The sequence below is a fragment of the Triticum dicoccoides genome, chromosome 7B (genome assembly GCF_002162155.2).
Source record: "Triticum dicoccoides isolate Atlit2015 ecotype Zavitan chromosome 7B, WEW_v2.0, whole genome shotgun sequence".
NCBI classification, from domain to species: domain Eukaryota; kingdom Viridiplantae; phylum Streptophyta; class Magnoliopsida; order Poales; family Poaceae; genus Triticum; species Triticum dicoccoides.
In genome coordinates, this window is record NC_041393.1 from 38849080 (window position 1) to 38921168 (window position 72089).

Here is a 72089-nt window from a genome sequence, read left to right on the forward strand (position 1 = left end):
ACCCGGATGTGCTCGGACCCCGACCCTGACCTCTTCGCCGACCCCGACCCTGACCCCTCCAGCGACCGGCCGCGCCAGCCCAGGTACCTCTCCTCCTTCCTCCTTCCTCCCTCTCCACCTTCCCCATTCAGTTAGGGTTCAGACAAATTCAGTTAGGTACATACAAAATTCAGTTAGGGTTCAGACAAATTTAGTTAGCTACTGTTAAAAAATTCAGTTAGGGTTCAGACAAATTCAGTTAGATGATATTCAAACCTTGCTTGTTGAATGGTCTGAATTTTTAAAACAAATTACTAACTGTCCAAAAATACAGTTAGCTACTGTCAAAAAATTCAGTTAGGTACAGTTAGCATCATGTAAGAAAATGGCCATAATGTGCCCTGATAATGATGTATTTTGTCATAAAAATATCATATTTGTGATAGTTAGCATCAGTTAAGTACAGTTAGCATCAGTTAGGTACGGTTAGGTATAGTTAGCATCAGTTAGTTGTCATAAAAAATTCAGTTAGGTACAGTTAGCATCAGTTAGGTACAGTTAGGTACAGTTAGCTACTGTCAGGCTTGTTAGATTAATCTTCAGTTTACTTGACTTTCAGGTTTAATCGGCTATTTACTTTACTTTAATTCTAGCGGGTCGATTTCTTAGTTTTGACTACCTGTCTGTCAATCTCTAGGCCTGTAGCTGTAGCCTCTAGAATTCAATTTAGATAAACACCTATCTATCATTGTTTTCATTTCATTCTCACTTCGTTTCACATATATATGTATGCTATATATCCTCCCTCTCCACAAACAAACATAGATAGACCATTTCTTACTCTAGATAGGTATGTACCCAATTCCTACACTAGATACATAGATAGGCAGCAATAGCTTAACTACTCCCAAATCTTCCTCCTTCAAGGACCACTTCTGCCATTTCTTTGCTCCATATAAATTGCAGACAAACAAATTAATGTGCTCATATATTCACATTACAGTAAGTCAAACAAATTAATGTGCTCAATTTATCTCATGTTGATCTCATGAGTTAGGTACAGTTTGCCAGAATGGAAGTTAACCTGGGCCTAGTTAAGTATAGGCTTGGGCTTGTGGTTGAATGCTACCGTTGTCCTAGCCATGTATTTTCAGAATTGAGCTAAAGATTTGGGGGTAGTATTTCTGATTTTAGAGCACCTTTGTTGGATGTATTTTACAGCAGCTGTTGGAATCAAAACAATGCTTGTGGGTTGTCCAGTTAACTTGAGTGAGTCACCAGAGGGCAGATAGAGTCACCCACACCAATTAATGTTTATGAAGAAGAAGAATAAACCTGCTGCTGCTGCTGTTATGCCTTTATTCACTGCTGTTGCTGTACTTGTGATGATGTTGTACTTGTGATGATGCTACTTGTGATCTTCCAAAATGACCCATTGGCGACTTCATTACGCGGGGATAATTATTTTGCAGGTACCCCGAGAGGCCCTTGAGTTTGCCGGAATGTCGATTAACTTCCGTTCCGGCAAATTCGGGTACTCCATATGCCCTATTTTCAGCAAAAGTCATGCTGAAATTTTCCGTGAATTTTAGCATGACTTTGCTAAAAATAGGACATATGGGGTACTTGCGACTAATGCATGGGCCGGGGTATCTTAGTACTTAGTTAAGTAGGATCAACAACCTCACCATTCTTGCTGCATTAAACCATAGGTGGCAATAAAGCCAAGTGATTAGGCCCAACTTAGAATTCTCCTTAGCATCAATAAACCCTAGATGATAAACCCAACATAGGTGGCAATAGAGCCAAGTGATTAGTGCCAAGTGATTAGGCCCAACTTAACTTAGCATTTAGGGTGCCTCGGTGTCGACAACCCCTAAATGATGAAACCTTGGCTTCTATAGGGTGCCTCGGTGTCGATGAGAACCTAAATGATGTACGCTTAGGCTTTTAGGGTGCCTCAGCGTCGACAAACCCTAAATGATAAAAGCTTAGATTTTAGGATGCCTCGGTGTCGACAAACCCTAAATGATGAGACCATGATCTTGTTCCTTGGCAATAAACAACTTTTTGACCAAACTTTTTTCCTATTTAGAGTGAAACATGGCCAACAACGATGATGCCGGCGGTTCGGGCGGCAAGCAATTCTGGGAGCTATCCTATGAGATGGAGGAACAACCTCACCGCTATGAGGACGCCGCGGAAGACACCGATCCTGACTACACAACCCCTAGTGGCGTCAGGGATGACAGCACTGACTGTGCCGCCGAGGATGCCACAACTGATGATGGCGGCGCAAGCACAGATGGCAGCCAACCGAAGAAGCAAAGGAAGGACCGGCGCCCGAATGCGCTCTGCACCCTCAAGGAGGAATTTACTCAAGTGGACTCCGACGGGCATCCAACGGAGCCCAAACATATAGTCAAGGGGTACTCGGTTCAGCTCGGGTGCATTCTCCGGAGCACCGTCTCGATCAACACCGAGAACCTTAGGCATAAGGACCAAGGGAATATGCGCAACCTCCTCTTCACGAAGCTGCATGAACGATACAAGTTCCCCGCCGAATTTGAAAACACATGCCTCTCAGGGAATAAAGTGAACAGTGCCGCCCTCACGAGGATGAGCACGGCCCTGTCTACTCGGAGAAGTGCGGTGAAGAGAATGATTGATAAATGTGATAGTTATGAGAAGATCAAGGCGAAAAATCCTTCGATCAGCGAAGATGACTACAAGGAGTTCAAGATCAAGTGCGAGAGCAGTGCAACCTCCGAATCAAGTAAGTGGGGGAAAGAAATGCGGGAGTTGAACTGAGAGGAACACAAACTCAGTCCCGGCGGTTACAGAGTGGCGGAGCCTATATGGGACAAGGAGGACGCAGAGCATGCCAAGAAAGGCCTACCGCCCCGCTTCGAGAAATATAGCGGTGACAAGCAGACCAGGAACTTTGTCAGGGCCCGGTACAAGGAGGACCCGATAACAAAGGAGCTTACCATGGATCCGAAGACTAGGGCACTTGAGCTTGTTCTGGCAAAGGAGACTGAAAGCAGTAGCGTGAGGTCATCTCAGAGCACCCCTGCTTGGGACAACACTCTAAATAGGGCGTTAAACGTAATGAAAAACAAGGATAAGCTCAGTAATACGACGTCAGCAGGTCGTGTGGCCGGCAAAGGCTTGTCCACAAAATGGTCGTCATACTATACCGCTGGTGGGCGAAAGGAGAAAAAGACCAGCTCGGAAAGCCAGTTGCGCGAGGTTGAAGAACTCAAGGCACAAGTGGCGCGGATTCCGGAGATTATCCAAGAGCAAGTGCAAGTACAACTGGGGACGACGCTCACCGGCATTATGCCTACCTTGATTCATGGGCTGATGACGTGGATTGCGGGTGGCCAACAGGGGCCGCCCCCGATTCCCAGCTTCACGGCCAGCAACTCACACAATGCATAGGCGGCGCCATTGGTGTCTCCGGCGGCGCCATTGGTGTCATCGACAGCGGCGGTATTGGTGTCTCCAACGCCGGCACGAGCATTGGAGCTTAATGCACCCGGGTGTACGCCAGCCGACACCTCGCCAGCAAGCGGCCCCTCCGTCAGTTGCACACCTGCCTTTGGCGGTGCCTTGACATTAGCTGAGCTCGACGCCATCATCACGGTAAATAATTAAGCCTCTCGGCCGAGGACTTCATCTCCTTTTCCCTTTGACTGGGCATCCCTGACGCCCTACATGTTTTCGCAGGGCGCCGCCGACGTTCGGTGCACTCTCCTGCACTTCGTGAACGACGAGTTGGTCGATGTCGCCAAGGGCAATATCGTTCAACCGGGCAACCCCGTGTTCCACGGTAAACCAATGCCACCCACCATGTATAGGGTTCAACTGGTTCGGGTGCTGCCAGGCTGCGATGGGTTGTTACCTCCGATTCAACCTGCTGGGGCCGACGAAGAAGATCTGATGACCCTCAGAGCCTGCCTAAGCTGGCCCCTGCTTTGGCCGAAGAGCCAGATTCATTTGGGGGCGGGGGACACCACCCCACAGACAAGACCGCCAGTTGTGCCGGCGCCGCGCCATGGCAAGAACGCCGCAATGCTACCGGACATGCCGGACATCCCTGTGGCACACGATCCGGACATGCATACGGCACACGATCCGAACGACGACGGTACATTTACCAACGTTGATAAGTACTTTGCTGAACATGGGTACGTTGACAAGTTCGGCGGGCCTCCTTCTCAAGAACCCAACCAAGACGACCGCGATCTAGCTGGTACGACGGAGAAATCCAATTGCAACAGGCGTTGTCTGGCGTTCAGTTCTCAGGAGACGCCTCCAGCTCCCGCCTTCACCGAGCCTCAGATAGCTGAGGTGCGAAATATTATCAGCCCCAACACGCTCAAGAAGGCGGTCTGTGAGCAGAACTCGGTCCCATTACAGCAGATCAAGAAGAAGGGATGGAAACGAAAGACTGCCTAGGGCGCCGGTGCAAGCCAGCCAGCACCAAGTACGATCCGTGCTCAGGACGGGCCACCTTCACCCTTAGGATATCTCGAGGAGGGTGCATGTGGCGGGTAGGTGTGGCGACCGAATTTCCGGGTATTAATTTCCAGAAAAAGGCACTTGTGCTCACCAGTCCCAGGATTACTGTTAGCTGATGAGGCACCAACTTGATACAGAAATTCCAGGCAAAAATGCAAAAAGTATGTAGTACAAGACCATTCTAGCCTGTGAGTACAACAAATTGTTTCTAATGGTTGACGGCGGAAGCAGTTCGTGGATCATGTGTCTATGGGACTCCATTTCCCACAGGAACAGCTAACCAGGTTAATTCCTATCTTCGCGAGGCTGCTATCACCGTTGCTTAGGTTCCGGGGCTGTCGACACGGACGCTCCTCTCCGCGCAAGAAAATCTGGCCAAGACAATAGCGAGGGGCAAGCCAGTGAGTACTTTGAATGTACTCGCAAACATTATGAACACAGGTATAATATAATAATGATGTGCTGAAATATTTAATGCTCATGATGTTAGTCGCAAAAGATAATAAAAACTCTGATGCATGCGAGCATGTTATTTATGAATGTGCAATAACATAGTAGTATTAAAATTATGAAATAAATAACCAGCATGCCACAGTCGGGCCTCTTAGCGGCACCACAAAAAGGGCTTTAAAATAAATGCCACAGTCGGGCGTCTTAGCGACACCACATAAAGGGCTTTAAAAGAAATGCCACAGTCGGGCGTCTTAGTGTCACCACATAAAGGGCTTTAAAATAAATGCCACAGTCGAGCGTCTTAGCGACACCACATAAAAGGCTTTAAAATAAATGCCATAGTCGGGCGTCTTAGCGACACCACATAAAGGGCTTTAAAATAAATGCCACAGTCGGGCGTCTTAGCGACACCACATAAAGGGCTTTAAAATAAATGCCACAGTCGGGCGTCTTAGCGACACCACATAAAGGGCTTCAAAAACAATCACAGTGAATATCCAGGAGGTAGAACCATCCCAGGGATATTCGATAATACCAATAATATCACGGGTTAGTCCACAACAATAATAATCATAATTATCACATGTCACAAGTCGTGATTTTAGTTCTGGTTTAACAGTTTCACCTCCGAAGACCGACACTAAGACCGACACTTGAACCATCCCAGACTGTAGTCCTTAACCATGGACAAGGCTATTCAAATAGGTTTAATCTCTACAGAGGGTGTACTCTTTACCCACGAGTAACGGATTCCCTTAGTCCATCTGGACTAATTCTGCCTATGGCCTTTTAGTTGGAAACACACCTAACTTGCACACACCAGCTTAACTCACATGTGTCTCGAATCACCCACGACACCTGTCAAGCAAAACTCTAAGTGGGGAGGCTACAACCTCGACGTAACATGGGATCAAAAAATTTATACCGCGTGCAAACTAGGGGAGCTACCCCCTTCGGCTACAACCGAAACACCCATGCTCCCGAACCCGGTGGCATGACTACCGGATGCCTCCAGTATCTTCCACCATGGCCTCTCTGTATGGTGTGTGCTAGGAAAGGGGTTGACAACTTACTGAACCGTACCCTACTTGTTGTAGAGACGAGTGGTAGTACCAATCACGTATGGGGTTTACTGGCACAAGACTCGATCTATGGTCGACTCAGGAGGTTTTAATATTCCCTGCATGATTTGTATAACAAAATATACATCAACCAACAGATAGAAACACCACACGACATACCCCTTCGTGCCATACCAGACACGACCGTCTCGACAGAGGGCTAGGGACAAGACCGTGTCTACCCAAGACAGAGGCCTTCCCGGCTTCCCTTCCGGTATGCATGAGAGGCATATGACGGTGATTTCCATCACAACTATATCAACTCCATCAGCATAAAAATCATTAATATGCACTCATGAGTAGGAACACATCCTCACATAAAATGACGTATGCTCGTGTCGGGGTGGTGTTGTCATCGTGTCAAACAACACACACAAATATTATGCCAGGGGTTCAGAATGCTTGCCTTCAAGTTGTGGGGAGGCAAGGTGCATTCCAAAATTCTTGAAATCTTTCTCCTCTCTTCAAAATCCTATTTTAAAAGAAATATATTTGAATTAACACACAATTTCAAAACAGCACAAAAGTTGTTTTAGAAAATTTTAAAAATAAATCTTAAAATAAACTAGACAATATTTGAGAGAGGTAGGAAAAAGAATCAACTCATTTGGAGTTGTATTTAAAAAGTTAAGCTCAGTCAAAGTTTTGGTCAAAATCTATTAATTTAAAATAAAACAGAAAAGAAAACGATTCGAATATATACGTACACGTCGAAAGCATATTCTGGAAATACGTCTCCACTTATCCAGTGTGGATCGCGCCTGAGTCACTGACAGTGGGCCCGTCCACTGGTCAGGTTTGACTAGTCCACCTTCCCTCCTCTTCCTCTGCCCGTGAGGGGGGGCGGGATTCCGGCGACGCTCGCCGGCGAACGGCGGCATCGTTCGAGAAACAGAGGTCACCCGCGGGCTCAGGGGATTGGGGCGATCCTACCGGTGGTTGCTTTGGTCTCTGGGGTGGACGGAGCTGCCGGCGGCGAGCTCTGCGGCGGATGGTGGTCGTCGGGAAAAGTGAGTTTTCGCCCGCGGCGAGTCCCGATCAAAATTGAGTAGGGGAACGGACTCACGAGGGGTAGAGGGGGTTCCTAGTGGAGAGAGTGGAGAGGGGGAGGCCCTGGTTGCGCCGAACGGAGCCTGGAGGCGGCGGTGGCCGGACTGGCCGGAGTGGGGGAAGACGGCCTCTTTCTCTCCAATTGACGGCAACGGGGGCTCTAGGAGTACGGTGTGAGGCTGCTAGTGTGCTGGGAGTGGCTCGAGGGGCTCCCTTTTATAGCGCTCCCACGTCGGTTTGCGGCGGTAGTGGATGAGCTTGTCGGCGACTGACGTTTTGTAGCTGCAGGGCATCATGGCGAGGCTGGGGATGGCGGCAGGAGCTAGCGGACGAGCGGGCACTGCTCCAAGGGCGAGCTGGCGAGCGGGAGTGGCTTGGGCAGCGCTGGCCCTTGTAGGAGCTGTTGGGCGGCAGGGGCGGCTAGCTGCTGGCCTGCCAGAGACGTGGCGAGGGCTGCGGGGCTCGTGGGGAGCAGAAGGGGATATGGTGAGCTGGCTGCGGTCGGTCACGGACCAGAGTGAGTGCGGGGCGAGACGCGGCGGTTCGGGCGCGGCGCGTGCAAAACGCGTGCTCCGCTCGCGCTCTGGGCGTGCCCAAAGCACGCACGGAACGTGCTCGACGAAATGCGAAGGCATGTTAGGAGGCTCCAAACCACAAGAGGTTTAGCAGGGTGGGGTTATAGGCTAGGGCAAAACCATGGGACATGCTGGTCTGGTCAGGGGATCAAGTTCATAATGTAAACACAAACTCATGCCAAAACTATCCATGCTCTCAAGGTGTTTGACAAAATGCCAAAGGCTCCTAGGCAATTCTTGGAGTGGCCAAATCTCCCAGAGTGGGGTCTCTTTAAATGAAAGGGAGGGTGGTGAGGTTAGTTTGCCAAATGGAGAAACTTGCTAGTGCAAGTTTTGCAAAACTTCAATTCTGGTCAGGGAGTAAATGGCATCATTACATGGACCAAAAGTGTTCCAAAAAGTGCATGCTCCTGGACTTAGGGGTTTTGTAGGGTTGACTACAAACAGGAGAAAGCACAGGATCATTAGAGCAAGAATGAAAAGGGTTGCAGTAGAAAACACAAGGCTGGTCCAGAATGGAAAAGAGGTTGATTCACTCAATTTTTCCAAAGAACATCACTAGGTTTTTGCATAAAGTTGGATGGCATGCTACCACTGACATCCCAAAATTTTGGTGGAGGCTCCAAGGAAATATTTAATTAGGCTATAGTGCAAAAATGTCCACTGGACCAGATTTGAAAAACAGGTGTAGAACCCAAAATATGCAATCAATGAAATATATTATTGCATAAAAGTGATTTCGAGGCATCACATGACATCTCCAAATTTTGGCTGGAATTTTAGTTAAAGTTATCAAATGGTTGCAGTTCAAAAAGAGCTCCAAAACTTAAGGAAAGTCATTTTAAAGAATAAAGCTCAGGGTGAAATAATTTAATAAATAAATCTACTGATTAAGAAATGTTATATTGAGAGAGCTTAGAAGTCCAATACATTTTGGAAAGATCCACTTGGGACAAACTCCTCAATATTAAAAAAGAAAAGCTCTGAAATCAACAGAAATATCCAGAAGGCAAAATTTTAAAACTCCTGGCAAAATTTTAATATTTCAAACTTGGTTAAATTTTTGGGGTGTTACAGTAGGGCGATGCTACCGACAAATATGCTCAATGCTGCAACCGGTGCTATGCGGAGTTTGCATGAGAGCGTTCTATCTTTGGAGAAGCGGCGTCTCTCCCAGAAAGATGTGGCATACCCAGTTTTCATGGCCAAGGTGCCAAAGGGCAAGGGCTTTGTGGATGGTGCCATCGGGGGTACGATCGTCCTGTGGTTTGATGACATCTTTGCTATGTTTAATCTTCGTCCGCTGCACTACACCTTCGTTCGGCTATTTTCGCTGAGTATGGAGATGCGGATCATTCAAAACAAGACCCCGGACATCGTGATAGTCGACCCCTTCTACATGCGTGCCAGGATCTTGGGCAGCGCTGGGGACCGACAAGTCGCATGTTCACACCTCGAAGGTGTCATTCTGGCAAACCCAGATAAGGATAACTTCCTCATGCCTTACTTTCCCGAGTAAGTCATCCCCTCACCGCCCCGTAACATATTATTTCTTAGATTTTGATCGTTCTTTTTTTTATAACATTTCATGTTCTGTGCAGTGACACACATTGCACACTCATCCTCTTAAGCCCGAAATATTTCACGACCACGTATTTCGACCCGAACCATGACTCCAAGATAGACTACACAAATATCAAGAAAGTTCTTGATGACGCTCTCCCCGGCTACGCCACATCTGGAGGCACCGTTAAGAGGCCAGTTCGTAGGTAAGGCAGGCACGTGTTCACCCACAATACGACATTCCCCTGCGTCATGCAGCCGCCTGGCAGTCAGAAGGATGCCTAGTACGCCCTCCATCACATGAGGGAGATCGTACGGGACCATAATCACCTTCTGCTACCAAATACTGTCAAAGATTGAGCCGCAAGCTTGGCGGCAATCCAGGACACGGACCTCCGACAAGAACTCTTTCACATCCAGTCCGAGTTTGCAGAAATCATCCATCAAGATGTCCTTCGTACCTCGGGGCAGTTCTACCTCAGAGAGCAACCGTCCAACAGTGAGATAGACACAACACTTAAAATGCAGGCTAACAACGCCCGCGACTTCATGACCATCACGAAAGACGGCGGCTTCATCCACGCTCTGGTCCCATGTGTCGAGTCGAAAGTAGTGATGCTATTTGTAGTTCTGAAACATCTATTGGCTCATGTTGTAATTAAACTTTAATGAACTTGTATGTCTCTTTGGTTTGGACAGTCATTCAACTTAGAAGTAATAGATGCTATTTATTAGTAGGACCATGAATCGTGCTATTAATGTCTTGCTTTTCTCTTACGATCCTTTTTTGTTGCATACTTATATATTGCTTATGTATTGTCTGTTGTCTGGCTTCTGCATAGAGATGTCCTCATATGTCGTGTACAAGGTTAAGGTTCCCGGAGTCTACGACGACTGGGAGGAGTGTCGGAGACAGGTTCACCATTTCAGCGATAACAGTTGCAAAGGGTACATCACTAGGGCAGAGGCGGAATCTAGATACGCCCGCTATCTAGCGGGAGAGAGGAGGGAGCGTTGGAGGAATCGGGTGAAGACCAGTTTCATCGCGATGATGCTCATCGTGATGACGGCAACTCTCTTCTATGTGATGGTAGTTTAGATGATCGATATTGACTTGTAATGTGAAGACAAATTCGCTACTCGCGGTCTCCGAGACTTGTAATGTTCTATCTTCGTTCGGTCTTTTGTATTTGGAGACTAATATGATGAATTGTATTCGGAGACTCACCTTCTATTGTATTCGATGAATCTGCTGTTGCTGTGTGGTGCTGTCTATATTCTGTCAAATAATATATTTTGTAACCTGTGAAAAAATCAGAAAAAAACAAAAAAAAACTAATATTAATACTAATGGCGCACCAAACAAGACACTAATGGCGCACTGTAATAATCACACTAATGACGCATCATCCACTGGTGCGCCATTAGAAAGCCAAAGAACATGGGTACAATGGCCCCCTGGGAGGAATTCTAATGGCGCACCGTAGGCAATTCTAATGGCGCACTGCTTGGTGCGCCATTAGAACACCAGATACTAATGGCGCACCAGTAGTGCGCCATTAGAATTTAATTCTAATGGCGTGATGCTAGTGTCGCACCAGTAGTGCGCCATTAGTAGGCAAAACTGGTGCGCCACTAGCATGCCTTTTCATAGTAGTGTATCGTTTAACCTTATTTTCTAAAAGAGAGATGGGTAAGAAACATGTAGAAAATATGATCAGAATGCTATAAAATTTCATGATGCGAGGATACGCACACGCTTCTTAGAATGGAGTTGACATTCTTTTGCTGGACTGGAGCGGACTAGTTCTTTGGGCACTGGAATTTGCTTATTATCAGTGGGAGTTGGGTTTCTCTGTGCTGGAGTAGTATCTATGAAAAATGGAGTTGGTTTATTATCCCCTGGCGTTTGGATCTTTTGCAAAGACCTGGTTTGTAAACCTTCAGATTCTAACAGAGCCGACTTCCCCTTGCATGCCTTATATAGAAGAATGGTGATTCAGTTATAAAACATCCTACAGCAGAGATGGAATAGGTACTCAAGAATATAAAGGCATGACATATTGACATGTATTCCCTCCATCCGGAAATAAATGGACAGGTCTAGATGTATTTCAGTTCTAGATACATCCAGTTTTATCCATTTCTGTGACATTTAATCCGGACGGAGGGAGTATGATGTAAGAGCTAGGGATACGACAGGACAACACAGTAAAAAACACTGAAAAAACCCACTGCAGAACCAAAGTATTCAAACCCACTGATATGAGATAGTACACTCATGCAGCTCAGGATGCAAAACTACTAGGCAGTTTTCCTTGAAAAAATCAACATTGTGGCCTTTTGCTACAACTAAATTTAGATCAGATAAAGGTTGGATTCACGCCAATTAACAAAATACATGCTGATGTAAAAATATAGTGATATACAACAGGTACTTACATCTACATTGGAGCACAGAGAATTCCTGCAAGAATCTTTCCTCATAAACGATACCGTTGCAGAAATTCTTCTATCTGTTAAGCTTATTTTCTAAAAGAGAGATGGGTAAGAAACATGTAGAAAATATGATCAGCATGCTATAAAATTTCATGATGCAAGGATACGCACACGCTTCTTAGAATTGAGTTAACATATTTTTGCTCGACTGGAGCGGACTAGTTCTTTGGCCACTGGAATCTGCTTATTAACAGTAGGAGTTGGGTTTCTCTGTGCTGGAGCAGTATCTATAAAAACTAGAGTTGGTTTATTATCTCCTGGCGTTTGGATCTTTTGCGAAGGCCTTGTTTTTAACCCTTCAGATTCTAACATAGTCGTCTTCCCCTTGCATGCCTTGTATAGAAGAATGGTGCTTTAATTATAAAACATGCGACAGCAGAGAGATGGAATAGGTACTGAAGAATAAAAAGGCATGACATATTGACATGTATTCTCTCCATCTGGAAAAAAATGGATGGGTCTAGGCGTATTTCAGTTCTAGATACATCCTTTTTTATCCATTTTGGCAACATGTAATCCGGACGGAGGGAGTATGGTGTAAGAGCTAGGGATACGACGGGACAACACAGCAAAAAAAACTAGTTGAATGTAAAACTATATGCTAGCGGAATACGTACAGAAATAACCAAGGCAACATCCACGTGTATGATTGGGAAAATAAGATGGCATTGCAACAGAGCACTAGAACAACACTTCAATGTAAAAAAACATGGTATGGCAGACAGATGAAGTACATACTGATGAATAACAATGCATAAGATATTCAGAAGCATGATGTCCAAATTAAGCAGATGGCATTGCGATAGAGTAGAATGATAGTACTTGAATTTGAAAACATGTTATCATGAATGGAATAGGTACTGATAAACAGGAAGGCATGACATATTTACATGCATGATCAGCATGCTAAGCACATGGCATTGCAACAGAGTAGATACACTCCAGGACATTATATGCATGTTGTACCCATATCACAGGCCAAGTTAGAGCAAGGACCTTGTGGGGTGAATAGGATTCATCATCTTTCTGGAAGTCTTCTGAAGAACTGCCTTTACATGTTCCATTATATTGGGTATCATTGACATCAAGTTTATTGGCCTTTACATTGCTCCGTGAGGTTCTTGTGGATATATCAGTGTGTGCAATTATATCTGACATGCATGGAAGACAACTAGTAGTTAGATTTATGTAAATGAGTGCCTGTAGGAGACGACATAAATAGTAGGACTGGGTTAACTAGCAGCAACAGGTCTCATAAACTAAAGGGAGAACACAGATGAAAGCTATAGAATATGTATCGTTTGTACTCGAGATTAACTAGATGGCACAAAAAAGTATTAAAGAACAACATAGGTAATACTAGAAGTGGTATAATACTATAATCACCAGCCTGTGGGATAACATTGGCTGATGGATGATAACTATGGAACAACGTTACCTAAAGAACAAGTATCTTAGCTGAACTATGGAATAGCGTGAACTCCTGAACAAGACCCGTAAGGGATTAGCATGAATATACAGTGAAATGTGATGATCTATTTTCCGTGCTTAGATGAATAACACAGCCATAAATTTTGCACACAAGTAAGATGAGGGAACAACCTATCTGGCTGCCATCCATAGGAGTGAGCATCATGTGCTGACTTGTCGATGGCCCTGCAGTTGTTGAGGCTGTCCATGTCGGGCACGCGCATTCGATGCAGGGAACTGTTGAGTGGGGACTGTAGCTCCCTTCTGGTGTATGCTTCCCTTGTTGGAGCAGCTGCGGTGAGTCGGAAGATGGTGTGTCTGAAGATGCAGATAATGCATAAAGTTAAGAACGACATATCTCTTTGATCTGAAGAAATACACTAAGAGATCAACAGCAAGGTACGAGAGTGGTCACACGTCTGTTGACTAAAGACTAAATTGGGGTCACATGATTTTATTTTATTTTGGTACTGTCCGATCTACGCCGGATGGCTTGATGGCCGTCTTGTGCCTCCCGGCTAACACTGTTCGATATCTTCCCCGAAGAGCCAGCGATCAACGGCAGAGCAGCCTGCCTCCGCCATCCATTGCCTCGTCCATAACCTCACTCCGGCCCCACCGCATTGCCGTGGTTGCGCCGCCCCCGGGCCAATCCACAAAGACTCCCCGTCATCCAGATCCGGCGGCGGTAGTACCTTCAACCCACGTAACTCTAAAAGATAGCCATCTAAGCGCTGCTTCCGCGGCGAACTTGCGGCCCCACACACTTACGTTAGACACCAGCCAACCGGCAGCCTAGGAGCTCTGCCGCCTCGAGGGGTGCTGCTTCCCATTGGGAATCGATTGGCCCAGAATAAAAATTCAGACAACTGACGCCTAAATAAAGTGATTTCAGATGAGGGTGCGACCTACCTGGCGGCATGGTGAAGTAGGCAGGTCCAGCTGCCGAGTTGGTGAGGCCGGCGCGGTTGCGGTGGTGACCGGTGGCAGGGAAAGAGAGATGTCGCGACGGTCGACGGCTACGCGGAAGCAGCCCCAGGACTCTGGACGGATCCGAAGTTGGAGCCGCTCCGGCGTCGTGAACAACGGCGTGGGTGAATCGGCTCCGGTACGGTTCACGTGGCCATCGTCGAGGCAGCACCAGCAGCACGGAGTAAGAGGCACACGGCCCATTGCACGACGGCAATTGGACAGCGTCTCCGACATTAGGGAGGAGGGCGGCTGTGAAATTGGTGTGGTGGGGGGCGCCATGGAGGTGGGGCTGAGGTTTCGCGGCTCGGGAGAACTTCCCGGGGAGAAGGTGATTTGGCGCCCACGAGGTATGAATGGGGGCGGGCAGGCGGGGGGGAATTGGGAGGGGAGTGTAACCATGTCTTACGGACGCATTGTCTGAAATGTGAGGGGGAGTTACAGTTCTACCCTTGCCTATAGGCTTCTCGGCTAGAGTCTGTGTACTGAGGGTCGGGGATAGTAGAGTAACTTTGCTTCTCCCCAAATAGTGGGCGGGAGCGATTTCGGGAGAGGAGGGCGTGTTTTGAACTATAGTGGGCGCGAGCGAATTCGGGCGAGGAGAGCGTGTTTTGAAATAGTGGGCACGAGCTATTTCGGGCGAGGAGAGCGTGTTTTCCCGACCATGGTTTATGAATTATTCGGCACATGTCATTCCGGCCGAGGAGAAGGCGCGCTCGGATAAAGTTACGAACCTACCCTCGATGTACAACGGGCCAATTGATGCGTGTCCCACATAGGACGGTAATTTCACGTCTCCCATTTATTTGCTCGGGCGAATTCCACCGAGCAAAGAGGATGTTTAACGGTTCGTTCAAATTTTGGGAGAACGAGCATCCACGTCTACCTTACCAAGTCGATTCGAACCAAATTTTGAAATATTAGCTTGCCACTTCTTTTTTAGATGGAGAGATGATGCTCGGGAGTAATGTGTTTTTACATGCTCGTTGCTAGCGATTTACTATATGACAAATAGTTGCCCACTCAAAAACGCGAATCAAACCCAAAATGAAATATCTCGATTCGATGAACTAGCTCGTTCAGCAGGTCAAAATAGTGAACTAAATCCAAAATTGAACACCTCAATTGAGTAGCATGTTGTACAGTATTATAGTATTCCATGAACATGTTGAAAGTCAAATTAATGAACTTGTTTGATATACGCATATATCCGTTCATGTGTGGATTGCAGACAACATGGTCTCCAATTTAAATATTTGAATGCAAGTTTATATCAGTCTTTGATGCATAAAACGCGACCTCCCCCTCTCCCGGAATCCTGCTCTCTCTCTCTCTCTCTCACTCTCTCACTCTCTCGCCGACAATCTTCAATTCTGTCGCACGCATCCGACACAAAATCCTTGTTGGTCCCTCTCCCTCTCTCTCTCTCTATATGTGTGTGTGTGGGGGGGGGTCTTTCTAGTCAGCATTCATATATACACAATCTATAGGTCTCTCTCGCACACTATGTATGATACTCTAGCTAGTCCAAGCTAGATATCTTGGGTGCACTCATCGTACGCACACAAATTCCTTGGCTCTTTGCCCGTAACACTCTCACGCACCACTATGTCGTCTCGGATCTCTTCCCCCCTCTCTCAAACTCTCCATCCACCTAGGTCACACATACACATGCATATCTCACTCGCACTCGATAGGCCCATCTAAAACTCTATCTGTGTCCATCGTTTTCTCTCCATCTCACACGCACACACACACACAATCTCATGGCCAGCTAGCCAAGTATGATGGTCTCTCACTCAATTGTAGGCACACGCAGTCCCCCCTATATGTATATGACTATCTAATCTTAGTCTCCATCACAAACATGTGCATGGTCTATCTCGATTTCTCTCGGGGCATCTTTCTGTCGCGCACGCACTCCCTCGATCTCCCACCCATACAGTCCCCTCACGATCTCGAGGGGATCTCTCTATCACAAACACACCCTCTCTCCCTCCCCTTGCGTCGATGCCATCCATGTGTCCCTCTCAACATTTTTTCCTTGTTGGCCAGACCTCTATTGGACATGTGCTATAGGGGTGTCTCTCTCCGTTGCAAACAATCACACACTAGCTATCTTCGTGTATCTCCTCGCCTTGCTTTTCCATCTCGGAGATGCATGCGTGATATGTTCGCATAAGAAACGAAAAAACACACTCTCTCTCTCTAATTTATCATTTGTTGTCACTTTCTCTTTCACACACATACTCTTTTTGCACACTTACTCATTCTCCTTCACACGCACTTGATCTGTCTTGACTGAGGCCGCTACAAGAAATATGTCAACTTGTGACCTTGACTATTGGTCACTAAAAGGTCATGGTTTTTCATTTGCGACCTTTTTGTGACCAAAAACAGAAGGTCAAAAGCTGGCGGTCATAAACTGACTATAGCGACCTTCTCTGTGAGAAGGTCATAGACGTTTACGACCAAAATAGAAGGTCGTTGAAGCTATGACCTTTTGTTTTGGTCACTGGCTGTCTGCCCAGGCCACGTCGGATCCGACGTGGCAAGCTGACGTGGCAAAATTGCGACCAATTCAAAAGGCACTAACAAGATTTAGCCCGGTCCGATTCATTGTTTTACCTGGGCCGAGCCCAATAATTCAGCCAATTTATGATTTTTTCCTTGATGTTTTTGGGACTTTTCTATCATGGGCCCTTACCTTTCCACATAGTTCGTTTCCTTTTTGTTTCTATTTTCTATTTGAGTCAAGGCCTGCTTATAGTGCTTCTGAATAACTTTTCAGCCCAGGTTATTTTGGGCCATGTCATCTTAATAGTACAAGCATATTTGGGTCGTGGCCACTATCACGTCCAGTAAGAACATTTTCTGGAGAATTTAATGTTCAAGTAAAATGTAGACAACACATTACAGGAAAATAACACATACAACAGCAGATAAAATTTCATTTCACTCCTACAGCTCACTACATCATAGTACATGACAATCAATCAAAATAGGCCGCCACACGCCATGGAAGCAAAATAAACAGTACTACTCCTGGAAGCAAAATAAACAGTACTAGGCAGTATTGTTTACTAGGCAGTAGACGAGTACATCTCATTTCAAATAAACAATACTGCTCTTGGAAGCAAAATAGACCGCCACACGCCATGGTGCGCCATCTTACTCGATCTGGCCCCAAGTAACCAGCAGCGCTGCGTTCTCCTTTGGCCCAGCTCCTTGCAGCCGAGGATGGACGAGACTCGGATGCGGAGCTCCCTGCACATGACATATTGTGTCAATGCTTGCAGCAATAGAAGGAACTCACATACCATCAAACTTGCACAGTAGTGTATCAACACCCCAAAGATTTGACTGAATTGAACTGTTATATAACCAAGTTAGAGCTGGTAGAAGTTGCAGGTAAATAAACATCCATAGAGCTAACATGCTGTATTTCTATAGAAAGAAGCATCAACTCACTATTCTAGACAAAAAGCTTGCCCATACATGCACAGACACAGGGCTAGTACTTGCTAGTACTTGCTACCCTAACATTTCAGGCATTCTAGTATTTAGGAGATTTGACTTCCAGCAAAAAATGAAGTCTATCAACAACCCTAGCTAATAATAGCAAATTAAACTGTATCTACCAGGCAAGACACAAATTGCTAGTCCTGATATGAAGTGCAAGCATCTTCAGTAGTTGAATCTAACACATAGTCATATATCAACCAATAGTAAGGGGGGAAAAGAACAGGGAACGGCGAGGTTATACCTGATCTTCTTGACCCTCTCAAGGTCATCCCTGAGCTTCATGTCGACAATGTTGGAGATGACCTGGGAGAACCTCACGTCCTTGTAGTCCTTCTTCCTGTTCAGGAACCAGTCCGACACCTTGAACTGGCGCGTGATGTGCACACTATGGCCAATTTTGTACCTGAAAAACACGGAGGGTCAAGGGTCGACAATGTCAAGTCTATGAATGAATAGAAGGCACCCCAAAAGGTAGTTTCTATCTGAATTATGAAATGACTAGTTCAAGGCTGTTACAAGCATGTACTCCCTCCGATCAAAAATGAGTGTCTAACCTTTGAATTAAGGAGGGAGTACATAGAAACCAACAACCAGCAGATTAATATAAATTCTTCCATTATCAGAAAAGACCATGAAACAGACATTCTGAAACCAATGAAAATCTAATATAAGTTCTTCCATTATATTTACTGACCTACCTATCGATTTGTCAACACCAACAAACAGTCCTCAATTGGAAGTAAAAACCAACAAAAATTCTATTTAGCATGTGTGCAAACTGGAGTTGTTTCAGTTCATACAGCAGATACACGAAGGAAATATGCAAATGTCTGTTCTATAATTCACAATCATAGCACACAAGGGGGCTAAATAATGGCAACCTGATTACCATCAGACACAGAATCAAGGCAAAACACATCCAGCAGACATAATGCCGAACCAGCAGCGAAGAGAAAGTGAATAATACCGAGGTGGAGATGTTCCTCTTGCCATCGGTGGCGGAGACCAGGCACCGGTACTCAACATGCTCCTCCTTACTCGCCATCTTCTTCAACCTAGCCTGACACTTCATCGACACTGTGCAGATCGAACAACTCGTCACATTAGAGTTGCTGAACCCATCAAATCTACAACCCACACCACACGAACCAGCTGTAAGGGTAGGGGGTCTCTCACATCGCTTCATGGTGACCCACATATAGCCCTTCTCCATGCTCCTCTCGCACATGCTGGTCAGCTTGGTCAGGAACATATCTGCCTGCATCAACACCTGCATAGAACATGCAATGTGGGCAAACATGGTCAGAAACAGTTCGACAAAGCAGGGCGGACTTTCCTGCTATCTGACGAATTAACAAAACAAGAGTGGACATCTCATAGTGACTTAACTATCTGATGAATTTAGTAAAACACATACTAGCATTCACTGACTTGTCCTATACTAGACAGGAGGTCCAGTTAACATTTGGGTACATTAATAATCAGATTATAGGTGAAAAATAGCAGTCAGAGGAGTATTCAGTAACTAGATGAGATGAGAGAGGGATCTGCTGCGCAAGCTCCCTGGTAGGGCAGATACAGATGGCCTGGGGAGTCCTGCGGCTGGGGTCGACGTGGCTGAGCATGCTGAGGACGAAGCAGGTGGTCTTGCCAGAGCCGCTGTGCGCCTGGGCTACGAGGTTCTTGTAGGGCGACGTGAGGATCATGGGAAGCGTGACGTCCTGGATCTTGTTTGGGCGTCTGAACCCCATCTCGTCAACCTGTATGCAACAACAGAATGATTACCAACATGATATAATAGTGACATACTGTAATCCAAAGTATAGTTCAACTAATCACATTAATCGGGACAGTACGTAGTTAACTGAAAGCCAAGAGTTTGTAGTACCAAGCAACCAAAAATATAACACCTTTACCCTGGCAAAGAGCTTAGCATCAAGCCTACTTAGCCTTTCCAGCCACGCAACTTCAGTGTTTGTAGACATGGTTAAAACAGCTTCAGAAAATTGCAGTAATTTCTAGCAACTACTAGTCGGATTTATGAATTGTATCGTGATTAACTTGGACAGTCGACAGGGCTACCAGCTGAAAACGCACAGCTCCTTACAAGACAAGCAAAGCGTGATCCAGAAAGTTGGAGCGCTGGAATCTTACGTTGTGGCGGGTCCCCTTGTACATCCTGCCGGGGTTCCAAAGCCCGACGAATAGCCACGGCTTCTAGGCCGCGCTACCACCGCAGCCACCAGTGGCCGGCGAAGAGGATGATGAGGCGGCGGTGCTGCTAGCGGGTCCGTTCGCGCCCATGGTTCTACGGCTCGAGCGGGCGAAGGAGATGCGCGGAGGCCACCTGGGGAGCAAAGAACCAAATTAGCCAACCCAAATCCAGCAACAGCAGGAGGGAATGGAAGGGATGGGGAGAAGATGAGCGAGCGAGCAGAAGCAGACGGAGGAAGAAGGACCCCGCCTCGATCTGCCCTCCCATGGCGTCTCTACATGTTGACGATGACGTGCCTTGACGATGGCTCTTGACGACGACGTGCGTCCGGCTCGATCCGCGCGAGGACGAGACGCAACCATCCCCTCGTACAAATGGAGGTCCCTCTTCTCTTCTCATGGGAGGAGGAGAGGAAGTGGGCGGCGGCTGTGGGGGGAAGAGAGCGGGAGGGGCGGCCGGCGATGAGGTCAAACTGGGAGGTGGGTGGCGGCGGCGAGGTCAGACGGGACGGTGGGTGGCGGCGGCAATGTGTGGGTGGGAGGGCGTGGTCGATCTGGTCGATGGGGAGGATGGAGCGGAGGGGAGGGTATTGGGCGTCGTCGGACGGTGCCAGAATCGGGCGACATCGGGCGCCGTAGGTTGGCGACGAGGAGTGGTGCAGGGGACTGGGAGGAGGTGGCGGCGGCGGCGAGGAGATGGGGACGAGGGAGGAGGGGAGTGATGGGGGATCTGAGCTGGGGTTTGGGCTGCGGGTGGGGATCTTTTTCTTTTCTTTTTTCTGTAGATAGATGGATGGATGGATGTGGGATGGAGAGATGGATGGATGGATGGATGGGCGCCATGTCATCAATCAGTGGGAAGAGTTCTCATTGGTTCGAAAAATTAGTGATCTAAAATAGTCTTCAAGTATTAAAAATAGAGGGATTTTGTGAAGCAGCTATCAAAAATATTTTGCAAAATGGGACCACACAAATTTTCACTAGACTTAGACCACATTTTATAGATAAGGACCAATTTGTATGCATTTTTTATCTTTCTAGCTATTTTAAATCATTTTCTGAGTGCCCAAAATGAAATTTTTTTGTGAAGGACCTACCATATATTTGTTGCAAAATTGTACCTAATAAATTTTATAAAATACTAGGCCATATTTAATGCACAATTGACCAAATGGTTGGGTGTAAATTTTTTTGATCCAAAAAGACAAATTTCCACCGATTCAGTTGGAAGCGGGTCAAATTTGAACTGTAGCTACCTCGTAGTTTGCTCTTTATTTTTTCCAAAAATCATTTCTAGGTACATAATTATCTATTTAATCAGAGAAACACCAAAAAAATTCCAAGATTCAACCACTAGCTAGGAACTGTTATTCCCGCCATTTTGGACGTATTTTGAAACGGGCATAAAAAATTCAAAAAAAAATAAAAAATTGGAAAACCTTCGCATTGTGTCATTATATGTGACCAAGTTTCCAGGAAAAATAATAAACTTGTAATATGGTAATTATTTTAAAAAAGTGTTCTCAGAAACGAGCTATCATGTGTGAAGATTCGTGGCTTTCAAGCCAAATGATCAATTTTATGGCCACATTCATGACATAGTTTGTTCAAATGATCTCATATTGTGCATAAGGGTGCATCTTGGAATTCCAAACAATGTTGGCTAATGAAGTTTTCATTTTCTTTGGACGAAAAATTCATTTTCCATTTTTTTGAGTGCCCAAAATGAGTTTTTTGTGAAGGACCTACCATATATTTGTTGCAAAATTGTACCTAATCAATTTTATAAAATACTAGGCCATATTTAATGCACAATTGACCAAATGGTTGGGTGTAAAAAGTTTTGATCCACCTCCCGTGAAAAAGACAAATTCCCGCTGATTCAGTTGGAAGCGGGTCAAATTTGAACCGCAGCTACCTCATATTTTGCTCTTTATTTTTTTCAAAAATCATTTCTAGGTACGTAAGTATCTATTTAATCAGAGAAACATCAAAAGTTTTCCAAGATTCAACCACTAGCTAGGAACAGTCAAGCCCGCCGTTTTGAACGCATTTTAAAACGGGCATAAAAAATTCAAAAAAAATCAGAAAAATGGAAAACCTTCGCATTGTGTCATTATTTGTGACCAAGTTTCCAGAAAAAATAATAAACTTGTAGTACGGTGATTATTTTAAAAAAGTGTTCTCAGATATGAGCTATCATGCGTGAAGATTCATGGCTTTCAAGCCAAATGATCAATCTTATGGCCACATTCATGGAATAGTTTGTTCAAATGATCTCATATTGTGCACAAGGGTTCATATTGGAATGGCAAACAATGTTGCTTAAGGAAGTTTTCACTTTCTTTGCACGGAAAATTCATTTTTCATTTTCCGAGTGCCCAAAAGGAGTGTTTTTTGTGAAGGAACTACCAAATAATTGTTGCAAAAATGGACCAAATCAATTTTATAAAATACTAGGCCATATATAATGCACAATTGACAAAATGGTTGGGTGAAAAAAGTTTTGATCCACCTCTGGTGAAAAAGACAAATTGTCGTCGATTTAGGTGGAAACGGGTCAAATTTGAACTGCAGCTGCCTCATAGTTCGCTCTTTATTTTTTCCAAAAATCATTTCTTGGTAAATAAGTATCTATTTAATCAGAAATACATGGTTTGATGGCGAGACATCGAGGTTCGGACGGTGGCCGAGGGCCCCAACTCTAGAGCGCGTAAGCTCGCATGCCCGCCGCGTGGTCACCGCGTGACCGTGGCGTTGCCATTTGTTCTGGGCGGCCTAGGCATGTCTAGTGGGTTGGGCACTCCCCAGGTAGGTGCTAGGAAGAAAATCACAACATAAGATTCTCACGAGGAGACCGATCGATGCTCAAACATGAATAAGCAGCCAAGTGTTTGATTTGCGGTACGAGAAATGCACATGGCTAATGGGCGTGAGTTTTGGCTGAGGATGATCAGTTACTAAGAAGACCGTCTTCAAAACTTTTCACCTCAAAAGGAGGAGCCTAGGTGGTACTTACTTTACAAAGTACCACACTGGACATAAATACGAATGTTGAAGCTGGGCTCAAAATAATGAATGGATTGAGCTAGCATTTGGTGGAGGACGGTTATTTGGGCATAGGAAAGCACTGTAGAAAATGGATACCATTTGGACATGCCAAGGTGGTACTTCCTTCACAAAGTGCTGCTCTGAACAAAATAGGAAAATGAATATTTTCGAATTATTTTTGAACTAGGCAAGGAATGTTTTTGACATACTTGATGAAGATATGATCCAAAACATTTATGAGAATTTTTTGGGAATTTTCGGAATAACAGAAATACAGGTTGCTTCACAACCGAGGGCAAAAACTGCCACATGGACATGACACATAGGCAAAACTGATGAGATGCCGCCTAGTCATCACAACCCGCCACAATCTACAAGGCTGTGACCATCTATATTGGTCATTAACAACTAGAAATAAGGCAGCGGACTAGCACTGTTTGCTTTGTGACCATTTCATGTAAGGAAATTACGACCTTTCTGACCAAAATGGTCACAATGGTTTAGGGTTTGGAGCCCCCCGAACAGCTTTTGACCAATTGGTCTGAAATGGTCATAGATCTATGCCGAATTCTTCCAGGGTCACTGACAAAAGGTCACTAGTTGACATATTTCTTGTAGTGGGCACTCACCTCTGTCCATAGCACACAGATTTATTGAAAAGTCAAACATCACAAAGTTTGACCATGTACGTGGAGAAAAAGAATTACATCTAGTACGGCAAACATATACCATTAGATTCACCATGAGATGTAGTTTTGTATGATGTATCTTTGGTATTGTAGATATAAATAACATTTGTGTAAACCTGATCAAAGTTTCCAAAGTTTGACTTCTAAAAAATTTACATGCACTGCATTATCGAGCGGATGGAATATCTCTTTCCCCCTCTGAGCTATCTGACGCACCACTCAGCCTTATCGGGGCTCCTCAATCTCTCTCAAACTTTATTGGTCACTTTGGTTCGTGGCCTGACCCTCATGCCTTGATGGTCGGTACTGCCTGGTGTGGATGTGAGATGTAAAATATTTCTGCCTGGCCAGGCTTGTGTGGTACTGAAGTGTTTGGTTCATGCCTGGGCCAGGAAAAGCATCAACGTCCCATCAACCAATCCATGCATCAATTATTTAATGCTAATATCCATCCATGTTGTTGTTAGCCTCGTGGCCGCATGACCAGGCACGGCCAAGCATTCGAAATTGGTCGCTTGGGCCAGGCTACTTGCAGTGTGTGGAGTTCAGCCAGGCTAATTAAAGTGCAAGGGAACCCAACTAGTCGGGCTTTCTTTTTCACAGGGTAGCAACCAAACAAGCGTGCATGAAATCCAGCCACAACCCCAGGCCACGCAAAAGATTCTCACGATGCAAGCCAAACGGGCCTTATATCTCCCTGGTTCACACATACACATGTCTCGCTCGCGCTATACATATAGACCCATCCAACACTCTCCGCCCTTGTTCTCTCTCCATGTGACACGCACCCCCCTAAGTACCATAATCCCTCACTCCATCATAGGCTCTGTTTGGATCCATGGGTTAGTTTGGAGTCAACTAACCCAAAAAGATCCAAACAGGAGGGTTAGTTTAGGTTAGATGCATCTAACCCATCCAAAAAAACTAACCCATCCAAGAGGTGCTTATTTGGGTTAGTTCTTCTCGGGACCACTAATAAACACTTTTTTCTCTCGCTCTCCCTGCAGCAGATCCCTCCCCACTTCCTCGAAGCTTCTTGTCCTCTCCCTCCCTCCCTCTCACACCGCCCGTGAAGGTGCCTCGCCGTATCCGTGCTCCATCTAACCCTGCCATCCAAACACCTCTTTACTTAGAGTTAGTTCAGGGTTAGAATCTAACTCTAACCTCTAACTGAGTTAGAGTATCCAAACAGGGCCATAGGCGCAACCACTCCCCCCGTCCTAAGTATGATTATCTCTTACTATCCATCAGGAACACACGTATTGTCTCCTTCCATCCATACGTCTATCTCGATATCTCTCGGGGCATCTTCTATCGCGCACACACCTTGTCACTCGATCTCCCACCCCTGTAGTCCCATCATGATCTCCAGGGGATCTCTCTATGACAAACATACACTCTCTCCTCCCCATGTCTGCATTTTCTCCGTACATCTCTCTCGACCTCTCTCCCTTGTTTGTTAGACCCCTCTTTGCCACGTGCTAGGGGTCTTCCTCTCTCGGTTCCATACAACCACACACTATCTCCTCACCTTGCCTCCGTTGTCGAAGATGCATGTGTGATATGTTTGCATAAGACCCGCATGCTTTTTCTCCACTTTTATCGTGTGTTGTCCATGTCTCTTTCACACACACACACTTCTCTCTCTCTCTCTATCTCTCTCTCTCTCTCTCTCTCTCGTCAGGGACTCTTTCACGTCCATAAGCATATGGATGTTTTGAAAAGTCAAACCTCAGAAAAGTTTGACTAGGTATATGTGGAGAAAAACATTTACATCTGGAATGATCATTAGTTTCATCACAACATGTACTTACTTCATACTATCATTTATCTTTGGTATTGCCGATATAAGTAATTTCTTTATAAACCTGGTCAAAGTTTCAAAAGTTTGACTTTAAAAAAAATGTTGTAACTAGATTATCGAACGGAGGGAGTAGCTCTTTCTCTCTATCTGCTATCTCTCCCGGGCCTCCCCTCTCACTCGAACTCTCTATACCGATGTATTATACGCTCACTGTGTCAGCGTATAGCTCTGTATATTGTTTAGTTGACAGGTCAACCAATCCACATGTTGCGTTGTCAGCTCGTGTTCTGTATCTTGGTGTGCTGGCCCATGTGGCAGTGGGTGAAAATAAGTAAACTAGAGGCCCATCTAACACGCGGTGAAGGAAACAAAGTTGAAACCACTCGGGGTAGCACCCCACACGCTAGTAAATTGAGGGCGCATCGAGGACAAACTTCTTGCTCGCGAAGGACGCACTCGCGCACAATTCACCACTGTGCGGCGGCATGCACAGAAGGACGCACTCGCGCACACCCAGCACACAACACACACCAGCACACGTGTACACCGGCGTCGCCGCCGGTTGAGATGGACGGCAAGGCAGCCAACAAGCTGAGGCCGCTCGAGCCAAAACCGCATCCGGCGAGCCTGGACTTCATCAGCAGCCTCCCCGACGACATGCTGCTCGTCATCATCGGCCTCCTCCTCACCAAATCTGTCGTGCGGACCGCCCTGCTCTCCCGACAGTGGCGCCCCCTCTGGCGCTGCGTCCCCCTCAACCTCACTGTCGACAGCTGCCTCTGCGACGGGGATTCCAAACGCATGGCCGCAGTCTCCAAGATCCTTTCATCGCACCCTGGGCCAGCCAGACGCCTTGACATCCGCATGTTCAGTACCAACTGCAAGGTCCAACCCAAGTTCGACGAGTGGTACTTATCCCCCGCCCTAGATCAGCTCGAGGAGCTCAGCTTTGAAGCTGGACGATGTCGCTCTCTGCCGCAGTCCATGCTCCGCCTCACGCCAATGTTGCACCGCGCCAGTTTCAGCTCCTGCTATCTTCCCCAGATTGATGTCGCGCCCGCCCTTCTTCTCCCTCAACTCAAGGAGCTCGACCTCTTCGACATTGTCATCTCGAAGAAGTCTACGGAGCACCTGCTTCGTAGCTGTACTGCGCTCGAGTACCTTCGTCTTGAGCAGATCCACGGGTTCATTAGCCTCCACATCGCCTCGACGAATCTCCGATGGATTTATGTGTCTTGCTGGCCCTGCAACAAGACATCAATTGGGAAGAGATCACTCTAGCTGTTCCACATTATGGTCATTGAGAATGCGCCTTTCCTTGAGAGATTGCTTGTATCGGATCTAGAAGGTCCAACAAAAATCAGGGTCATTGACATGCCGAAATTGACAACGTTGGTGTACTCGTCTGCCAAATTCTCCGAACTCTTTATTGGATCGGTAATCGTTCAGGTACAACACTCATCTTCTTCTCTGTCTTCTTGAAATTCACATTTTTAAATTTCTTCTTGATGTATTTACGACCGTCTTCCAGAAAATGATTCCCACAAGCTTGACCCAGTCCATGCGCACAGTGAAGATCTTAGCACTAAAATCTATAGGCCCCAATCTGGATCAAGTTGTTGGATTCCTTACATGCTTTCCATGCATAGAGAAGCTACTCATCGAGGTGAAACTTCTTTCCTATTAGTAAACGGTAATCACAACGTAGCTCAATTTTTTCGTAATTTCCAAATTATGATGACAAGTGTAGTGTTCAAAACTACATCTACGCACTGCACCGAAAGAAATGTTTTTAGTATTTTTTTTCTCACGTGATCACCTGCATAATTTTTCTGTTGTACTACTATAGTAGCCTAGGCTAGTCATAGTGGAAAGTAACTTAGACTACTCCAGTAACTCTATGGTTACCCTAAGGGCAAGTACTACTACTACCTCTGTCCTGGTTTACTCTTCCAATTTTGTAGTATCAAAATTTGACCATAGATTTAACTGACAAAATGTTAATGCATGTCACTAAGAACTATATCGTTGGATTCGTATTTGAACATAATTTCAAAATGGTGTAACTTTTAGTGACATGCATTGGCATTTTCTTAGGTAAATCTATGGTCAAAATTTTATACTAAATACGAGGTAGTATTCCCTCCGTCCCAAAATTCTTGTCTTACATTTGTTTAGATACGGATGTATCTAACACTAAAATCTAACTAGATATATCCATATTTAGAAAAATTTAAGACAAGAATTTTGGGACGGAGGGAGTACAAAAGTGGGCTATGTAGGCCAAAACATGTGCCAAATTCACTTGTGATGCATTTGGCATCGATGCCCCTCCATTGCTCACCTGGTACCGCAATCTGGAGCACCTACTTTGCTCTAGTGCCAAATTAACTCACGCAATGAAAAAACACTACGTGGGAGAGAGAGAGGACTGAGGCAATAAAAAACACTTGTTTGGGAGAGTGAGAGGCTGGTGTAGTTGGTTTGATTGATTTGTTTATACATGTGGGTCTGTGTGCACAGCGGTGCCAACTCTCTCACATCGCGAGAGCGGTGCCAAAATCTTTTGATTTGACATCGATGCGTATTATGTGGCATACTTTTGCGAAATATGGCATCGGCCAGATAGTGGAAGGAAACAAATGCCCAAGCTCTTCACGTGCTCCTAGTTAAATGAGAGGAAACAGAAACAGAGAGAGAGAGAGGGAGAGAGAGAGAGATAGTGAAAAAATATCACTAGCCAGCCAACCCCTATCGTATGAGTGAATGACATTGGTACCTCTTGATGACACGACAATCTTATGCAGCCAGCTGCTTTCATATGTTCTCTTCTTTTGCAGATAAAAAAAGACCCAAAAGTGAAAAATGTGCTGCACTATAACAATCTCATCGAATGCCTTGATCTCCATCTTACAGAAAATGATTTGATCGACTACCGAGGCAGCACATCTGAGATTAAATTGGCCAGGTTCTTTGTTCTAGAGGCAAGTGTGCTCAAGGTAATGAGGTTTGGCGTTCTCTGGCGCAACAATGAATGGCGTGCTGATCACCGCAAGCGTCCAAGCCTAAATGACAAAGTCTTCGCAGAAGCTGAATTTTTTTTGAAACATCAAGTGGCCAGAGACTCGAAAACTTATTTGCCCATTAGTGACTTGTCAGGGCGGTGGATTTTAGTTTGTACGATAACGTTGCATCCACCTAAAGTAACGAAAGTTCTTACGTGGACTTCCTAGTAATTCCCTCTTCCTAGGTGCAGCATTACTCCTAACATTTGTAATATCAGTTTGAAACTTGTAATATTGCCGTGTCCTATTCCTGCGTTTTCAAAATCCTGCGAATCAAACAGGTCCTGTGTTGGTGATGATGTTGTGCCTCCCATCTTTCACCAGTAGCTATCGGATCTAGATCTCACACATACAAACCAAGCTTCTCCATTTTTGCAAAAAGATGCCCGCACTTGTTCCCTATTTACAAACAACTCCTTGTCTCTCACAATCAGCCTTATCTCCTCCTCACCACATCTAGAAGGCCGTGGAAAAATCTGGCGCGATGGCCACTGCCGGAGCAGTCCACCCCCAATCTTGTTGTTCCGTGCAATGCACAGGCATCTACGCATGGGAAATTATGTCGAACAGGGCTAGTTGTAAGCAGGCTAGCTCTACAGCCATGATGATAGTGACTGCAGACCGTGAGGCTGACTATGGTATGCCGAACACGGCGCCTATACTAAGGTGTCATCGCCGGCACAGGGTCTTGTCACTTCACTGTGAGGAGCAACACGTAATAATTTGACCAACGGGTAGTACAGTGCTAGTACTCCTAGGAGTTGGTAGTACTACTACTAGTACTAGTAGCACCACCGTCTGGATTTAGGAGTACTACCACGTCCATCTGGATTTTAGTATTTGACTAGCAATATCTAGCAATGCATGTCACAAAAAATGTACTACTCCCTCTATAAATAAATACATGGCGTTTTATTCCTATCGGCGAGAGAACTTAATGTTTTCTTCCTAACTAGAGTCTTAATAGGATTACATGCAATGAACTAAATACTGCATGTCATGTTTGGTAGTCTCAAGTCATTCAAAGCATGGACGACCCACATCTCTCATTGGTTGATATGTCACGAAATAAGAAACAAGGAGGGAGTTAATGCATCGTGCCTAAGTGTTTTGGGATTATTTGGTTTTCGTAATGTGACTTACACAACATTTTTGTTTACATGCATTGACATTTTATTAGTTAAATCGAAGGTCAAAACTTGGCGCAAAATGCAAAGGGGACCAATAAACCAGTAAACATCAAACTTCTCTCATTTGGCCCCAACTAGAGGTCCGGTGAGATGACTATACAGCCAAAGGCAGGTGGAGTAGAGGGCCGAGGAGTAGTACGAAATCGTACGCACCTACGCACGCTAACCAAGGGCAAGAGTGATCACTCGAATCACAAGAGCAGTTGACTAGTAGAAGCTAAGCTAGACCCATGGAGGCGATGAGCGCGAGCATCAGCCGGCTGTGCCAGATGGTCCACGACGCCGGCCTGCGGCCCGCCAACGAGGAACGTCTCCAGGTAGTATTGCTTGAGGCCGGCAGGGTGAGGGGCCGCTTGGACGACAACTTCGTCTCCTTGTTCGATGAGGTCCTCGTCGGTTTCCTCGACAAGTTCACCATCATCAAGAAGCTCGCGGACGACTTTGACGTAAGCCTTCAGTCGACGCGCCCAGGCTCTGCGATGCCCGCCACACTCAACGGCCACTATGGTGACAACCTCTTCGACGCACTGGTGGCCCTGGGACTGCCCGCCATCGCGCCGGAGAATGTCCACCTTGAGGTCGCGCTCGCCGCGCAGTGCCTGGCGCCGCAAGACACCATGGACATAATCACCCACATGTACGTGCATACAAGAGGAGGACGATAGGACACTGGCCTTCTTGGATGGCAGGGCAACCTTGGACGCACTATTCAGAAGCACGTTGAGCTCGCCGCCAATGCCGCTGCTCCGCACACGTCGGTTGGTGACCCAGCGCACTAGGGCGTGAGGATGTTGTTGATGGATCCTTATGTATTTTTATCTTTCCGTCAAATCCATGTAGTAGTATATGATACTATAGTAATTATCTTACCTTTCGCATCAACTTCACAATTTTCGTACGTACTCCATGCATGAACGGCGCCAGATCCAAACTTCTCATTACTCTAGGCAAAATCGTTATTTTCTATCTATCGATCACGCCATGGAGCAGAACCAAATTTTACAAGTTACGAGTTCAAAAGGAAAAGCCTACCGTGTTTGCGCCGCACCCCCACACGGTTGGTCCGGCACGCCGCTCAAGAGGGAATGCGTGCGTTGTTGCATTTTCACTTACAAGTGGGACCGTAGTTGAGCAAACCGACTATCGGCAAACCCCCACCCCACCCACCGCGCGATGGCTGAGAAAACAGGAGGGAGAAGAGATGGTTGTAGCACGGACTCCAAGAAAATTGGTGTCGGATGGGACTCGTGTGGGTGGCATGTGTCGTAGTGCTAGACGTAAATGCTAGTTATGGCCCATGCCACCCCACTATATCGAGCCTATAGCGAGGTACAGTACGTAGAACAAATTTCCCGCAGTCCGTGCTCAGCACTCCTCTATCCTTCTTCTCAGCGAGCCAGCGGATGCGTGGAGCCCATCATCTGTTTGCTCACATGCGGTCCCACATGTCAGTGAAAACGCAAGCGGACCCACTAAACCTGCACATCTTTCACCTCGATGTGCTGTTGATGAAAAACAAATCCAAGAAAGATCTTCGGTGGCCGCTTTTGGAGTTACTCAAGAGTAGTAAGATTCTATTTACAGTTTAACCCAAGATGCACATCTCGTGGCTTCAACTTATCAACTACCACTCTATTTTCTTTCATGACACGACCTGGATGCTGGATGTCCCACGTGTCGGCAAAAGGAGGAAGAACCCAACCAAATCTTCGGTTGTGCTCTCGGATTAGACTAGTTGTGCTAACTTAAAAAATTTATTGTGTACTCTCTCCGTTCCAAAATACTTGACTTCCATTTGTCCAAAAATGGATGTGCCTATATACTAAAACATGTCTAGATACATATATATTTTGACAAACATGTCTAGATACATGTGTAGAAGCCATGTATTGTGCAACGGAGGGAGTAGAATGGATGCAAGTTTTTGTATTGGGAAGAAGAGTACATCCATATATTGATAGAGCCTTGGAGTTGGCCTTACAAGTGGGACCACAGTTGAGGAAACCGACTATCGGCAAACCCCCACCTCGCCCGCCACGCGATGGCTGAGTTAGAGAAACGATGAGGTTGAACAGATTGCTCTAGCATGGACTCCAAGAAATTTGGTGTCAGATGGAAGTCATGCTGGTGGCGTGTGTCGTACTCCTGGACGTGAATGCTTGTTCTGGCCCATGCCACCCTACTACTCCTACTACTTACTGTAGTATATAGTACTACTAGTATCGAGGATTCGAGGTGCTGGTTACATATGGCTACAGTAAAAACACCCGCACGACGCGCGAAGCATGTGAAGCTAGTACAAATAGTGTACTACTATTGTTGATGATTGGCCTCATCTGATAACCTATTGCAATGCACGTACAATTATGTATTCAGAAAATATTTTTTGCCTCGTCGCACCACTCACTCACAGAAGCAACTCGAAAGCCATTCATAAATTTAGTAAGTTTATCGCAGGCATATCATTTTATTACATACAACAGGTCATCAACCCACATCGACAACGAGGATACATTATAAATACTAAAGTTTTCACCACACAACAAATAACAAGCAATGAAATGAACTTCAACTCAACCATTCCTCGGTGTTGGAAACGCTTGCTTTGAACCACAAGTGATTCTCTAGGACGGGCCATCCATTGTCGATCTGGAGACCAACGCAGGACTGATCATCCAGGCTGAAGTGTCCTACTATATCAGTACCAGGGTAGGGAACAACCCAAATGTCCGAGGTATAGAAACCGTTGCTTCTCATAAATGGTAGTAACATTGTGTCAACAGTAGTTGGATTGCCTTTCACCATCATTGGATAGTTTTGTCCAGGGAAGAGCGAATTTTCTCCAAGACTATCAATTCTGTACCAGGGAGAAGGAGTTGGCGCTAGCACACTAGTATCCATCCCGAATACCATGCAACGGGTGTTGGAATAGGTCCGGAGAGTGCGACCATGGGAGACTACACCTGCTTCCTTAGCAGTAACATCATCAGTGGGCTGTATACACATGAGAAGAGGTGATCCATCGGAATTAGTTGCCAGGCACCAAATAGTATATTGGCGCTGCTCGTCCTCATGCTCGTGATCATCACCATCATCATCTCCCCCTTGGTTATAAAAATCTTCAAGTATAGGTGGTGGAATGTTCACAGGACCTTGGAAACACAACAAGAAGTTTATTAGTAAGGCTAGCCATAGTGGGGGTAACATAAGTAGTATCATGCACTTGGGACTCGCAAACATGCTTATGTGGCAGGCAATTAAGGAAGAGAGAGATGGTTATAGTAACATAGGTAGATAACGTAACATAATAAATGTGATGCTACTATGTGTCATGCATGACAATAAATGAGACCACCTATGATACTAATCTAAGATACTATGCACTATAGAGGTAGTAACATAAACTAGTAACATGTGCATGTTACTAGTCTAAGTTACTCCCCACTATGACCAGCCTTGCTAACCCGCATGCATGTGGATGAAACAATTATAATTACGGTGGAAGACAAACACACCGAAACAACGAGGATGCCTTGCAAAAACAGTGCCATGAGTGGTGGCAACAAACACAAGGCCCTCGTATTTAATTGCATCACAGTACTCATCCGTGTACAGAAACTGATTTTTGAGCAATATCCATCCAGTCAAAGCACTGACGACGGCAACAAGCTTGTCGAAGATAGCAACAACTTCATAGTTGTTTTAATTCCAAGAGCGGTTGGGGACTCGAGAAATTGCTATCTTCCGTAGAAGACAATCACCATGATAGTATTTGAACATGCGTACAATACCGGTGTGCTCAACCTCTGGGCAGTCTGCTGAGATTTTTGGAAGTGGAACCCGGTTACGAGTGTACACATTCACAAGTTCCCACTCGCAGTTGGACCCAATGTAAACAACTCAATCTCCATTTGCGCCTTCCCAAGCCTTACCCTCAAGCGATGACATCTTAACATCATACGTATCATTATCAAGCAGCATCAACTTGCACAGGGCGAGGCCTCCGTCGTGATGGCGCCAGTCATCAGGGTCACGGCGAAGAAGATAGGGGAGATCAAACCGCTCCTTGACTCTTGGGTTCCTTGTAATGATGTTATTAGTTGAGTCGAGAATGGGCTTGAACGAACCTGCCATGCTAGCTGAGGTGGTGACGTCGCACCGATCAATGAGTTCCTCCACCACATCATCTTTTAGATCGGGGCAAGAATAATGAGGTCGTTTCCGTCCTGTTCCCTCCATGGAGAAGACAATCGAACAATGGCAGAAGAAAGCGTGAAGGGCTGAAGGAAAATGGAGGAGGGAGAGGAAGAGCGTGCGACAGCAGTTCCAAATCGAGAGGGAAAGGAGAAGAGTCGGTGGACGGTTGCCAGTTTGCCACGGTTCACGAAGGGGCGCCCCGGCCTACACGTCGGTTCGGAAATACTCCTACTACTCGCCGTCGTCTCACTGGTATGTGAAACGGGACCACATGTCAACGAGACATGGTGTGTAATTTCTCGTGCAAAATGCGATCTGGCCGCGTTGGCCCGAGGTGCCGCATTAGTTATTGGCCTTTATGTTTTTTAATGGCGCGCCATTCAGTTTTGAAGCACGACTAACTGGTATTGTACACAGAGAAAATATAAACTACTCTACCACTACTCCACCTCTAGTACTAGTAGTATAAAGAAGATATATAGGCTGGAGCTTCAGCGCTTTCTTGCCAAGGGCTGCCCACTTGCTTCTCACACTACCACCCTCTCTCCAGATCTAAAAAATACGGCCCCTCTCTCCCTCCTCACTGGTGGTCACAGATCCGCTGGGGAAGAAAAGGACGTGCAGCGTTGACGCACTCGTCGTCGGCAAGCGAGGTCACGCACTGACGACAAGGCCATCCTCTCAGACCTAGCGCCCGCGCGGGATCGCTACCATAGTGTGTGCGGAGGACGACAACCACGACCAAAGCCACTTCCCGCCGACCCTCAGGTATGCTACCTCTTTTCGAACCTTACCCTTGTTCTATTGCCCCATCTGGCACATCGTTGCATGTGGATCTTTTTCCACTCCACCATCTTCCCAATTTGCTATCCTCTGCTCTACTGGCCACGCAGACGAAAACCATAATTTGCACTATTAAAGGAAACCCTACTTCATGCAGACTAATGCATGTCTGGGTTGAATAAGGAAAGGAAGGGAGATTGTACTGTCCAAGACAGTAGGCACCGAACCCGCATCTAGGTTGAAAAGGGGAAAATCAGTAGCTAAGGAATGAGTGTCGTGTCTCTTGGTTGAAGAAGGGTACAAAGGCATGACAACGCAATAGAGAATGACCAGGTCGATCGGTTTGTTGTCCTCACATAGGAAAAAGGTGGCTAAAGAGAACAAAAATGGGACGTAATCCACATATGCTGCCTGGATATTTGTTGCTCTGGGCAACCATACCTCCCTCACCACTCTGCGTCCGTGGAGGTACATCGTACTGGTGCGCCCACTATCCGAATGGGCCTCCCATACTCTTATTGCCACTTTTTTTGCTGTTAGTATAACGCCAGCAGTCAAGTCAAGCAATGCTACTGCTAAAGTGATGCCACATTTAACTAATGCCGCTCTCAGTCTAATGCCATATATAAATTTAAGCAGTGCCATTTAATGTCACTAGATCATTTCAGGGTTAGCTATTGATTGTGGATGTATTAAAGATTTTTCAGCTAAGGCATTCTAATGTTGTTGCACAGCCAGTATACCAACGATGAAACTTGTTACTACCTTCAGATTTTTGCACTGTTAATGCTTATAGATTACATACCTCACTTTCATGAGATAAGTTATTTTTTTTTGTACAGTGTCACCAAAATGCCAAGGCGCTGATGTCATTTTATTTTGGTTAAACTGCATAGACAATTATGAAGACAAGAGGAAAGGTCAAGAGTTGGCACCTCCTCCTCTGGCTGTTCTCTTGATTCTCAAGAGGAAAGATCAAGTTTCTATGTTTGATCGATTATCAAGATTGGGATAGCAATTTTTAAGGTCCCCCCTAGTTCGAAATGATATTTACCTTGGAGGTACATGGTTTGCAATTTTTTTGTACTGTCATTAGTTAATAATGCTAGTTACCTTCAGACTTTTGTATTTGGTTTAATGCTCATGCACAGCTAGTATACCAATGCTGAAACTTGTTACCTTTACATTTTGTATTGTTAATTCTTATAGAAACCTCCCAGTGCTAGAGTTTATTGAAATCTATTCAGTAAAACCATTGTACTGTACCGTGTAATAAACTAACTACTCTACTGTTGCACTAGCCACTGGATTAGTGTATATTTGTAGTATTCTTATGGTGTTGCATTATGTCGTCTTCACAAGTGAAGCCGGCGACAGGCACAGCAGGCGACAGCAGCACAGAGAGGTCAATGCTGTCAGTACAGAAGCTCCCACCCGCATGCATTGGTCCGAGAGGCCCATCATTTGGAGCCAACATGACCACCCGGCTGTGATGCCCAACCCGGGTTCATACGCCCTGGTGCGTGACCCAACCTTTGCAACCAAGAGGCGGAACTGCCGTTTCGGCTGAATTCTGATAGATGGCAGCAGCAGGATCAACATCCTGTACCGCGAGACCATGGAGCGGCTAAATATCAAGGCCAAGCAACTTCAGCCAAGCCGAACTATTTTTCATGGCATAGTTCCAGGCCTCTCCTACTCCCCAATTGGCAAGATAAAGATTGAGGTCCTCTTCAGCGATAGAGATCACTTCTGCCGTGAGCCAATCTTGTTTGAGGTGGTTGACCTGGAAAGCCCCTATCACGCGCTCCTAGGCCACCCAACACTGGCCAAGTTTATGATGGTCCCTCACTATGCATACCTGAAGGCCAAGATGCCAGGCACTAAGGGCATCATCACCGTTGCTGGAGATTACAAGAACTCACAAGACTGTGCGGCTGCCAGTAGCCAGCTGGCCGAGTCCCTCGTCATAGCTCAAGAAAGATGGCCCCTTGATCGGATGGTAGCCATGGCCAGCGAGAAGCCGGCCATGCCGACTGATCCCAAGGAAGCTGAAGCAGGGGCCTCATTCCAGCCGGCCAAAGAGACCAAGTGGATTCCCTTGGACCTAGACCACCCAGAGAGATTTGTTGTCATAAGCACCGGCCTCAACAGCAAATAGGAAGGCGAGCTTGTCGATTCCCTCCATGAGAGTCGAGACATCTTCGCATGGTCCCCCAAAGTCATGCCGGGTGTCTCGACGGATCTCGCCGAGCACGAACTTCATGTAAGGTTGGATGCCAAGCCAGTCAAGCAACCCCTCCGGCGCCTGTCAGACGAAAAGAGAATGATTGTTGGAGAAGAAGTCACCTGACTGCTAGCCGCCATATTCATTATGGAAGTGTTCCACCCGGATTGGCTTGCCAACCCGGTCCTTGTGCTGAAGAAGAAGAACAAATGGTGTATGTGCATTGACTATACCAGTCTCAACAAAGCCTACCCCAAAGATCCATTCACTCTGCCGTGAATAGACCAAGTGATCGACTCCACAGCTAGATGTGAGCTATTGTCTTTCCTTGATGCCTATTCCGACTATCATCAGATGAAGCTAGATCCAGCTGATCGACTGAAGACCGCCTTCATCACGCCATTCGGCGCCTTCTGCTACATCACCATGATGTTCAGCTTGAGGAATGCCGGCGCCACCTTCCAATGTTGCATGCAGAAGTGCTTGTTGAAGCAACTCGGACGCAATGCCCATGTTTATGTGGACGACATTGTGGTGAAGACGGAAAAGCGTGGCACCCTGATGGAAGACCTCAAGGAGACCTTTGAAAACCTGCGCTGTTTCAACATCAAGCTCAACCTGGAGAAATGTGTCTTCGGTGTACCAGCCGGTCAGCTCCTAGGCTTCCTTGTCTCAGAATGCAACATCAAGTGCAACCCTGTGAAGATCAAGGCCATCGAGAGGATGGAGAAACCCACCAAGCTGCGTGATGTCCATAAGTTCACCAGGTGACTGCCATCACTCAGCCGTTTCATCAGTCGGCTGGGCGAGAAAGCACTCCCTCTGTACCAGCTCATGAAGAAAACCAGTTGCTTCGAGTGGAATGACTAGGCTGACGCCGCCTTCCTCCAACTCAAGCGTGTGATGTCAATGCTGCCAATCCTGGCGGCTCCGGTTGCTAAAGAGCCTATGCTCCTCTACATCGCCGCCACCAACCGAGTCATCAGCATGGTGATCGTTGTCGAGCGCCCAGAAGCCGACAAAGCCCAGTCGGTCCAGAGGCCAGTGTATTACCTAAGAGAGGTCATGTCGGCCTCCAAGCAGAACTACCCCCACTACCAGAAGATGTGCTATTGTGTGTACTTTGCCGGCAAGAAGCCGAAGCAATACTTTCAAGAGCACTCCATCACGGTCGTCTACACTGCTCCCCTTGCCGAGATCATAGGCAATAGAGATGCCTCGGGTCGGGTGGCCAACTGGGCCATTGAGCTGGCTCCTCACACCATCTTCTACTAGCCCTGCACTGCCATCAAGTCCCAGGCGCTGGCTGAGTTCCTCGTCGACTGGGCCAAGTCCCAGTACCTGCCGCCAGCTCTGGACTCTATGCATTGGCAGATGAACTTCGACGGCTCAAAGATGCACACCGGTTTGGGAGCCGGCATCGTCCTCACCTCTCTGAAAGGAGATAAGCTGAAGTACATGCTGCAAATCCACTTCGCCGCCTCCAACCATGTAGCCGAGTACGAAGCACTCATCTTCGGGCTCCAACTGGCCAAAGAAATCGGCATTCACCGCATCCTCTGCTACAGCGACTCGAACTTGGTGGTCCAGCAGTCGTCCGGCAATTGGGACGCCAAGCATGCCAACACGGCAAGCTACCGCTTCCTCGTCCAGTAGATGAGCGGCCACTTCTATGGGTGTGAGTTCATCCATGTGCCACGGGCCGACAACGATGCAGCATATGCTCTCGCCCGCATTGGCTCCACCTAGCAAGCTATACCAGCCGGCATCTCCCTCGAGTGCCTCCGCAAGCCGTCTATCAGGCCTTCACCAGAGTACGACTCTATCTTCCTATCGGCTTCCCCAGGAGCAGTCGGATCCGGCTCGGGCACTTCAGTAGTCGGCACGGGGACTTCTCCAAGCAGCCTAGGGGCTGCAGCACCAGCACCCGGCCCAGCGCTCCCAGCAGGTGCCCGGGGGCTGCTGCAATCGGCCAGGGGACTTCATCGGCACCATCAGGAGCGGCCGTCTCCAGCATGCTGCCTCCCATCCCGGCCCCCTCATGCCAGTCGCCGTGTTCATAGTGCTGGTGCCCCCATCTTGGGCACAGCCCATCCATGACTATTTGGTCAGCCGCGTTTTGCCAGCCGACCAGGTGCTAGCAAGACAGATCCAGCGCTGAGTAGGCGCCTACATCATTGTCAATCAAGATCTCGCAAGATAGAGTGTGACCAGCGTCCATCAGCGCTTCGTAGAACCAAAGAAGGGCATGGAGATCCTCAGAGACAACCACAAGGCGAATGTGGCCACCATGCCGCCTCCAGGCCCCTTGTGGCCAAAGCATTCCGCCATGGCTTCTTCTGGCCGACTGCTTTGGATGATGCCAATGAGTTGGTCAAGAAGTGTGAAGGGTGCCAGCTGTTCAGCACCAAGAAACACCTGCTAGCCTCCGCCCTCAAGACCATCCCCATCACCTGGCCCTTTGCGGTGTGGGGTTTGGACATGGTAGGCCTGTTCAAGACGGTACACGGCGACATGACCCATCTGCTGGTTGCCGTGGACAAGTTCACCAATTGGATAAAGCAAAGCCAATCAAGAAGCTGAATGGTCCGACTACTGTCACATTCATCGCCGACATCACTGTCAGATATGGTGTTCCCCACAGCATCATCACCGACAACGACACCAACTTTGCCAAAGGCGCCTTGGTCCGTTTTTGCGCAAATCAGGGCGGACCTAGCGTCTGTTGCCCACCCGCAGTCAAACGGCCAGGTGGAGCGAGCGAACGGCCTCATATTGTCTTGCATCAAGCCCCAACTGATCGAACCGCTGGAGCGGTCGGCCGGCTGCTGGATCGACGAGCTGCCGGCCGTCCTCTGGAGCCTCCGGACCACGCCAAACAGATGAACCGGCTTCAGGCCTTTCTTCCTCGTGTACGGTGCCGAGGCTATCATCCCTACGGATATCGAGTTCGACTCACCTCGGGTCACTATGTACACGGAGGCGGAGGCCAAGGAGGTGCGAGAAGACGATGTCGAGCTGCTGGAAGAGGCCCGACTGCTAGCATGTAGCCGGTCTGCCATCTACCAGCAGAGCCTGCGCCGCTACCACAACAGGAAGGTCAGGCGGTGCTTGAGGGAGTCCTGGATTAGGGGGTATCTGGACAGCCGGACTATATACTTTTTCCGGACTGTTGGAGCGTGAAGATGCAAGACTCAAGACTTCGTCCCGTGTCTGGATGGGACTCTCCTTTGCATGGAAGACAAGCTCAGAGATCCGGATATTATATTTCCTTCTTTGTAACCGACTCCATGTAAATCCTAGCCCTCTTCGGTGTCTATATAAACTGGAGAGTTTAGTCCTTAGAGACAGAATCATAATCATCATAAGCTAGCTTCTAGGGTTTAGCCTCTACGATCTCGCGGTAGATCAACTCTTGTACTACTCATATCATCAATATCAATCAAGCAGGAAGTTGGGTTTTACCTCCATCGAGAGGGCCCGAACCTGGGTAAACATTGTGTCCCTTGCCTCCTGTTACCATCAGCCATAGATGCACAGATCAGGACCCCCTACCCGAGATCCGCAGGTTTTGACACCGACATTGGTGCTTTCATTGAGAGTTCCTCTGTGTCGTCATTGCAAGGCTTAATGGCTCCTTCAATCAACAACAATGTGGTCCAAGGTGAGGCTTTTCTCCCAGACAGATCTTCGTGTTCGACAGCTTCGCACTACGGGCCAATTCGCCTGCCCATCTAGAGCAAATCGACAGCTACGCCCCTGGACATCAAGTCAGGTTCAGAAACTTGAACCACACGGCCGATATCCACGGAGACTCGATCTTCAACGGATTCGGGCCTGCGCCAGGAGCACCGGACAGCCACGATGAGCACGGCTTAGACCTGCTGTCGGGCAATGCTTGGGATATCGCCCCTGCAGGAGCCCCGGACCTAAATTCGGAGCAGATTGAGTCGCCCGAGGATGGGTGGATGGACCCCACCCCAGAGGCCGCCCACTCATCGACGGTAGAGCCGAACACAGGCCTCACCGCCAAGGAATCCTGTGACACCGGACCCCGGGACTCGTATCCGGCTGTAGGTTCTAGCCCGCACACTCTCGAGCCCACCGAATCTGGTTGGGCTCCGGTAATGGAGTTCAGCGCTGCAGATATCTTCCAGCACTCACCCTTTGGCGATGTGCTGAACTCGTTTAAGTCTCTCGCTTTGTCAGGAGACTCTTGGCTGAACTATGTCCGGCTCGAGTGGGAAGCAGGCGATGAAGGAATTCGTTGCCCACCCACCACCCACTTAATAGCCACTGTCGACGATGTATCTTACATGGTGGACTTCGGCTCCGATGATACCGACGGTATGGACGTCAGCGTAGGAGATGATTCAGAACCGACAGGACGCTGGACTGCCACCTCCTCATATCATATATACATTGTGGATACGCCTAAAGAAGACGACGGCGACAAGCCGGAGGATAAAACCCCCGGACACAAGCCAAAACGACGGCGCAGACGCCGTTCCAAGTCCAGCAACAGTAAAAATAGCGATAACAGCGCTAGAAAGATCGACACACCAGTCAACTCCAAAGGCAACAATGACCACATGGACCAAGCAATGGAGCAGGATGAGCCAGGTCACGCCAAACATAGTTCAGAGCAGACGCCCGATCATAATCATCCCGAGGGATGAGCTCATCAAACCACCCCGGGACAAGAGTACAGTCCGGATGACGATGCATTCATCATCCCGGAAACACGCGTGGAATGAGATAACCTCCACAGATGGCTTATGGCCACCGCAAGAAGTCTAAAGAAGCAGAAGCAAAGGCTTAAGGCCGCACAGGAAACGCTCAATCGCAAATGGAATAAAGTCCTAGACACTGAAGAAAAGTACAATGATGATCGCCACACAAAGAGCTACCCAAAATGCAAGCTGCTGCTAGAATTCGACGATGAGGCCGTTCCACCAAAAAACAATACGGCCAGGAGGCCGGACAAACCACTTCGCAAACGCAATAGAGCAGATGCCGACGCTGCACACGATTTGCATGAGCCCCTGGATAAAAAGGCCGGCGCGGCCAGGTCCATCTATGGATCTAAAGGACACGTCCAGGCGCAGGATTATGGTCACCGAAACGATCAGACCGACGGCATACCAGTTCGGAATCAGTACCAGACGCAACAACAGCCGACGGCATGCCACAGCACGTCGAGATACAGAGGGGCTGCTCACCCCATGTGCTTCACCGAAGAGGTGCTGGACCATGAATTCCCACAGGGTTTTAAACCTGTGAACATAGAAGCATACGACGGGACGACAGACCCTCGGTTCTGGATTGAGGATTTTATCCTGCATATCCACATGGCTCGTGGGGATGACCTCCACGCCATCAAATACCTTCCCCTCAAGTTGAAGGGACCAGCTCGACACTGGTTGAAAAGCCTCCCCGAAAATTCAATTGGAAGTTAGGAGGAACTCGAGGATGCTTTCAGGGCCAATTTTCAAGGGACCTATGTCCGGCCTCCGGATGCGGACGATTTAAGTCACATAATTCAACAGCCCAGAGAGTCCGCCCGCAAGCTTTGGAACAGATTCCTCACTAAGAAGAATCAAATCGTCGATTGTCCGGATGCCGAAGCCCTAGCGGCCTTGAAACACAGCATCTGGGACGAGTGGCTCGCCAGACACCTCGGCCAAGAAAAGCTGAGGACAATGGCAGCCTTAACAAGCCTTATGACCCGCTTTTGCGCAGGTGAAGATAGCTGGTTGGCCCATAAAGGCACCAGCGACCCAAGTACATCCGAAATCAGGGATGGCAACGGGAAGCCACGGCGCAATAAAAACAAACGTCAAAACAAGGAAGAGAGTTCGGACAACACAATGGGTCAACGCCAGATTCAGGGGCTCTCGACCCTGTCAACAAAAGAAGCCATTTAAAGGCAGCAAAGAGGGACCGTCCGGCCTGAACAAAGTCCTGGACAGACTGTGCCAAATTCATGGCACCCCGACAAACCTGCGAACCACACTCACAGAGAATGCTGGGTCTTCAAGCAAGCCGGCAAATTAAATGTCGAACAGAAGGGAAGGGAAACACCAAGTGAAGACGAGGATGAGCCTTGCCAGCCGAACACTGGGGGACAAAAAAAATTCCCACCGGAGGTAAAAATAGTAAACATCATCCACGCGACTCACACACCCACGAGCAGGCGCGAACGCACGCTCAGAGACGCATACGCCGTAGAGCCCGTCGCCCCCAAACTTAACCACTGGTCGGCCTGCCCGATCACCTTCGATCACAGGGACTACCCGGCTAGTATGCAGCATGAAGGATCAGCTGCCTTGGTGCTCGACCCAATAATCGATGGATACCATCTCACTCGCTTCCTCATGGACGACGGCAGTAGTCTTAATTTAATATACCAGGACACTATCCGCGGGGTGGGGATAGACCCATCCAGAATCAGCCAAAGTAACACCACCTTTGAAGGGGTGATACCAGGCATTGAAGCCTCCGGCAGGGGCTCCTTTGTACTGGAGGTAACATTCGGTTCCCCAGGCAACTCCAGAAGCAAAGGACTACTCTTCACTATCGCCCCCTTCCAAAGCGGCTATCACGCATTGCTTGGGAGAACGGCCTTCGCCCACTTCAACGCAGTACCGCATTATGCCTATCTTATACTCAAGATGCCCGCTCCACCTGGCGTCATCACCATTAATGGAAACACAGAGCGCTCCTCACGCATGGAGGAATACGTGACGGCTCCAGCAGCCGGACTCTAAGCGGCCTCCAATACCAGAAAGCATGACTGGTTGTTAAGACCACGGACACGGCTAGATGAGTCCGGTAGCCCGGATAAACCCGAGCTAGGGTAACATGCATGTAATCCCATAGAGGACACCAGGGGTTATAATATTTAATAAAGCCCCACCGTTGGCTTGACCTTATTAATAGGCCAATGTCTCACACTTTTACTATCCATCGCACGCTTACGTTATACTCTTCTGCATGAGTTTTTCTTTTTACAGGCACAATTCATGTGATACCCTTCCAGGATACGGCACGACAGAGACAAAGGCGCATACGTGCAGCAGGGCCCCACTCAAAGGTTTCTCTTTAGATTAAGCACCTATGCAAACCTTTTTATTGTCTCTTGTTGTTTACAAATCCCATGGGTACTATATCCAGAGAGGGTACTTCCGCTATTGGCATTTCACCATGACAGGCTAATGCACGTACCTGGAAATACAAGGTTTATAATGAAAGGGCATTCTTCAGCCCATTTTATGTTAGAAAGTCCGAATACCTTTGGGAGTTTTTGGCGTCACGAGTTTGGCCTTATATGCATCAGCTCCGAATCATGTCTTTGGTCAAATGTTGGGTTTGCCCGGCTCCTGGGTTTTCCGCCTTACGTTCCGTTCTTATCGGCTAAGGCAGCCAAAGGAGAACTAGTGCGATTTTGCCCTGGTTATTCCGGATGAGCACCTTAGTAGAGAAAGCCGAAAGCTGACTTTCATGATACAACAAGAGACTGTTCAACCACTCGAAGACATATCGGAATATTTAGGATTCCTCCGCATTAAAGAAGGACCGTTTCCCGGTCATGTACACATGCGCCCGTATTCGGATGCACGCGTAGGTACCAGGGGCTACATAGTGGACCCACCGTCAAACTCCTATGGCTAAGTGAAAGTGTTACAGCTATATAGTCTGGTTGCCTAGTTCGACGTGCGATCACCTCCTTAATGGACCAAGATGTTGGATCAAGTGTGATTACACATATTTTCGCGAACACCCCCTCATTGTATGCATGGGGGCTGAAGCCAACGACTGCTAACTTTCAGATTACACATATACATAAAAACAGCCGCACAGGAGGCACAATAATACTTTCGGGCAAAAAGTATAAATATAGCCTCATAATCAAAATAACATTGTTTTTTTACAATAAACGTGATTTATCACTCAAATATGATATTCTTCGAGCACTGAGCCTCTATTAAACGAGCACCTTCGGTTACCTGCTCCAAGTAGTGCTCGGCCGGATCCTGGCCTCCCGCCGGATTCTGGGTCGCAACAATCACTACTAGGGAAAAGCCTAGCAGCAGCGCGGGTTTTGGGCCTATTAGTAGCGCGGGCAGGAGCGCTACTGATAAGGCGCTACAGCTAATGTTAGCAATAGCGCGTCTTGGCCAACGCTACCGCTAAATTGACTTAGTAGCAGCGCTTCATCAGAACATTACTACTGGTAACTAGTAGTAGCGCTTCTCCTTACCCGCGCTACTACTATTTTTTAGTATTTTATTTCTTTTCTTTTTCTTTTCATGTTGTATTCATACACCTTTACACAAGTTTTCATACAACAGGAATTTAGAGATTGTTTTTACATCATAATGAGTTATTACATCATGGGGTGAAAGAACCATGGACTAGTTTTAAGTGGATGTCCATCCACTTGAAACTAATCCGTGGTTCTTTCACCCAATGATATAATAATATCATCATCATCATATCATTACCAACTTAGCATCATAATACATCATTGTCATATAACACCTCCTCAATATCATCGTTTTTATCATTGACATCACATAACACCTCCTCAAGATCATCATTATCAACTCTAACACATTACCACATAATACCAATACTGTACCTCATAGGACCTATTACATTCGATTAAGAACTACTACATTTTCTAAGGTAAAATAACAAAAAACAAGATAGCCCCTGACTCTCCATTATGGAGAATGGAGATTAGCCTATCTCCAATTCTTGCCTTTCGCTGAATGTAACTTCCAAGAACCTCCTTGCGAATGTCCATACATTTCTTCCATTCTCTGATGATCATGTGTTCACGGGTTTTAGAAATCCGATATGCACAGGTGAGCTCCGTAGATTTACCGGGCAGTATGTTCAGAACTGAGAGGCGACCATGCAGAGACATCAGATGAGGCACACAATCCATCAGGAGTTTCTGTTGAAAAACATAATAATAACTTCGTAGTTAGCAATGATGTACTAGTTTTAGAAGTATGCAAAAGATGCACGGATGTTGTAATAGTAAAAAATCTTACCAGGGTATCTGCAGAGAAGTTATCATTGTTCAACACATGCACTAGTGGCACGTATTCACCATAATTTGGAGGAGTTCGATAATAGTGATTGTAATTCTCAAGAAGAGTACAAAATGCGATCAGATGATTTTTCTCCTTATACGTTAATTGGGTGCCTTCGGTGTAGTGGGTTTTATCTACCATCTTCTGCACAGTCTTTGAAGAATCAAAATAAGTTGTCAATGGAAATAAGCTATCAACTATTTTGAAATAAACAATATAAATTAGTTAATAACTATGTTTGAGAAACTCACATAGCGGTACAATCAGAAGCGTATCAACAAGGACCCAAATGTCCATATTGTCTTCCTCGCTGTCAGGATTACCAAGATCCATGGTGACAATCATACCCTCATAAAAACCATACAATTTGCAAAGTGCTTCCCAATTTTGGCAACCAAAATGGGTTACACTCTGAGCATTGCACAGATTTACTTCAAAATCCATATCATGATGGGTCCTTAGGTGTATTTTCTTTGTTTCGAAATTTTCATGGTCTTCAAAACCCATCCTCTCCAAGACATAGCGTCTTGCATGGCATGCGATAAGCTAGTCGAATTTTAAAATATGAAAATTAGACGTTGAAATAGTTGAAGTCATGCTTAATGGAGAAAAAAACACTTGTCGTTGTTGCGTACCATTTCACAATCGAAGGTCTCCTCGAGCTTAATGCTGAAGCGCCGATCTTCGTCCAGCCAAACGAACCTGTCGCACATACCTCGATCGTCGTGGCACCAGCTACACTCCCCCGGGAGACAGTCGTCATCCGTATACGACATTTCCTACAATCATAATTCAAAGATTAAACTTGTACATATTCTAGCACAAGTCATGCCAGAATTCACGACAAAATCCGGCATGACCTTTGCGAAAAAAGGACATATCGAGCGCCTGAAATTTGCCGGAACAGAAATTAATCAACACTCCGGCAAAACATAGGCCACTCGGAGATGTAAACTAAACATGAACGTCCACTTGGAGTACCTCAGCGTCGGACGGACAAAGGCGGCGGCAGCGGCGACACACAACGACGGTTTACACGGGCGAGAGTGAGAGTGTGAGTGAGAGGGCCAGTCGTGCGCGTGGGGATAAGGTAGGGATAGTTGTAGCACGTTTCCCGAAACGCGCTACAGCTAACCTGAATAACAGTAGCGCTCTATAGTAAAGTGCGCTACTGCTATAGATAGCGGGGGGGGGGGGGCGAGGTCATGGCAACTATAGCAGTAGCGCTGTATGCGGTGCACGCGCTACTGCTATTTCCAAGTCAGCAGCGCGTTTCGGCCACACGCGCTGCTGCTAAGTAGCAGTAGCGTGGTATTTTGAAGAGCGCTGCTAGTAAGATTCTGTGTATAGGCTTTTCCCTAGTAGTGAATGGTGGCCTCCATATCTGTCCAATATGCTTTAACACGGGCAAGAGCCATCCATGCACCCTCTATACACGCCGACCTCCTAATGGCATCCATCCATGATACGACACCAAGGAATTGTTGCACTAAACCAAAATAATTGTCCGGCTTAGGCTCCTTCGGCCAAAGATGGTCTATTGCAGACCACATTGCAAGATCGGACAGGCTATGAAGCTCAGCCACAACAGCCATCTTCTCACTCAACGACAATGGGCGCGTGGGAGTATTGAATTGCAACCAGAATAGCTTCTCCACTTCTTTATCACCTTGATCCTCGAAAAACTTGGCCGCATCAGCCGTACTCTTCGCCAAGTCCGCATACGCGTCTTCAGGACTCCAGTATCGATCCAGGGGAGCATACTTCGGATCTAAAAACTTCATCCGCAATAAGTAGGGGTTTCCAGCCGTGATTTCTCCGTCCTGTCAAAGCTCCTCCCGTGCATCCCTGCTTTCAGACCGCGTGTCCTTGGCTGCATCAAGTGCCTTCTTCAGGTCAGCCAAGTTGACATGATTCTCCTTTTCAAGGAGTTCATACCGGTTGGCGGCATTTTTCAGCTCCACAGCCATCTCGGCTATTTTTTCTTCGCTTCGGCGATGAGCAGCCTGTTCGGCTCTCAACTCTTCGGCCGCCTTTAGGGCAGCCGCATTGCTAGCCCGAGCTTGTTCCTTGGCCTGGGCAAGTTCCGCCATCAGGGCTTCCACGGCAGTAGCACCGTCTGCAGTCCAAGCATATCACATTAATATTATGCTCCTCTCAATTTATCCTATAGAACATAATAAGGAAAGCAGAGCACATAACTTGTGACTCGTTAATCCGCTCGTTCACCAGCGTGATATCGGCGTCAATAGCTCCAATCTGCCTCCTTAGTTTGGCAACTTCAACGGACCGGTCAGCTGCCAGATCCTTAGACACCTGCGCATATATACAGCGCAATCATTACTTACACAATATGATCCTCCGTTTGCCGCCTAGGGCGGGCAACCAGAGTCTCAAGGGCTACTATCCATATGGAGCACACCTAGCACATGTGTCACAGCCAAAAATTACGTATTTTTTCATTACACAGCTCAAAGCCTCTAAGCAGGCTCGTAAAGGCTTCATTCAACCCGCTTGTGGCAGAGGAAATCTTCCCGAGCACCAGGCTCATTAATGAACGGTGCTCCTCCGAGAGAGCATCTCGCTCTAGAAGGCCCATTAGTGTGTCCGCCCGGACACCGAATTGTACCGGACCCTTCTCATCGCCCCCCGTGGGAGCCGGACGCTCCGGGCTCAGGGCGGCCGAAGGATTAGCTTCTGGCTTCGGTAGATCCGGACCCCTCCGTGACGACACCTCGGGGTCGCCCGCCTCATGAGGTGGAGAGGTTGGTGGGGTCTCACTCCCCATCATCACCGGAGGGACATCCCCCGAAGACGAACTTTGTCGAGAAGAGCTGCTAGACGGACTGCAAAGAATGGATCATGGTTATTGTTCTCGGAGAAAAGCAGTACCTTCGAATTTACGATTAACTTACAACTCAGTTGAGGGCTGGCCCGTTGGCGGGCATGACACGGTGAGGACGCCTGAGGGAGTCCTGGATTAGGGGGTGTCCGGATAGCCGGACTACCATCATCAGCCGAACTATCATCGGCCGGACTATCATCATCGACCGGACTCCAAGACTATGAAGATACAAGATTGAAGACTTCGTCCCGTGTCCGGATGGGACTTTCCTTGGCGTGGAAGGCAAGATTGGCGATACGGATACGTAGATCTCCTACCATTGTAACCGACTCTATGTAACCCTAGCCCTCTCCGGTGTCTATATAAACCGGATGGCTCTAGTCCGTAGGACAACAACAACAACCATTACAATCATACCATGGGCTAGCTTCTAGGGTTTAGCCTCCTTGATCTCGTGGTAGATCCACTCTTGTAAACATCCACAATATCAATATCAATCAAGCAGGACGTAGGGTTTTACCTCCATCAAGAGTGCCCGAACCTGGGTAAAACATCGTGTCCCTTGTCTCCTGTTACCATCTGCCTAGACGCACAGTTCGGGACCCCCTACCCGAGATCCGCCGGTTTTGACACCGACATTGGTGATTTCATTGAGAGTTCCTCTGTGTCGTCATCGATAGGCTTGATGGTCTCTTCAATCGACAACGACGCAATCCTGGGTGAGACTTTTCTCCCCGGACAGATCTTCGTATTCGGTAGCTTCACACTGCGGGCCAACTCACTTGGCCATCTGGAGCAGATCGAAAGCTACGCCCCTGGCCGTCAGGTCTAGTTTGGAAGCCTAAACTTCACGGCCGATATGCACGGGGACTTGATCTTCGATGGATCTGAGCCACAGCCAAGCGTGCCGCGCTGCCACGACGGGCACGACCTAACTCTGCCACCGGACAGCACCTTGGAGGCCGCACACGAATCCGCTCCGACCCATAGTCCGGAGCCGATCGCACGGATCGAGGACGGATGGCTGGACACCGCCTCGGGAGCTGCAACTTCCATGGCGATGGAACCAAACACTTACCTTGTCCCGCATAAAGCCCATGACTCCGAGGTGCCGGACCCCCTGCCGGACTCCGAACCTCCTGCGCCCCTGCCAGTCGAATCTGATGGGGCGCCGATCATGGAATTCACCGCTGCGGACACCTTTCAGCACTCGCCCTTCGGCGATATCTTAAATTCGCTGAAGCATCTCTCACTATCCGGAGAGCCCTGGCCGAACTACGGCCAGGATGGTCAGGACGCGGACAATGAAGAAATTCATAGCCCACCCACCACCCACTTCGTAGCCACCGTCGACGATCTAACCGACGTGCTAAACTACGACTCCGAAGACATCAACGGTATGGACGACGATGCCGGAGACAATCAAGAACCAGCGCCTACAGGGCACTAGAAGGCCACCTCGTCACATGACATACATATGGTGGACACACCAAAGGGAAGCGATAACGAGGAACAACGGGACGCGGCAGAGGATAATCCCGCCGATAAACAACCAAAACGGCGACGTAGACGCCGCCCTAAGTCCCGCCTCGATCAAAGCAGCATTCCTAACGACCCAGCGATAGAGCAGGGCAAACCAGCGGACGACGAATATACAACCAAGCAACCATCCGAACAGGACGAACCGGATAATCAACCCCTTCACGGAGCAATCAACAGTCCGGACACAACACCGGAGCATAAGAACCTTCACAAAAGACTCGTCGCCACTGCAAGAAGTTTGAAGAAGGAAAAACGGAAGCTCAAAACAGCGGAAGACATACTCAGAATGAAGTGGAGCAAAGTACTCAAGACCGCAGACAAATATGGCAATGGCCACCAAACAAAGAGCTACCCGAAGCGCAAGCTGCTGCCAGAATTTGACGAGGAAGCCATAGAGCCCTCACAGTCAAAAAATAAAGAGGCCGCCTGGCCGGATAGACGGCCAGATGACAGGCCAAAAGCGACAAGCGGCGCCGCACACAAGCCGACTTATGATCCTGGGAAAACGGACGGCCCAACTAGGTCCATCTACGGGCCAAAAAAGAGGGCCCCAGGAAGTAACACAACACGACAAGTGTTCGAAGACAGCGGCACACCCAAATACAGGGGCGCCGCACACCCGCTATGTTTTACCGATGAGGTGCTGGATCATGAATTTCCAGCAGGGTTCAAACCCATAAACATAGAGGCATACGACGGCACAACAGACCCCAGAGTCTGGATAGAATATTACATACTACACATACAAATGGCTAGAGGAGATGATCTCCACGCCATCAAATACCTACCCCTCAAGCTCAAAGGGCCAGCTCGGCATTGGCTCAAAAGCCTCCCAGAAAACACTGTTGGAAGTTGGGAAGAGCTTGAGGACGCGTTTAGAGCAAATTTTCAAGGGACTTATGTCCGCCCTCCGGATGCAGACGATCTGAGTCATATAACCCAACAGCCCGGAGAGTCAGCGCGCAAATTCTGGAACAGGTTCCTTACCAAAAAGAACCAAATAGTCGATTGTCCGGACGCGGAAGCCTTAGCAGCTTTTAAACACAACGTCCGAGACGAATGGCTCGCCAGACACCTCGGCCAAGAGAAGCCAGGAACAATGGCCGCACTAACAAGCCTCATGACGCGCTTTTGCGCAGGAGAAGACAGCTGGCTAGCAAGATGCATCACCAGCGACCCGAGTACATCCGAGATCAGAGATGGAAACGGAAAATCACGGCGCAGGAATGATCAGCGCCGGAATAAAGAAAAAAGCCCAAAGGGCACGGCGGTCAACGCCGGATTCAAAAGCTCGCGGCCAAATAATAAAACACTGCCTCTTAAGGACAACAGCGACGAGCTGTCAAATTTAAACAAAATTTTAGATCGGATATGTCAAATCCACAGTACCGCCGGAAGGCCTGCAAACCATACCAACCGAAATTGTTGGGTTTTTAAACAGTCCGGAAGACTCAACGCCGGACACAAGGGGCTCGATGCGCCAAGCGAGGATGATGACGAACCCCACCAGCAGAGCACCGGAAGTCAAAAGACTTTCCCACAAGAAGTCAAAACAGTAAACTCGCTTCATGCGATAGTACGGAAAACCAACACGGCACTCGCTAAGACAAGTGTCGCACGGTCCACCCCAGCGGAACACCGAGATTGGATGTCAAAACCAATCACTTTCGACCATCTGGATTAGTCCAGAAGTATCCGGAACGCAGGATAGACTGCCCTGATATTGGATCCCATAATAGACGGACTGCAATTCACGCAGGTTTTGATGGACGGCGGCAGTGACTCAAACCTGCTATATCCGGACACAATCCGCAAGTTGGGATAGACCCTACTACAATTCGGCATAGCCGCACTTCCTTCAAAGGAGTGGCGCCAGGCCCTTACGCCAGGTGCACAGGTTCATTATTACTAGAAGTTGTGTTCGGGTCACCTGACAACTTCCGACGAGAAAAGCTAACCTTTCATGTCACCCCATTTAAAAGTAGCTATCAAGCATCACTGGGACGGGAAGCTTTTTTCCACTTCAATGCAATACCACATTACGCGCCTCTTACGCTTAAAATGCCCAGTCCACGTGGCATCATTTCATTAAAAGGTCGCCTGAGACCCCGGACACGGCTGGACGAGTCCGGAATAAATAAGCTAGGGGCTAACTAGCCGCACACCCCTTCACAAGGGTTTGTACATATAAGCCATAATGAGCTAGCATAGGCTCAACTTTATTAATCTATATTTCAATTTTTTATGCACTTTCTCGCATGATTTATTTTCAAACTAAGTTCCTCTCTTTTTACAGATGAACAGCATGCACACCCGTCCAGGATACGGCACAACGGAGACACAGGCGCAGACGTGTAGTAGGGACCCGTTGCAAGGACTATTTTCAGACTAAGACCCTACGTATACCTTTCTTACTGTCTCTTGTTGCTATAATCCTCTGGTTTCTCATTATAACCAGAGTGGAGACTGGCATTTTGGCATCGGCCGCGCTAGAAGAACTTGCCCGTACCTGGACACAAGGGGCTTAGGGCATTGTTTTGCCCGCTATTGTAAAGACCGAACACCTTCGGGAGTGTTCGGCGTCTCGAGTTAGGCCTTATATGCATCAGCTCCGAATCATGTCTTTGGTCAAATGTTGGGTTTGCCCGGCTCCTGTGTTTTGCTGCCTTACATTCCGTATCACTGGCTAACGCGGCACCAGGAGAACTACTGCGATTGTGCCCCAGTTCGGCTGGGCGAGCACCTCAGTAGAGAAAGCCGAAAACTGACTGTCATGATACAGCGAGAGACTGGTCAACCACTCGATCGACCATGGGAATGTTTAGAATTCCTCCGCTTTGACGAAGGGCCGTTTCCCGGTCAGGCACATACGCACCCCAAATTCGGAGAGCGCGGTGCCCCCAGGGGCTATGTCGTAGCCCCACCCTCGAACTCCATGGCTAAGTGAAAGTGATAAAGCATTATAGTCCGGTTGCCTCGTTTGCTACGATACCACCTCCTTTACAGGACCGAGACGTCGGATTAAGTGTGAAAACACGCTATTTTTTGCGAACACCCCCGCACCTTGTGGGTGGGGGCTGAAGCCGACGACTGCCATCTTTCAGGTTATACACACGTATACATGAACGGCCACATAGGAGATATTCTATTACTTGAATGCACAAGTATAAAAGGCTCTTACATCATAAATATTGTTTTACATCATAAAAACGTTCATTCGAACGTAACATTTTTTGAGCACTGCGACTCTATTACACGAGCACCACGCAGCACTTTGCCAAAATAGTGCTCGGCGGGTAACCGGTTATCGTCCGAACCCGGGGTCGCAACAGCGGTGGCATCCATCTCTGTCCAATGTGTCTTCACACGGGCGAGTGCCATCCGTGCACCCTCTATGCAGGCCGACCGCTTCATCGCCTTGATATGCGGTACCACCCCAAGAAATTGCTGCAATAAGCCAAAGTAACTCTTCGGCTCGGGCCTATCCGGCCAGACAGGGTCATTATATCCGTCATAGCAAGCCCGGATAACCTATTTAGCTCAGCCCACTCGGCCAAATGGTCGGTCAGCGGAAGTGAACACTCCGGACTATGGAATTGAGACCAAAACAGATCTTCCATCTTGTGATCCTTCTGGCTTCGAAAATGCACAACGGCATCCGCCGCACTCGCTGCTAAGTCCATATAAGGGTCCTCTGGACCCCACAGTTGGCCCAGCTGAGCATACTTTGGATCTGTAAACCTTCGGCGCAGCAGAAAAGGCTTGCCAGCTACAATATCTCCGGCCTGGCGCAGCTCTTCATTTATAGCCCGCATTGCAGAGCGGGCATCCTTGGCTTCGGCGGTGGCCTTCCCCAGATCTTCTTGCCCCGCTAGGCGCTCCTTCCCAAGAGCCTCATTGCGGTCGGTAGCATCTTTTAACTTCACGGCCATTTCGGCCATATCTTCCCTGCTCCGGCAGTGTGCGACCCTTTCGGCCGCTAACTCCTCGGCCGCCCTCGAGGCCGCCGCATTACTCCTTCTGGCCTGCTCCTTGGCTTGAGCAAGTTCGGTCCGAAGGCTCTCCACAACAGCGGCACTATCTGCATTTCACACACATGTTGTAAGGAGCTGGCTTCGGCTCCCTTACCAAGTGACCACACAGAAACACTTACCTTGCGACTCATCAAGTCGCCTGTTGACCAGCGTGATGTCCGCATCCGCAATAGCGAGTTGCCGCTTTAGTTCAGCAACTCCATCAGTCCGGCTGGCCCCCGGACGACCCGCCACCTGCATCGGCACGGCGGATATTTAAACCTGCGATTTTGATCCTCGGCACGCTGTCGATTTTGACAACCTACCGGGTCTCAGGGGCTACTATCTATACAGGGCGCATTCTATATGCAAAACTCTTAAAAGGTGTGTCATTTTTACGTACCTCAAACCCCGCCAGCAAACTCCTGACGGCATTATGCAACCCGCCTTCGGCAGACGATATCCTTTCAATCACCATGCTCATCAAATTGTGGTGATCTTCTTAGATAGACGCCTTCTCAAGTAGATGCTTCAGCCGTACACCAGTTGGCGCTGAACTATCCGGCTTTGCCAAACCAGGGGGCTCCCTCCGTGACGACACTTCAGGCTCGTCCGCCATATCCGACGGCGCCCCGGACGGAGGCGTCTCGCTCTCCATCATCTCCGGACGAAGGTCCCCCGAAGACGAGCTCATTTGCGAAGGACGGAGATCCGAACTACAAGGTAAAAACTTTAGTTATCCTCAGAAGCACGAATAGGGATGTCCCTTATTATAAAACTCCTTTCTTTCTACTTACGGCTCGTTGGAGGGCTGATTCTTTAAGGGAGATTGTGCGGCCGGGGCCTCCCCGGACGCAGGACCCTCTGGCGAAGATTTCTTCCCCCGTTTAGGGGCTTTTGCCCCCGGGTCCTCGGAGGCAGTCCTCTTCTCCCCTTGGAGGGAGGGATTCTCGATCCCCCCTCTTTCAAGAGCCTCCTTAGGCGAGGCAGTAGCTTTCCTGCTTTCCCCTTTGCCTTCCTCTGGAGGCGCAACCTCAAGCATCCGGACCAGCACGGGATCCGGCGCGGTCTCGGGGAGGGGGGCCGGACACCATATCAATTTTGCTTCCGCTATACACTCCTATTTAGAAGGAAGTTGGTCATAAGGCGAATCATCGAAATGCAAACAAACGGTATGTCCGGACTTGGAACTACTTACTTGAGTATCCAGGCGATTGCAGCTTAGGCCAACATCCTCGGTTAATTCCGGAGGCACCTCTTGCGATCCGAAGAATAAGTTGTACATCTCCAGGGGTGTCATACCCATGAAGTGTTGAAGAATCCGTGGGCCCTCCGGATTGAACTCCCACAGCCGGAGAGGGCGGCGTTTGCAGGGCGGGAGATGCCTAATCAGCATAACCTGCATTACCACCACCATATCAACCTCCCTCGTTTGGAGATCTCGAATCCGGCCCTGCAGTAGGGGCACGTCCTTTGACGGCCCCCAGTTGAGCCCTTGGTTGATCCACGACATCAACCGTCGTGGAGGTCCCGGGCGGAATAAGGGCGGCGGCTTTTGTCTGCGGCCCCTTGGAACGGTAATATAGAACCACTCTTGCTGCCACGGGCCGAGCTCCTCTTGGAAGGAGCCAGCGGGCCACGGGGCATCCGCCCTCCTACTTATGGCCGCCCCGCCGCACTCCACTTGACGCCCCCCGATCATCTTCGTCGCCACATTGAAGGTCTTCAGCCACAGGACGAAGTGAGGGGTGACGCGGAGGAAGGCTTCGCAGATGACAATAAATGCGGAAATATGGAGGATGGACTCCGGAGCCAAATCGTGGAATTCCAACCCATAGTAAAACATGATCCCTCTCACAAAAGGATCCATCGGGAAGCCTAAACCCCAACGGAGGTGGGATACAAAAACGACATACTCGTTGGGCTCGGGGGTGGGGATGGCCTGCCCTTCGGCAGGCAACCTGTGCGAAATCTCATAAGCCAGGTACTTGGCCTCCCGCAGCTTTAGCACGTCCTCCTCCGTGACGGAGGAGGGCATCCACCGGCCCTGGAGGTCGGAACCGGACATCGTTGAAAGTCCAAAGCGCTCGAATCTGGAGCTCTAGGTGCTAGAACTTGGAGCGGGTAGAGGATTCGATGGAGGATTGAAGAAAAGAAATGACCCTTGGTCCCATTATAAAGAGGGAGAATACCAAGAGCCGTCTCCGTGACCGTTTGGGACTCGCCTTCGATAGAGGGGGCGTGGCGACGGGCGCGGTTGGGTTACCCACGTCCGTATTGATGCGAATCCCGGATTAAGGGGGAACACGATCTCTGCTTCGACAAGACGTGCCAAGGAAACCGCTTCGCTAAATGCGCTGATGTGGTAGAGTAAAAAAACGATTCAAGTAATGGCTTGGTAGTGGCGTGACATCATGCCGCAAAAAACGTCAGCAGACTGAGCTTGTGTATATATTATTCTCTCTACGGTGGAATATGGAATTTATTTTGCAGAGCCGGACACTATCCTGGTGTTCACAATCTTCTATCATTCGGAGGAGGAACCCACCTTGCAATGCCAAGCAATATATGCACCGGACTTATCGTCATTGAAGCCTGGTTCAGGGGCTACTGAGGGAGTCCTGGATTAGGGGGTGTCCGGATAGCCGGACTACCATCATCAGCCGAACTATCATCGGCCGGACTATCATCATCGACCGGACTCCAAGACTATGAAGATACAAGATTGAAGACTTCGTCCCGTGTCCGGATGGGACTTTCCTTGGCGTGGAAGGCAAGCTTGGCGATACAGATACGTAGATCTCCTACCATTGTAACCGACTCTATGTAACCCTAGCCCTCTCCGGTGTCTATATAAACCGGATGGCTCTAGTCCGTAGGACAACAACAACAACCATTACAATCATACCATAGGCTAGCTTCTAGGGTTTAGCCTCCTTGATCTCGTGGTAGATCCACTCTTGTAAACATCCACAATATCAATATCAATAAGGCAGGACGTAGGGTTTTACCTCCATCAAGAGGGCCCGAACCTGGGTAAAACATCGTGTCCCTTGTCTCCTGTTACCATCCGCCTAGACGCACAGTTCGGGACCCCCTACCCGAGATCCGCCGGTTTTGACACCGACAACGCCCTTTGGGGTAGGCCCCCCTGGTGATGCTTTCTTCCCCTGTTTGGCCACCTCCGTCACCAAGTCTTCAGAGGCGGCCCTCTTCTTTCCGCGTGGGGAGGAGGCCTTTGATTCCCCTCCCCGACTATCCTCCTTTGGGGAGGTAGCAATTCCCCCAGTTTGGATGCAGAGTGTGTGAAGTTCGGCTTCTCTGTTCTTCCCTTCGTCTTTCCCTGAGGGCATTTTGCTAAGCACCAGGCCAAGCATCTTGGCTATGGTTGGACTAGGCGAGCCTTCGGGAAGTGGCACCAGACACCTGATTCTCTCTGCCATGCTGAGCCATTCCTGGACATGAAGGATTTTCAGAATAATGATTATGATAAATATAAACAAAGTGTTTGGTTTCGGGGTTACTTACTTGGGTATCTGGGCGATTGCAGCTTAGGCCCGCATCCTCGGTGGTGTCCGGACACTTTACTTGTGGTCCGAAGAATAATTTACATATTCCTTCGAGCGTCACGCCGAAGAAGTGCATAATAGTCTGCGGACCCTCTGGATTGAACTCCCGCATCCGGAGAGGCTGGCGTTTGCACGGCAACATCCGTCGGATTAGCATTACCTGAATTATGCTGACAAGATTAATGTCCCTCTCAAGAAGCTCCCAGATACGGCTCTGCAATGTTGGTACATCACTAGCAGACCCCCAATCCCGTCCTACATTGGTCCATGACGCCAGTTGTGATGGAGGGCCCGAACGGAAGTCGGGGGCAGCCACCCACTTTGTGCCTCTGGGAGCCGTGACGTAAAACCACCTCCGTTGCCATAAATCGGATACCTCTGGGAAAGAACCCTCTGGCCATGGGGCATCGGTGTTCCTGCTTATTACGGCACCTCTGCACTCTGCATGTCGCCACTCAATCATCTTCGGCTTCACATTGAAGGTCTTGAGCCATAAGCCGAAGTGTGGAGTGACGTGGAGAAAAGCTTCGCACACAGTGATGAATGACGAGATATGGAGGATAGCGTACGGAGCTAGATTGTGAAAATCTAACCCGTAATAGAACATGAGCCCCCTCACAAAGGGATCAAGGGTGAGGCCCAAGCCGCGGAGGAAGTGAGAAACAAATACGACGCTCTCATTAGGCTCGGGAGTAGGGATGACCTGCCCTGGAGCAGCAAGCCTGTGCTAGATGTCGGCAGTCAGATATCCGACCTCCCTAAGCCTCGCAATATCCTCCTCTTTGACCAAGGAGGCCACCCACCGGCCTTGAGGGTTGGATCCAGACATATTGGAGGATCTAGGGTGTTTGAGTTTGGGTCTCGGGTGTTAGAACTCGAGATACGAAAAGGCGCAAGGGTGGTAAAGGGGTATAGGCCTCGACCCCTTTATAAAGGGGGTGAATATCAAGCGTCCTCAGCGTGACCACTTGGGACTTATCTAAAAACACGGAGTCATACCAACAGTCGTCGTGGGGTTGCGCACACCCATGTCGGTGTCAAAACCGGCGGATCTCGGGTAGGGGGTCCCGAACTGTGCGTCTAGGCGGATGGTAACAGGAGACAAGGGACACGATGTTTTACCCAGGTTCGGGCCCTCTTGATGGAGGTAAAACCCTACGTCCTGCTTGATTAATATTGATGATGTGTGTTACAAGAGTAGATCTACCACGAGAACAAGGATGCTAAACCCTAGAAGCTAGCCTATGGTATGATTGTTCTTCGTCCTATGGACTAAAGCCATCCGGTTTATATAGACACCGGAGAGGGCTAGGGTTACACAGAGTCGGTTACAATGGTAGGAGATCTACACATCCGTATCGCCAAGCTTGCCTTCCACGCCAAGGAAAGTCCCATCCGGACACGGGACGAAGTCTTCAATCTTGTATCTTCATAGTCTTGGAGTCCCGCCGATGATGATAGTTCGGCTGTCCGGACAGCCCCTAGTCCCGGACTCCCTCAGTAGCCCCTGAACCAGGCTTCAATGACGACGAGTCCGGCGCGCATATTGTCTTCGGCATTGCAAGGCGGGTTCCTTCTCCGAATAATTTATAGAAGACTGTGAACACCAGGATAGTGTCCGGTTCTGCAAAATAAATTCCACGTACCACCGTAGAGAGAATAATATCACACAAGTTCAGTCTGCTGACGTATTTGGTGGCATGACGTCACACCACTACCAAGCCTTTATTAGAATTGTTTTTATTGTACCACCTCAGCGCGTTTTAGTGAAGCGGTTTCCTTGGCACGTCTTGTCGAAGCAGAGATCGTGTTCCCCTTATTCCGGGATTCCCATCAATACGGACGTGGGTAACCGAACCGCGCCATTGATTGCGGCGCTTGGGAGATAAGCGAGTTTTATCAGGCCGGTGGGGACACATGTTTTTGTCCGCCCATATAAGGGGATAAAGATCCAACCCTTATACATGTGCCTTCTTCCTCCTTGGCTTATCCATCTCCGCGAACTCAAGCTCCATTGCCCAAGTCTGCACATCTCACCTCAACCTCCTCCAACTATGTCCGGAGCGGGAGGCAAGTGGATGGCCTCCTCCATCACGGAGGGGCACATCCAGAAGCTGTGTAGCGCCGGATATCTGTCCAGCAACATCACGCACCGGCTCCCCAACAAGGGAGAGCTCATTCCCACCCCCAGGCCCCATGGGAGGGTAGTATTTCTTCCCCATTTCCTCCACGGACTGGGCTTCCCACTCCATCCCTTCGTCCGGGGGCTCATGTTCTACTACGGCCTGGATTTCCATGATCTGGCCCCGAATTTCATCCTCAACATCTCGGCGTTCATCGTCGTGTGCGAGGCCTTCCTCTGCATCCAGCCCCACTTCGGCTTGTGGCTCAAGACCTTCAGTATCAAGCCGAAGGTTGTGAAGGACAGTCAAGCGGAGTGCGGAGGCGCCATGGTGGGCAGGATGTCCCACGTTACTTGGCTTGAAGGCACTTTCGTGGAAACCATTAAGGGGTGGCAATCGGGGTGGTTCTACATCACCGAGACGCGTGACCCTAAATGGGCAGCGGCCCCCGGATTCAGATCTGGCATCCCCACACAGCTCACCTCCTGGAAAGAGAGCGGCTGGACATGGGGTGATTCGGAGGAGCTGACCGGACTCCAAGCTTGCGTCAAAAAGCTAGTGGACAAGAAGCTCAAGCTTGTCAACGTAGTCCAGGTCATGCTCATCCACCGGATTCTCCCGTGCCAACGACGGGGCTTCAACATGTGGGAGTTCGATCCGGCGCAACACCAGACATTGAGCGAGCTCTTCGACACTATGTACGAAGATGTCTGGAAGGTGCTGTTCAAGGGTGCCGAGGCTCCCGCATCCGCTACCGAAGATCGCGAATTCAGCTCGCAGCGTCCGGCTGACGAGGTAAGTGATTTTGTCCTTTACGGGTCGCTTGTTTTCCATAGTTTGACTCTATGCGGGATCTAAACTCCCTCTCCTTTGACAGGACTGGCAGGCAAAGGCCGAGCAGACTATCTGTCCGGCCCCATTGCCAGAGGACCCAGTGGACGCCTGCTTAACGGGGCTGCTGGCTTCGGCACCCCATGTGGTGTCGGAGAAGAAGGCCAAGAAGAAGGCCATGGGGACTCGGAAGAGTTCCTGTTTTCAGGTGTTATCGGATGATGACTCCGAGGCCGACTCCTCTCACAAAGGTGAGGAGGAGAAGAAGAAAGCCTCTCCCCCAGTGGGGGGAGGGAAGAAAAGGAAGGCCTCCCCAACGAAAGAGGCCGAAGGGTCCAAGAAGGGAAAAACTGTTTCCCCGGACTGCTCCGCCAACGCCAATGACGACGGCAAGGACTGGCCCCCAAGGGCCAAGCCCCTGGCAAGATCGTAAGTATCCGGACTCCCGAATAACTTCATGGTTTTTCTTTTCGCCGCATAATGTCTTTCTAATGCCGCATACAACCCTGCAGTCCGCCCAAGGATGATCTTCCCGCTTCGTCGACCGGGTCCTTAGGTGCGTCGGATATGGATTCTCTTCCGACCGCCTCCACCCCCCGTGATGCGGACGATGCCGAGGTGGGATCCCGGGAAGGGACCCACCAGGAGGAGGAGGCCCCGGAGGAGTCACAGAACAACCTCCCGGACTTTGCACCGGACTCGGCCCCGGAACCCATAGTGGCTCCGGAGTCCGGCGGGCAGCCCCTTCGTAAGAAGGGCAAGATCGTGACGCCGGCAGCCTCCGTCCAACCGAAGGCGCCGGATAGCTTGGTGGAGGCGCTCAATGGCGCCTGCATCAAAGAGGAACACCACACTATTATGAGTGTGGTGATTCAGAAGGTTCAGCTCGCCAAGAGCGGGCTGACCGAAGCCTGCAGCAGCCTTCTAACAGGCTTTGAGGTAAGAATTTTGATATATGTAAAATAGTACTGCATAGACAGTAGCCCCTGATGCTCGGTTCGGTGTTCAGAAAGAAAAGCCGGACTGAGGATCTAAAAAGATATACGCAGGAGTCATAAAAAATATGTCAATATGGGATTGCAGGCTGTGCTGCTGACCTTTGCCGCACTGACTGCGGAGGTCGATACTTTGAAGGAAAGCCTCGAGCGGTCCAAGAACGAGCTCGGCTGTGCCAAGAAGCAGCTCGAGGACAAGGAAGGTGAGTAATACCTTATTAAAATTGTACCTTACAGAAAAGGATTTGGTTGCAAGAAAATTGACAAGGATAACATGGATATAGTAGGGGCCATAAACGAGGTGGCGACCCTAAAGGAGGCGGTGTCCGCGGCCGAACGTAATGCGACCGCGGAGCGCACTGAGTGAGAGAAGCAGGAGGTGCGGGTGGCGTTGGTACAGCAAGAGCTCCAGGCTCTCGTGGAAAAACATGAGAGTTTGGAGCGTGACTCGAAGACTCGAGAGTCCGAGCTTGCAACGGCTCTTGAGAGTGCCAAAGCCGCTAAGGCAGAAGCCTATAAGGCCCTCCAGGAAGTCGAGGCGTTGAAGAAAATAGCGGCGGGTAAGGCATTTTTCATGCAAAGTAAGCATGTGAGTGTGAATTACATATCACTTACCCGAATTCGAAGCTCTCCAGGAGCGTTCGCAGATCTGCCCCGCAGCGTGTCTGATGCTGCCGCTTTCTATAGGGCCGAGGAGGGGAGCTCGACGGAGAAGGTCTTCTGGTCTCAGTATTCTGAGGCCGGACATTCGGTGCTCCTTAGCGACCAGCTGAAGCAGCTAGTCGAGCTCCACAAGGTGGCCGAACAGGCCACGAAGGGCCTCATAGTTCGGCTGTGGCCTAAGGAGGCCATGCCTGGGAGCTACTTCGGCCTGGTGCGGCGGCTGGTGGATGCGTGCCCGTGGGTTGAAGTCATCAAGCACTCCGCCTGTATTGAAGGTGCCCATCGGGCCCTTGCCCGCGCAAAGGTGCACTGGGGCAAGATGGATGCCCAGAAGCTTGTGACGGACGCGCCACCGCAGGGCAAGGAGCATCGCACGCCCGAGATATATTATAAGAGTGTCCTGAAGGGTGCCCGCATTATTGCGGGTGAGTGCTCCAAAGATGTAATATTTGAGTAGACTCGCATTTTGTTATCCTGTGCGCTGAAAACTTAGTTCATATGCGCTAAGCAACGCTTGTTAATTTAATATATTACCTTCTGTGCGGCTGTTTATCAAATCTGAGAGATGGCAAGTCGTCGGCTTCAGCCCCCATGCCACGAGTGCTGGGGTGTTCAGGATAAACTTGAGCACTCTTGTTCCCATTTTTGGGTCCATCTAGGGAGGCGCTCAACACAACGAACAAGGCAACCGGACTTATAATGCTTGAACACTCTCACTTAGCCATAGAATTCTATAATTTTAAATTTCGGCGAAGCCCCTAGTCTTTGGAAGGCCGAATTTGGGGCGCTATCCACGCCTGGGCCGGACTAAGCTGGCTCCTCGCTCTAAGGGGCATAAGTCTTTAAGGACTCGCAAAAAACCTCTCGAACAGCGACCGGCTCTCGCCTCATCATGACGGTCAGTTTTAGCTTTCTCCACTAAGGTGCTCACCCAGCTCAACTGGGGCACAACCGCAGTGGTTCTCCCAGTGCTACCTTAGCCGATACAACGGAATGTAAGGTACCAAAACATGGGAGCCGGGCAAACCCAACTATTGACCCAAGACATGATTCGGAGCCGATGCATATAGTGCTATAAGTTTGGGGTGCCGCACTTGTGGAAGTGTTCAGACTTATCACACCATGATGCGGGAAACATAAGCCCCTGGTGTATTTAGCCGTACCAGAATGTACAGATGCAACATGTCATAAATGAACATATGTATAAGAAAGAAATGCAATTGGAAGCAAAAAGGTGCTGCATTACTTATTCAAGAAAAGACTGCTGTGAATGCAGAACGATACAAATGGTGCGATAAGCAAGGGATGGGACTATTAAACATGTCCCCCTCCAGGGGGTAGGCTGCGGAATGGTGTATAAAATAGATTTAATGCTCGTAATGGAGACCACATGGATATTCGTTGTAGCCTTTCTCCTTCCTTGGCTGTTGCATCGTGAGTTCGGCAGGTCTGCTGCCGGACAGGGCCTCTGACGAACGGAGTCCTGCGGGTAAAAATAAAAATAAAAAATAAAAAAAAGAATGACACACTTGAGAGCCCCTGGTGTGGTTGAGCCGCATTCTGGGCCTATTGTGGTCATGCCCCTCTCCCCATGCCCATGGTATCTCCAAAGCGTAATGGTGTACGCAAAGGACCTGTCTTGACGTTTTGCAGGGGCTGGGGTTGGGGCCGCACTGCTACGCTTGCTCGGAACGTGCCAGGTGGTCTTGTTGTAGGTTACTCCGGGCGCGTTTAGTCGTGTCCGGTCGCTTAACGGCCGGACTCGAGAATTGCCTTAAGAGGCTGCACTGTACTTCTGCCGCGAGAGCCGCTGTATGTTCCTCCATTCGGAGAGAGCATTCAGTGTTTCCGTTGACCGTGATGACTCCTTGAGGGCCTGGCATCTTGAGCTTGAGGTATGCGTAGTGCGGCACCGCGTTGAACTTTGCGAACGTGGTACGTCCGAGCAGAGCATGATAGCCGCTGCGGAACGGAACTATGTCGAAGATTAACGCCTCGCTTCGAAAGTTATCCGGGGATCCGAAGACCACTTCCAGTGTAACTGAGCCTGTACAATTGGCTTCTACACCTGGTATGACGCCTTTAAAGGTCGTCTTGGTAGGTTTAATCCTTGAGGGATCTATGCCCATTTTGCACACTGTATCCTGATAAAGCAGATTCAGGCTGCTGCCGCCATCCATCAGGACTCTGGTGAGGTGAAATCCATCGACGATTGGGTCTCAAACCAATGCGACGAATCCGCCGTGGCGGATGCTGGTGGGGTGGTCCCTTCGGTCAAAAGTGATCGGGCAGGAGGACGATGGATTGAACTTCGGGGCAACTGGCTCCATCGCGTATACATCCCTGAGTGCACGCTTCCGCTCCCTTTTGGGTATGTGCGTTGCGTATATCATGTTCACCGTCCGCACCTGTGGGGGGAAACCCTTCTGTCCAATATTGTTCGGCGGTCGGGTCTCTTCCTCGTCATCGCTATGCAGCCCCTTGTCATTGTTTTCGGCAATTAACTTGCCTGCCTGCTTGAATACCCAATAGTCCCTGTTGGTGTGGTTGGCTGGCTTTTCGAGGGTGCCGTGCAGCTGGCACGAGCGGTCGAGTATTCGGTCCAAATTGGATGGACCTGGAGTAGTTCTTTTGAATGGCTTTTTCTGCTGACCGGGTTTAGAGCCTCTGAATCCGGCATTAACTGTCGTATCTTCACTATTATCGTTGTTAATGCGGCGTTTGTTTTTGTTGCAACGCGACCTGCCATTACGGTCCTTGATATCCGGACTGCCAGAATTTTTGCTGAGGTTGTTACTGCGTGCTAGCCAGCTGTCCTCACCCGCGCAGAAGCGGGTCATGAGTGATGTGAGGGCGGCCATGGATTTTGGCTTTTCCTGTCCCAGGTGCCAGGCAAGCCACTCGTCGCGGATGTTATGTTTGAAGGCCGCGAGGGCCTCCGCATCCGGACAGTCGACGATTTGGTTTTTCTTGGTTAAGAACCGTGTCCAGAATTGTCTGGCCGATTCGTCTGGCTGCTGAATTATATGGCTTAGGTCGTCAGCGTTTGGTGGTCGCACATACGTGCCTTGGAAGTTATCGAGGAATGCGGCTTCCAGGTCTTCCCAACTCCCAATCGACTCTGCTGGCAAGCTGTTAAGCCAACGTCGGGCTGGTCCTTTAAGCTTGAGTGGGAGATATTTGATGGCATGAAGATCGTCACCGCGGGCCATGTGGATGTGAAGGAGATAGTCTTCGATCCAAACTGCGGGGTCTGTGTGCCATCGTAAGATTCAATATTCACGGGTTTAGATCCTTCGGGGATTTGATGATCCATTACTTCATCTGTGAAGCATAGTGGGTGTGCGATACCTCTGTACTGGGCGATATCACGACGGAGCTCAAAAGAGCTTTGTCTATTTTGTTCGGCCCGGCCGGACTTACTGTGTCCGGTGCGACGGTTGTCGTCACGTATCATGGGGCGCCCACGCGATCCATAGATCGATCTTGCTTGTCTTGTCTTATCCTCCAATATATCTCGCAAGTCCGGAGCGTTCCCCTATGGCCTTCTGCTTTTCGAGCGATGCCGGGGTACGGTTCTATTGAAGGGCCTAGAGGCCACTCTGTCGTGACCACGGGGTGGTCGGTCAGCCGTATTGTCTGCTGGTGATGCGGGTTCATACGCCTCCTCCTCTAATCGGGGGAGCAGCTTGCGTTTAGGGTAGCTTTTGGAGGGGCGTTCGAGCTCATGTTCTTCGACCATGAGGACTTCAGTCCATCTGCCGGCTAGCAGATCTTGATCAGCTCTAAGTTGTTGCTGCTTTTTCTTGAGGCTGTTTGCCGTGGCCATAAGCCTGCGTTTAAAACGCTCTTGTTCGACGGGATCCTCAGGCACGACGAATTCGTCATCGTCGAGGCTTGCCTCGTCTCCGGAGGGAGGCATATAATCCTCTACCTCTTCTTCTGCCACTCTCTCATGAGGGCTGGCGTCTCCGTCCTCCTGTGCTGAATCTTGCTGGAATGGGTTGTCTTCGGCACTGTCTGGGGTGTTATTATCTCCGGTGCCGGAATCTTCATTCTTGCTGTGGCGGGATTTAGAGCGGCGCCGCTGACGCCGGTGCTTGGGCTGTTTCTTGGAGGGGTCATCCTCCGTTGTTCCTTCGCCATTCCCATCCTTTGGGATATCCATCATGTATATGTCATATGATGAGGTGGCTTTCCAGTGCCCGGTAGGCGCTGTTTCTTAGTCGTCTCCGGCATCGTCGTCCATACCGTCGATGTCTTCGGAGTCGTAGTCTAGCATATCTGTTAGATCGTCGACAGTGGCTACTAAGTGGGTGGTGGGTGGGCTTTGAATTTCTTCGTCGTTTGTATCCCAACCATCCTGACCGCAGTCCGGCCAGGGCTCTCCTGATAACGAGATATACTTTAGCGAACTCAAGATGTCGCCGAAAGGGGAGTGTTGAAAGATGTCCGCAGCGGTGAACTCCATGACCGGCGCCCAATCGGATTCAATTGGAGGGGGCGCGGGAGGTTCGGAGTCCGGCGAGGAGTCCGGCACCTCGGAGTCACAAGCTTCATGAGGGACAAGGTCAGTGTTCGGCTCTATCGCCGTAGAGGTTGCAGCCCCCGAGGCGGTGTCTAGCCATCCGTCCTCGATCTGCACAGCCGGCTCCGAATTGAAGATCGGAGCGGGCTCGAGTGCGGCCTCCAGGGTACTGTCCGGCTGCAGAGCTAAATCATGGCCGTCGTGACAGTGCGGTGCGCTTGGCCGTGGCTCGAATCCATCGAAGATCAAGTCCCCGCGGATGTCAGCCGTGAAGTTCAAACTTCCAAATCTGACCTGACGGCCAGGGGCGTAGCTTTCGATCTGCTCCAGATGGCCAAGCGAATTGGCCCGCAGTGCAAAGCCGCAGAATACGAAGATCTGTCCGGGTAGGAAGGTATCACCCTGGACTGCATCGTTGTTGATGATCGAAGAAGCCATCGAGCCTATCGGTGACGACACAGAGGAACTCTCAATGAAAGCACCAATGTCGGTGTCAAAACCGGCAGATCTCGGGTAGGGGGTCCCGAACTGTGCGTCTAGGCGGATGGTAACAGGAGACAAGGGACATGCTATTTTACCCAGGTTCGGGCCCTCTTGATGGAGGTAAAACCCTACGTCCTGCTTGATTAATATTGATGATGTGTGTTACAAGAGTAGATCTACCACGAGATCAAGGAGGCTAAACCCTAGAAGCTAGCCTATGGTATGATTGTTCTTCATCCTACGGACTAAAGCCATCCGGTTTATATAGACACCAGAGAGGGCTAGGGTTATACAGAGTCGGTTACAATGGTAGGAGATCTACACATCCGTATCGCCAAGCTTGCCTTCCACGCCAAGGAAAGTCCCATCCGGAACGGGACGAAGTCTTCAATCTTGTATCTTCATAGTCTTGGAGTCTGGCCGATGATGATAGTTCGGCTACCCGGACACCCCCTAGTCCCGGACTCCCTCAATCGTCGTGGGGTTGCACACACCCATATCGATGGAAGATCCTGCGATAAGGGGAACACGATCTCTGCTTTGGCAGGGCGTGCCAATAAAACCGCCTCGCAATGCATATCAAAGTGGGCTAAGAAAAACCGGTTCGTGTTGGGACGGGCCATATGCAGGGGCACGATGTACAAAAATTGCCAGCAGATCAGATTTATGCTATGCTCTCTGCACCAGTATGTGAAGATCATCTTGCAGATCCGGACACGGTTTAGGTGTTCAATTATTACTTTGGAGTATTCGGAGATGGAACCCGCCTAGCAATGCTAAAGACAAGACTGCGTGCCGGAATCATCGTCATTGAAGCCTGGTTCAGGGGCTACTGAGGGAGTCCTGGATTAGGGGGTATCCGGACAGCCGGACTATATACTTTGTCCGGACTATTGGAGCGTGAAGATGCAAGACTCAAGACTTCGTCCCGTGTACGGATGGGACTCTCCTTTGCGTGGAAGACAAGCTTGGCGATCCGGATATTATATTTCCTTCTTTGTAACCGACTCCATGTAAACCCTAGCCCTCTCCGCTGTCTATATAAACCGGAGAGTTTAGTCCTTAGAGACAGAACCATAATCATCATAGGCTAGCTTCTAAGGTTTAGCCTCTACGATCTTGTGGTAGATCAACTCTTGTACTACTCATATCATCAATATCAATCAAGCAGGAAGTAGGGTTTTATCTCCATTGAGAGGGCCCAAACCTGGGTAAACATTGCGTCCCTTTCCTCCTGTTACCATCAGCCTTAGACGCACAGATAGGTACCCCCTACCCGAGATCCGCCAGTTTTGACACCGAGACTCCTCTTTTCGCGAGGGCGACCTTGTGCTCCGCCTGATCCAGCGATCAGCCGGATAGCACAAGCTCGTGGCACCTTGGGAAGGCCCCTTCATCGTCAGCAAGGCCCTATGCAACGACTCTTACTACCTCATCGACGCCCAGAAGCCTAGGGCGCGCAAGAGATGCACAGCCGATGAAGAAACGGAACGGCCATGGAATGCAAATCTGCTCCGCCCATTTTATAGTTGATTCGAGCGTATGAACCATGCCATCTTTTGTATTAAGTAAAAGAACTCAGGTCCCTCGAGGTGCACTCGGAGGCCACATTTTTTATCTATCTATGAGTTAAGCTTATGCCATGACTTGAGTTTTTCCATTCCTGCCACATATGGGTTCCGGTCAGCCAGCCCGGGGGCTCGCCGCCTTGGCCTAAGTTCGCACCAGCCGGAGCCGACTAGTAGTGTGCCGACACTGAAATCCCTCTCTCCGCCCTAAGTCACAGCATGCAGCGCGGCTATCTGACTGGCGGGAGCTAAAGGCCGAAACAGTCGCCCACATGAAATTTGACTAAGGAAGAACGCTAACTTAGGCCCAGTCGGACCTCCGCCTCCCTCGTCCGGCTTCTCAGCAGCCGGTAGGCCGGCTTCTCGCTCGATCAAGATACACTCTACGCGGCCCAAGTAACTTGCCCGCTCCGAAGAACGACCAAGTCCCTGATCCGTCCACAAACCGCAGAGCGGCTGTCCGGCTGGCAGGGAGGCGGCCAAGGGAACGCGACACAAAAGAAAGCCAAAGAGAGAAAAGCAGAAATCGAACAAGAATTTAAACTTATATGTACATGATACGTCACCAACTTATCTATAATTTTTGATTGTTCCACGCTATTATATTACCCGTTTTGGATGTTTATGGGCTTTAATTTACACATTTATATCATTTTTGGGACTTAACTACTAACCGGAGGCCCAGCCCGAATTGCTGTTTTTTGCCTATTTTAGTGTTTCGAAGAAAAGGAATACCAAACGGAATGAAACCTTCGGGAGCGTGATTTTTGGAACGAACGTGATCTAGAGTACTTGGAGTGGAAATCAAGAAACAACCGAGGCAGCCACAAGGTTGCCCGGCGCGCCCCCTAGGGCTGGGCGCGCCCCCCACCCTCGTGGGCCCCTCGGGCGTCCATCGACCTACTTCTTCCACCTATATGTACCCATGTACCCCGAAAACATCAGAAGCGACCACAAAAACTATTTCCATCGTTGTAACCTTCTGTAACCGTGAGATCCCATCTTGGAGCCTTCGTCGGTGCTCCGCCGTAGGGGGAATCGATCATGGAGGGCCTCTACATCATCTGCAAGGCCTCTCCGATGAGTTGTGAGTAGTTTACCACAGACCTTCGGGTCCATAGTTATTAGCTAGATGGCTTCTTCTCTCTGTTTGAATCTCAATACAATGTTCTCCTCGATCTTCTTGGAGATCTATTCGATGTAACTCTTTTTGCGGCGTGTTTGTCGAGATTCGATGAATTGTGGTTGTATGATCAAGTTTATCTATGAGAAATATTTGAATCTCCTCTGAATTCTATTATGTGTGATTAAGTTATCTTTTCAAGTCTCTTTGAATTATCAGTTTGGTTTGGCCTACTAGATTGATCTTTCTTGCAATGGGAGAAGTGCTTAGCTTTGGGTTCAATCTTGCGGTGTCCTTTCCCAGTGACAGCAGGGGTAGCAAGGCACGTATTGTATTGTTGCCATCAAGGATAAAAAGATGGGGTTTATATCATATTGCATGAGTTTATCCCTCTACATCATGTCATCTTTCTTAATGTGTTACTCTGTTCTTTATGAACTTAATACTCTAGATGCATGCTGTATAGCGGTTGATGTGTGGAGTAATAGTAGTAGATGCAGGCAGGACTCGGTCTACTTGTCACGGACATGATTCCTATATACATGTTCATGCCTAGATAATCTCATAATTATTCGCTTTTCTATCGATTGCTCGAGAGTAATTTCTTCACCCACCGTAATACTTATGCTATCTTGAGAGAAGCCACTGGTGAAACCTATGGCCACCGGGTCTATCTCTTATCATATAAGCTTTCAATCTACTTTTATTTGCATCTTTACTTTTCCTATCTATATTATAAAATACCAAAAATATATTTATCTTATCATATTATCTCTATCAGATCTCACTTTCGCAAGTGGTCGTGAAGGGCTTGACAACCCCTTTATTGCGTTGGTTGCTAATTCTTGTTTGTTTGTGTAGGTGCGTGGGAATTTTGAAGAGCCTCCTACTGGATTGATACCTTGGTTCTCAAAAACTAAGGGAAATACTTACGCTACTATTGCTGCATCACCCTTTCCTCTTCAAGGAAAACCAACGCAAGTTCAAGACGTAGCAAGAAGGATTTCTGGCGCCGTTGCCGGGGAGGTCTTCACTCAAGTAAAGATAAACCAAGTACCCATCTCAAACTCAGCTCCCTTGCATTACATTATTTGCCATTTTCCTCTTGTTTTCCTGTCCCCTCTGAGGGAGTCCTGGATTAAGGGGTCCTCGGACAGCCGGACTATATACTTTGGCCGGACTGTTGGACTATGAAGATACAAGATTGAAGACTTTGTCCCGTGTCTGGATGGACTCTCCTTTGCGTGGAAGGCAAGCTTGGCAGTTCGGATATGTAGATCTCCTTCTCTATAGCCGACTATGTGTAACCCTAGCCCCCTCCGGTGTCTATATAAACCGGAGGGTTTAGTCCGTAGAACAACAACAATCATAATCATAGGCTAGCTTCTAGGGTTTTGCCTCTACAATCTCGTGGTAGATCGACTCTTGTAATACTCATATCATCAAGATCAATCAAGCAGGAAGTAGGGTATTACCTCCATCGAGAGGGCCCGAACTTAGGTAAAACATCGTGTCCCCTGCCTCCTATTACCATTAGCCTTAGATGCATAGTTCGGGACCCCCTACCCAAGATCTGCCGGTTTTGACACCGACATTGGTGCTTTCATTGAGAGTTCCACTGCGCTGTCCCGATAAGGCTTGATGGCTCGCCTCATTGTCAAGGACAACATCACCTCCGGAGGATCCCTGGCTATAGGCCAAACTCTCTGGCTTGGCGGTTTCATCATGGCCGCCCGTTCGGTCGCCAC